Consider the following 72,089-nt stretch of genomic DNA (forward strand, 5'->3'; position numbering starts at 1 on the left):
CACATAAATTTTTCAAAAAAAACTTCTGAAGGAAACAGAAAGAAGGGAAAAATTATTTTGAGAACTGTAAACCATTAAGCAGGTGATGCTAAGGAAGATAAGTGAAGGTGGGAAGGTTAGAAACACCCGTTTTCTGAACATCTATTGCATGTCATGGGATTCACATAAAGTTAAAGTATACCCAGGGTTCTTCCCATCCACAGGATCTTTGAAAAAGTAGTTGATTTCATAACCTGAGAGGAGAGAAACTCAGAAACTTGAAAAGACTTACCGAAGATTCCACAGTTAACCAATGACAGAGACAGGACTTGATTTCTGGGTTACTTGGTCTGATCTTCCTGAAACCCCATGACACTTGCCACTGGGGGATGCCCAGCCCTGCTTGATCACCTCTCCTGACTGGGAGCCTGGTTCCTCCAGCACCAGGTAGCTCCAATTAAGACAGGTGATATCCCTGGGACTGGTCCCAGTCAATCCTAAGTCTGTCCCAAGAACAATAAATAAGACAAAACCTAGCTATTTTTACCTGGAAATTTTCTTAAAATATATAGATAGCTCGCCTACTCCCTGAACATCATCTTGCCTGAGTTAAACCCAAAAATCACCATGCATGGTCAACCCATGGGGAGCTTTGGATGTTATCTCCTACCAGCTGTACCTTATAGGGGAGAAAACAAGCTCAGAGAACATGAGTATGTTTCTCATGGTAACTTCATCAGGGAACAAAATAGAATTGCAACACACATCATTCTTTGAACGCCATATAGTGTTTTACACCAGGATTATGAGATTCCTCAGCACTATGATAACTTCATTCTGACCTTAAAAAAAAGCATAAAAGAATAAGTGGATATGTTTATATTTGTTTTTGTTTTTGTTTTTCATTATATTGACGGAGATGAGAAAAGTGAATTATAGGGACTGGGGGTGGAGCTCCGTGGCAGAGCATGGGCTCAGTGGTCAGAATAAAAAAAAAAGTAAATTATAAGTAAAGTTGGACCAGAAGGGTATAAGAAAGACAGTTGCCCAATTGAGAAATGCCTTCATATAAAATAGCTGCTTAGATTGTTTCTGATGCTTAAAATAAAAATCAGTGGTGTGCATCTCTGTAAATCCAGGTGAGAAATTCACCCAGTTTCCCAGGAATAGTCAATAAAATCCTATTTCCTTATATTTATCAAACAGTGAGAATATATGTTTGGTAATTGGATGAAATTCTCTTTCTTCTCTCTGTCATTTTAAAATCAATACATCTTTAAAATATATCTCCATGATAATCTCCTCCAATAAAAAGTGTCAGAAGAGGCAGTTTCATGGACTATAACTTTATAGACAATGAGGTTAATCAAGGTGGCTGTGTTTTCAAAAGCAGTGATGAGTTCTCCAGCCTCCAAGGTCGAAAGACAAAAACCAACTATAAAATTTTGGGTTTTATATGGCATCATAAAGACCAATGCCAGTTACAATTTCTAACCTTTCCTCCTTTGATTCCCAGGCCCAACACCATCTGAAATTAAGAACTAGCCTTCTGTGAGTGCATTAATGAAGTTGTAACTCCTGTGAAGTCTTTGGTCTGGAACGATTTTCATGGGTTCTAGATGAAACCATCCACAGCTACATGAGCTCAAAGTTTGACTTCCAAAGGCCCAGGGCACCTAGGGTCTGACACACACTTACTTTTTGAATATTTTAAAGACAAAAGGAATAGACACTTCAAAAATAACAGATTCTTCTTTGCATGAAAATATGTTTCCATCTTAATGATGTAAAAGAATAGCTTGTTATCACAGTGCATCTGAAGAAAAAAACAAATTACACATGCAAATGTTTTTTGGGCTAATTAATTCAATTCTGAAGATAAAATTGGGACAGTGCATAATTGCAAGCAGATTACTAATAAGATCTGGAATCCAGCAATTTTTAACTAAGGTACCAGAACATGTTTTCCAGGAGACGAAACTTCCTGCAGACCCTTCTGTTGGAGCCTGATTCATTCCAGGTTTGCAAAGAGCCTTAATTTACTGATTAGTTATTTGTCCCATCCTGCAATATAAAACCCTGAGGGTCAAAATTAGACTAAATAGGTGGAAACGCTAGTTACCTTGTACAAATTACAATTCTACCCAGGAGAATAAAATTCATCTATAATGGTGACATAAAGATGACATTGTAAAACCTATGTCAGTTACACAATTAAACCGATCTTTGAATCTGAAGGCCCAGATTCATTTTAAATTAGTGGAAAGAACATGGGTCTGGAGCTACGCAGGCCTGGATTTGAATAATCAATCTGCCAACCATTTGCTGTATGAGAGAGGAAAACACACTTAAAATCCCCAACACACTCTCAATTTTTTTCATCAGTAAAGTAGGGTTAAAAAATATCCACCCTCAGAGTTTTGCTGTTGCATTTATCAGAACCAGAATGCAAAATGTGTTTGTGTTAGACAGTGGGTGGGGGAAGAGCTTTACAACCCCAGTTGCCTTTTAGGTATCTTTTTGTTCTGTCATTGAGACCAAGGTCTCTTGGAAAAAAATCACCAAAGTCTTAAGAAGGTCTTTGGACTTGCGCAGGATATGGATTAAGGAGGCCATTAAGCCTGCCTCATCCAGAATTCATGAATCTAGAAAGACTCCAGGTTACACAGTAGAGAAAATATCTCAATGCTTAGTGTCAATAGATGCTCAAGAAACTTATTTTGTTCCCTTCTAGAGCCATAGTTCCTGGGTTATGTCTACCAGTTTCTGAGACGTACCCAAGAAATTCCTGCTCTCAGGAGCACTGAATCCCTTTAGCCCAGCAGCAAAGAGAAACAAGTTTTTACTCTGCCCCAGACGGAGAGCTTCGGACAAGAGCCAGCCCAGAATGAAGACAGGAGTGTCCGAAAGGAATGTAAAGTATAAACACACCTTGTCCCTTGGCCAGGAAAGACATTGCTAGTCTATCACAAAACTGCCTGAGACTCTCCCACTCCACATGGATAAAAGATGTGAAGTTGGGGAGAAGCACAAATTGCCTACTATTCATGTGAAAGAAAGGCTTTCTGGAATCTTGGCCCAATATCAGCCACTAAATGGCCCTTTGAGGGAGAAGAGGAAAATATTGAGGGTCCCTGAGCTGAGAGGAACCTCCCAATTTATATCAGATAGACTTGTCCAGACCATATAAATCAGGGTTTTAGGCTGGAATTGAGGAAGGTAAGGAACACCTGAGCTGAGGTCCCAGAGGAGAGCTGAATGCAAAGCCACGGTCCATTAGAAACAAGTAATGGGTCAGGTCTTATTGAACAACTGATCCTGGACAGAGCCAGAGCAGGGCTCTGAGCCCTGAAATGGTCTGACCAAGAAGGGACACCAGACCAGGCCAGAACTTTGGAATTTCCAGCACTCTCCATGTCTTGAAGGAATTGCGCCAGAAAGGGAACTCAGAGTGGGAGATTCAAAGGGTAGGTTTGAGCCTAGAAAACTAAAGCAAGATCAAGGTTTGGCCAGTCGTGTGTGGGAGCTCAGCCCAGGTGGGAGGATCTCTAGGACTCATGGAACGACTGTCATCCCAAAGTAGCTTCCATCTCCAAGGAAAGCCTTAGGCCCTACACCAATATCCAGGGAAATTTCAAGGGCAGGAAAAAGTCTTAACTTCCTGAACAACACAGTATAAACCGCTTTGATCTTCCTGTTGGAGTGAATGAACCTCAAGTCCCTCCAAGCTCTGCAGGGTGAATCCCAGGTGATGCCTCTTACTCTCTCTAAAATATGCACCATCTCCCCCCCTTCAAGGCTTCTGACATCTTCCTAGTGACTACTGACTTCTCTGAGCATCAGGCTTCTTATTCCATGAAATGGGGAGAATAATGTTGAGATGGTGGCTGAGAGGCTTAAGAGAGAATTTCAGTAGGAGTTGGGGAAGCTGTCTTAGAGGCTCTGATGAAGAGCAGCAATTCTGGAGTTAAATGTCTTACCATTATTATTTGTGTTTGATGTCCCCTGAGATTCAACTGTGAAATAGTTTTATTTAGGAAACGAAGCCACCCATGGATGATCCGAATCCCCTTGTGATTAACGTTACCCCTCCACCATTTGCTGGTGCAGTACAGCTCACGCAGTGCTATTAAGTATCAGTGGCTCCTTGTCAAACTCCGGGTGAGATTCCCATGACCTCAGCAGTGCTGGAAAGCCCAGGTGCATGTGGAAATTGCTCAGGGTTCACAGGTAACTATTGTGTATCCTTAGAAGGTATGATTACTGGGGAATAACTTTGAGGAAAATATTTGATTGCCCATTCCTTCTATTCTCCACTTTCCGAGAAAGATGGACCTTTATGGTAATGGCAATATGGCTAGCAATTATTGAGTGTTTTCTGTATGCCAGGTATGATTAAGTGTATTATGTGGATTGTCGTCCTATAACAATCCTATGAGATGAATACTATTGTTTATCTTTTTATTAACAATAGGGCAACTGAGAGACAGAGGGTAAAGTAAATGCCCATGGCCAACCAGTCATAAGGAGGTATTTGAGCTCAGGTTGGTGGCTGCAGAACCCAAGCTGTAAGCTTCTGTCTGTAGCACAACCTGAGTTAGCTCGTGAGTGATCTTGACAGAGATCTTGAATCAGCAGAGAAGGGCGGATTGCTGATAGATATTGGCAATGTTCTCCCAGATGTAGGGATGTAGACAGCTGAATTCCAGGAGCATCATGAATTAATAGAGATCAATACATGTGAGTCAGAATGGTTATCTTCTCTATGTGATTCTAGCCCCCAAAAGGAAGTTGTGGTGGGGGGGGGAAGCAGAAGACATGAATGAACATTGATTGTCTTAAGTTCCCCTGTGGCTATAATCAGAGCTTGGATTGCCCAACCCCATGTCTCTCCCCATCTCATCTAATTTTTTTTTTTAATTTCCAAATCCAAAAGACCCACCCAGGCAGAATAGGGGTGGAGGGGAGGAAGAAAATAACGTCATCCTTGTTTTTTAATTCCTTTTTTTCATCTTTTTATCACAAGTTCCTTGGTAATTTTCCGATTTCAAAGGAAATATTTGGAAGGATATCTGAGGACTAATGCGTTCATGTTTTACACCAAATGCTTTCAACATGAGAATCCGCCCAGTCGTATCTAATAAAAATATCCTTCCTGAGCTGGTACCAGGAGGTTTCATTAAAATAGCAGTCGATAAGCAGAGCTGATTTGGCACCAAGGAAAAAAATCACAGGCATATCAGGCCTTTGGAATTTGAGAGCGTAACTAACTCAAGGCCTTTTTTAGTTGTTTAAGGACCATATTCTGAGCATTGCTTCATCAGATGCTTCAGAATGTACCAGAAGGGAGAAGGAATATCTTTTCTTACCATCTTAGGTTCATAGCTGAGGCTTCCGGAACAAAGGACAGATTAATAAGAGAAAAACATAGACATTTATTTAATATAAGTGCTCTGTGATGCAAGAGCCTTAGAAATGAACACTCACAAAGGGGTGGGGCGGGGGGAACCTGTATATTTTTATGCCAAATTTGACAAGGAATTGGAGGGTTGTAGGGAAACATGATAGGATAGAGAGACTGTGACTGGGAGGGGAGTTTGCAAGTTCCATGTATTCAGATGCTTCTCTGTGTCCCTGAGTCTCCAGGGATCGGTTTGAACCCTTCATGCCTCAGGTATGGGAAGGACACCTTTCCAATATGGGTTTTATGAGCTGTTTCTGGGGGAAGAGGCAGGGGAAGGAAAGAGTGAACTTCTGCTCCTGCTGTTTTCTCAAATGCCAAGTTTCCATAGTTCGGGGTAAACTGCCCTGAACCCCATCAAACTATACCAAACTGTATGGAGCTGTCAACTCGAGAGACATTTTGGAGATGCATCTATTCTCTCTCCACCATACTGGAGCAGAGAAACCCCAAATGGACCATTGCTGACATCCTAGGACCAAGGACCTTCTCTCTATCCATGAATTAAAGCCTCTGTGACCTTTCCAAAGAATTTCTCTGTTTTTCTGAACCCAAATGCCCAATGAACAAAAAGTCAGAATGAAGACCTAATAAGTAATTTCTAATATCACCATAGCTAGGTGATATGCAGGAGATGGGAACACCAAATTGAAAAGGGGTCTTGCCTACAAGAGCTTGCCATCCAACAAGGAAATTAATACACACACACACACACACACAGGGTATAAGACTGGAAGACATCATTGACCCGGAGAATTGAAAGGAGAAAGGAATTGTTCCCAGATGGGAAGAACATGAAATGCTTCCTGGGGAAGTGGCATCTGAACCAGGCTTTGACTTGGAGAAGATCTGGGCACCAAGGATGGGAGAGGGCATGCTTGGAGGGGTACTGAGCAGAAGAGGAGGAAAGGCCAGCACTGCATGCAGCCAAGCAGGGAGCAAGGGGTTTCTAGAAATGCCAGCTGCTGGAGTCAAAGGTGGAGGGGTGACAAAATGGTCAAACGTGAGACTGGCTTCCGCTTTCTGGTTGTGACTTTGATTCATTAGCTCAATGCATAGGTTGACATTCTTCCCAGCCCTGTCACTTCCTAGCTCCAACTCCATCATCTTGATAGGGCACAAACCTTGGGGTCCTGTAACTGAAACCCTGAAAATCTCTTTCAATGTTCACAGCTTTCTCATGTTTTGTCACTCTGAATTCTGATGTCTTTTCACATTATGCCTCCAAGCCTGACCCCACCCCTTTCTCCTTTCTCTGAGTTTCTAGACCCTGCTTTGGAATACCAGCTCTTCTGTGAGGAAGGCAGCCTCTACCTGTCACAGGCCACTTTTGAGCTCCAGGCCCCCTCCTCTGCTGTCCCACCACACTCTGCCCAGCCAGGCTTTGTCACGCTGTGCTCAGTGTAACTATATATGTAGCAGCAGCAATGGGAAGGACCGTGTCCTGAGCACTCAGAATGGGCTGGGTTCCCCCACATAACCCCATCACTTTCTCAGACAGACTGGAATTATTAGGGACAGGAACCTTGTCGTATGGTGCAGAGGATGGGCCCTGGAGCCAAGCTGCAGGGTTTGCATGCTGGCTCTGCTACTTATTTAGCTGTGTGACTTGGATAATGTACCAGCCCTTCTGTGCCTTTTCATTTGAAATGTGGGGATAACAAACAACCATGCCTTTATGAGTTTTATTAATTTTTTTAAAAATTGCCACAAATTTCATGAGGAAACAGACCCCAGAAGTTGTACTGGAAGTTCCATGCATTGATACGCATCGCATTTAGTAGGTGCTCTGTAAAAGAATGTTTATTTTATTATATTTGTTTTTAAACTCTGAGTTTTCTATGTCTTGCAGCTATGTTGAACATGTAAGCAAATTTCCCAAGGTCCCTTTTAGTTTCTAGTCTCCACTGCCATTCTGTGGCCTCAGAGTCCATTGGGAGCGCAGAATGCCCTGCGTTATCCTGACACATCAGGGTGGCCTCCAGCCTGCGTGGGCCACGAGGTCCACAGATGCTTCGGTTATGCCTGGGATTCAGAGCTTTGAAAACACCATCCTTCAAAACATTATCCTTTTCCTTTTGTTTCCACTACATGAATTTGGTCTTAAGAAAATAAAAAAAAAGGAAGAAAGAAAAGTAACGGATCTGTTTTGTGCCAGAGCTGTCTGGTCCCTCCAAACACTTAATCCAGCAGCTCTCATTGTCGGGATCAAAGAGCCTTCCCCACGCTCCAGCTTTGTTCCACTTGGAGCAAAGGAACCGGCTGTAAGGAGCCCTCCTCCAGGCTTCCTGCCCCTCCCTTTCCCCTGAACTTGGAGAGAACAAAGAGATTTACAAGGCAAGGATCCCAGCTACAAGGTGCTAATGATCGGAATCACATGCATCCGAGGTCTGGACAAGTTCCCTGAGTCGGAAGGCTTCAGGGAGGGGGAGGCCTGCTGGGGAAGAGAAAGGCAGACAGGAGCCATGAGCCAGGAATCCCAAACTACCAGGAGACAGGGACCGAACCTGGAACTGGGAGCAGTTGGGATTCATCTCCTGGATGCAGAGCGCTCCCGGGCAGCAGTGCGCTTCATCCCAGGAAGGACGCCCTCCCTCCGCCATGGCTCACTGGGTTCTCAGCCCTCCCAAAGCTGGGGAGGTTCCACCCAGCTCTGCATCTCTTTTTGTTGAGCCTCAGCTTGTGCTGAGAAAGACAAGGAGGTATGCTGAGAATGGCAGAGCACAAACTCTAAAAGGAAACCTGTTTAGCGTGAATCAGAATCGCCTCAAGGGCTTGTTAAAATATAGATTGCTGAGCCCCAGGCTCTGAGTGTCTGATTCAGTAGGTCTAGGTAGAGCTGGAGGATTTGCATTTCTAACAAGTTCCCAGATGCTGCTGGATCAGGGACCATCCTTTGAGAACCTCCATTCTGTACAATTAAGTCTCCAGATTGATACACCATCAACCATGCACAGCCTATTAAGGTCTCTAATCTCAGCTCCTGGTTGCTTCTCCCCAGGGATCTAGAGACCCTATAGGCAAAGAGCAAAGTGAGTAGTCCTTACCCCAGTGAGGCCTCAGTTCTCCCATGCATCATAGCAGGGTTGGGTCAAAATAGAAAAGAGAATCCTGCTCTGAAACTCAGGAATGCACCATATAGTACTGTGAAAAGCAGAGAAGTCTGCATTGTGGGGGAGCAGTGAGGGAGGAGGCAGCCAACACAAACTATGCTCATCTGCAACCCACTTACTGGTTGGAGTGACCCCAGACAAGTACCTTAAACGCATTTAGCCTCTGCCTCTTCCCTTCAAGAACAAGAAGCAAGCCAGGCACAGTGACACATGACTGTAATCCCAGCAACTCGGGAGGCTGAGGCAGAGGATTGTAAGTTCAAAGCCAGCCTCAGAAATTTAGCAAGGCCCTAAGCAACTTAGCAAGACTCTGTCTCAAATTTTTAAAAAATTTGGGGATGTGGCTCAGTGGTTAAGCCTTTGGTACAAAAATAAAGTAAAATAAGGAGCAAAACAGTCTCCATCCCACTCATGGGTTGTGAGAAAGATGCAATCGTGTAACCTGTATATAACCTCGTATTGGCCTCTGTGACCAGCGTTAATTTAAGAGGTCCAGCTAATCTAACCAGCCCCTCACCTATACTCTTAGCCTTCCGGAGGCTTCAGATTTTGCCAGCAACCAGTGGCAGCAGATGTGATGGGTTCAACTTCAGTGAGTAAAATAAATGCCTTCTCATTCACAGCTAATAGATCCTCTCTGAGCAAACCTATGGCTGCCCAGGGCTCACCTGCGCACCCTGTTACGTGCCCGCACTCCAGGCAGCAGGAACATGCGCCTTCCTGTTTAACTTGGCATTGCCCAAATATCTACCGTTCACATTGACGTTCTAGCCTGCAGTGCTAAGGAAGCAACTGTTTCCTTGGACCCTTGCTAGGGGAAGTATCCATATCTCTGCAGATAAGAAGTGAGGCTGATGCAATTTCTCAGGGATTTTTTAAATGACCAACTTTGGAAAGGAGATGTCAGATCAAGTTGGCACAACATACAGATCCCCAAACCTTTTCTATTTGAAAGAGAAACTATAAGAGTATGTACAACATTGACAGTGATTGCACCTGAACTGACTCCTTCCAGGGCTCTACTCAAGGAGGTGTTGAAAAGGAGGAACAGCAGCTGAGTCTTGTGGCAGATACTTTTGGTCCATGAGATAATCATCTAAGGTTCTCTGTCAATACCCACTGTATGGTCTCAAAATAACTAAATCAGTGACCAGATCCCTCCAATGCCACATCACTGAAGAATCTGTAAGGGGCAAGATGGCTCCCACAGGGAGCTAACTGGGCTCACAATCATCCTGAGGAAGAAACCAAGGCACACTGTGGTCCCTGGAAGCTCAGAGAGGGAAACAGAGGCTGCTGTGTCAAGATTGAGATCATGGAGGTCAATAGAAGCCCTATACCCTATAAATAAAATCAGTACCAAAAAAATAAATAAATAAAAGAAGTGCAAAAAGTGGTGCAACATGCACAGAGGAGTTAATGCTCTCAAATCACCTTTTATTTTATCAGTAAAATAACCGATACTTCCAACAACACATGTGATCAAGTCAAGGGGTCGACAGCAAGCCTAGGTAGCTCTTCCCTTGGAGAATCCACCCTAGTCCTGTTTTGGGTGCTTGAATTATAGATTTGGGACAATGCGGTATTGTCAGCACTTGAAAGGGAAAGCCATCATCTCTGGACCAGACTCCTACTTTTCAGACTTAAAGAACTGATGGAGAATTAAAGCAAAAATCTGTTCATTTCCCTCCAAAACACTGTTGTCATATAAACCAGTGCTTGCCTCTGCATGACCCTCTGTTCTGTCCCTGACCAATATATGCTAGGTAATAGTCTCCCGGGAAACCTCACACCTGAGCAGGGGCCAAGCTGAGCATCTACATAAAGGTCAGCCCTGAGGTCCAAGTGTGTGCTGGAGCTGCTTGGCTGGTGTGGTAGGCTGGACACTGGCCTCCAAAGGTATCTAGGTTCTTATCTCAAGAACCTATATATGTCACAATAAATGGCAAAGGAGATTTTTCAGGTGTGATTAAATCAAGGCTTTCTAGAAGGGGAAATCGTTTTGGATTACCAAGTTGTGCCCTTAAAGTTGTGTGTTTACGGGAGGAAGGCAGAGATTTGAGGGCAGAGACTGAAGCAGCAATATGACAACCTCAGTGAGCTGCTCCACTGCTGGGTGAGAAGATAGTGGAGGGGCCAGGAGCCTCAGAAGGCGAAGTGCATCTCTAGAAGCTAGAAAAAGAGGAACAGATTTTCCTCTGTAGCCTCCAGGGGGAGTGCAGACCTGGACCAAGCTCAGCCCAGTGAAACTGATGTTGGACTTGTGATGAACTAGAAAAGAAGAAAGGTGTTAAGTCACCAAATTTGGAGACATTTGTTACAGCAGCCACTGGAAACCAACACAACTGGGCACCATCAAACCTTGTCCTTTCCCTTGACCATAAGCATTCCTCCCATATCCTGCTGTTAACCTTTTCTTTCCCAATGAGGCACCTATACCTCACTGGCCTTCCATACCCACTGATCCTGCCCACAGGTGATAACCCCCAGGTCACTTCAATGCAGAGTGAGAACATGTAGAAGTGTATTCTGCTGCCTGGAAGGATCCAAAGCACAGTAGATATGTACTCTATAGTCTTGACCATGACATTGAATCATTCAGAGCACAGGTCAAAAGATCTTAATGAGTTAGTTTTACTTTATTTTCGTATTTTTAAATGAAGGATTTTTGTGTCTTCTAAATAAATATGACCATTAGTTTGCAGGATCTGGTTGAGAATCAAATGGAATGAACCATATCAATAGCTAGCAACCTCTATGGAGTCAAGACTTCTATGTATCATAGACTCTGTGTCACACAAAAGGGTTTCTAAGAGAGAGCACAAAATAGCCCTATGCCACGACCTGCTCTTGTTATGTTTTCTATACAGATGAGAAAACTGAGTTCTAGAAAGGTTTGGGAACATGTGCAAGATCATACAGATGATCAGCTGATCAGGATGACACTAGAACCTAAATAGTCCCATTTCAGATTCTATCCACTTTAACCCCTGAAGCCACCTTATTGTGCATGCAGAATGAGCATGGGGGTCACCATAGGTGCCCTGGTTCTAGGGATAGTGCAGACTGTTGACTATGCCTGCTATGCCTTCAGCTGGTACGGTCATCTTCCAGGCTTCAGCTGCTGAGAGCCATGTCCTCCTAATTCAGTGGACACTAACGGGGTCCACAGCTTGATGCTGATGGTAATTGCCACCAATTCTGTTTCTTCCATAGTGAGATCACCAACAAGCCACAGGCTGCCAGGTGATTACAAGGACATGTTCAGTCCACTTCCAAAGCTTGTGATTTGCCAGAGGCACAGTTCAAATGAAACCCCCAGGCCCAGTTTAAACCTGAGCCTTGTCACCGGATCTGACATTTTCCAGTGACATGTGAGGGAGCAGCTTAAACGCCTCTGGTCTCTTGCAGAGGAAAGCTCAGAACGTGGCTCCCAGGGTCTCACTCTTAGCTTTCTTCATTCATCCACTTCAACACAATGAAGCACCTAATACTATCTATGTGCTGAACCCCTGGGCTGGAAGAGTGAAGAAAATGCCTTCTCATACCTCAGGGTACAGCACAAATGAGATGTACAGCATGGGACATTCCAAACAAGGCCATCTGGTGCTGGGGTTCAGAGAGGAAATAGCTGGTTTTGCCTGGAGGAATTGAGCAAGAATTCAGAAACACATTGATCTTTAGCGGAATCACTAAGACCTGCCAAACAGATAAGGAAAAGAGTCCTATCGAGTAGATTCAGCAGTTTATATACACAAAGATTTGAAAGTATCCATGAGAAAATATGTCGGCATGGCTACAACTCTGGGTCCATAGAACACAGGATGAATGGAAGGTTGGGTTTATACCCTGAAGGCAAGAGATGGAGCCTGAGATTATACACCAGGCTACTACAGGGAAATCAGAAATGGACTAAGCCCCCACCCTCTCTTCCCCCACCTCAAACTCTTGAACCTGAACTCTAAAGCATGTCACCACGAAGCTCCCATGTTAATGAGCGCAGTCAAGGCATCTCATTCATATGCAAACACTCTGACACAGACGCTATATGAAATGAATTCAGATGCAATATGCCAGCATCCTTAAAAAAAATCCTTCCAGAGAGTTATGATGTTGCTACATAAGTTAATGAGAGGAATGGAAGGAGCAAACGCTGCTCTCAAAACCTGTCAACAGTATAACTATTTAGATGGGTATTAAAGCCAGACACTGTCATATAATTTGAGGGTATGGTTGAAGACATATTAAGAATATTTTGTTTCTGACAATTGAATCATAATTTTAATAGACATCTCCAAAAAGAGAAGCGGTGGTAGCAGCCATGTAACGTTTATTTAGGAGCTGGTGAAGATCTTTGATTCAAAGTGCTGGCTGAAGTGACAGTACCTGGCTCTTAGAATGTCAGAGCTGCCAAAGGGTTGGAATTTTATTATAACACTAAGTGCCCAAGAAATATCAGCTCCATAGCCAATGCTATGTGAAGAGGTTTATGCTAATTCTTCATTTAATCTTCACAGCAGTTTTATAAGGTAGCCACTTATATATTAACCTCATTTTGTGAATGAGTAAACTGAGGCACAGGAAGAGCCAGTAACCTGCCCAAGGTCACATAGCTGCTGAGTCGGGAAATGAAGAGCCCGAGTTTACATTCTGCCTTCCTTTCCCCTATACTTTCCTTTTCCCCTATACTCTGCATGGACAATGAATTCTATGGCTACTCTTTAAGAAGAAAGCGTCTAGTGATGGGGCAGTGACCTGGCCAAGCCTCTTACAGTAATTTTGGAATCAAAATATTTTCCCTTAACTCCTAGTGAAAATGAGATTTTCATCAAATCTTGCAAAGAGGTAGTGTGGGTTTTTGTGAAAGAGGTAAAAAATCTTTCTAGAGAAGCGGAAAGCGGGAATAGAATCTTGATTTTGGCATTTATGAGATCTGTTGCCTCCAGCAAATGTCTAAACTTTCTCTGGCACAGTTTGATCATGTGTCTGATAGGGAGACTCCTTACCTACCTTACAAAGTTGTCACCGGGAAAACATGAAGGCCTAAATTAAAATTCATGCAAAAGAGTCTGGCTTCCTCTGTAATTGCCCTCAAGTTCCAATCAATGGTCCACCCAGAGGTTCCTAGGGAGGTGAGCCCTCAGGACAAAAGCTCCATCAACCAACTCAGAAAGTTGAAACTACAGATTGTCAAAAAATAAAAAATATCCACACGCCCATCCAGACAACTGAGCCTGTATGTTGTGATTTCTTGATGTGATGGAATAATATACAGGAAGGAGAAGAAACACTCTAACACGTGACAACATCCATGGTTCCCACAAATGTAGTCCAAGTTGAAAGAAGCCAGTACATGAAGAAAGAAGAGTACATGTTGCATGATTCCCTGTATATCATGTCCCAAAGCAGACAAAAGTAGCTCAGAGAAGGTGGTAACAGGAAGAGAGCACTGAGACACTGGCAATGATCCCATTGTCATTCTGGATGCTAATGATAGAATTTGTCCATTTGACAAAAATAAGAGGAGCTATTCGGTGACCACATATGGACTTTTTTATATCCTAATAAAAAATTTTGAGGACTCTAAGTGTATAAAAGTCATCTCAAAACAAACAAATGAACAAACAAATTCTTTGATCCCACTAAGTCAAACAGGGGGCAAAGCATGTCATCCCACCCAGGAAGATGGGACCTGGCCAGTCCAACTTGCCAAGAGAGACAAAACACTTGTCCATGCGCTTCCGGAGAGAGGGTTTTGGTGATAGACATGAGGAAAGATGCAGACCTGGGTGGTGGGAGGTGGAAATATAGGTGAGAGCCCTGGGTGGAGGAAGGAGGAAAGAGACACAGTGGAGACCGGGGCCTGCACCTCAATAGCATTCATTCCTGGAGACTGTCCTTGCCTGACCTTCCACAGGGTGCTCATCATGGCCAGCACAGTCTAGGCATCCTTGTACTTCATCCTCGCAGCCACTTTCAGAGATAGGTTTTACAAGTCCTTCCGAGGCGTTGAACACCTCGGTTACTTGTCTAAATATAGGCACTAAGGAGCGAATCTGGAATCTTCATCAGTCTTCTCAATTGCAGGGATTATCCTTCGGCCAAGGCTCTGTTCCTACTCTCCATGGGAAGATCATTTTTATCTACTTCCTAATCCTGGGCGAGAGTTGGTCAATGATGATGGCGTGTGGGTGAAATGGAACCAGGAGATGTGAAGATGGCAGTGTCATCCGGATACCCTCTGGCTGCAGTGTTCTTAAGGCCTGCCCTTGGAAGGTGCTCCTTCAGTGAATTCCTGAATGAAGAATGGATCGGCGCTTGGCCATGGTGGTAGAGTAGTCGCCTTGCATTTCATCCACACGATAAAGTGGAAAGCGATTTTTTAATCCCCATAACACAGCTGAAAAAGTGAGGACTGGAGAGGTTGAAATGACAGGCTGAAGGATGCCCAGAGGAAGTGGCAGCCCCGGAACCAGCCAGGCCTATTAATACAGGTTGGGGAAACTTCTGCCAGGATGTCAACACCCAAGGCCGCTGCTTAGACAGTGAATCCTCAAAACCATGTTCAAGAGAAGCCTCTCTTTACTTAATAAAGCCCAATGATCCTTTAAAAATAGTGCTGCTATTTATTGTATTTCTGGAGCGCAGAGCAGCTGAGCAGAATATTTTAATGCCGTTTTCTGAGAAAGATGCAGGCTTAAACCAGCGTTGCAATTGGCAAACCCCAAGAACAGATTTGCCTATGATATTTGGACAAATTCTCCTTTATGCTTTCTTCTTTGAGATTTCTTAAAGGTATTTTCTTCCTTTCTGAGATCAAGGACAGGGCAATGTGGGCTCCACTTCTGACTTCTGGGTCAGCATATCATGGCAAAAAGGATTTGCCGATTGCCCAATTCGGTACCAATCTTAATCATCTTCAGCCATTCAATCAATTAAGCCCAATATGAAAGGGGGTGGGACATTGCTGCTTCCTGTCCATCCTCCTCTATGTTCCAACACAGTGCTACACCTCCAACACTTCCTCAGGTGCCATGGGAAAGAAGAAAAGAATATGGTCCCTTCTTATACCTTGCTCTTCTGGAAGACATTCTATCTCAGACCACAAGAAAACAAACATAAGCCAATGACGACCTCCATAGGACCCCGTGGAGGCCACCTGAAACCACTCCTTCCTTTCACATGACCCTCTCCAAGTGTGCACCAATGCACATCAGTCCCCAGAAATTCACAAGCCAGGAATTTGAAGGCAATAGAGAGAACAACTTTATTCTGTACTTTTTTCCATTCTCGTTACATTGCTGATTAATTTGTCCCATTTTTGTTCTCTTTTTATGAAAAAAAAATTGCTGTGACTGACTTTTAATTTGCAGCACTAGGCATGCCTCCTGGCTCTAACAATGCTCAAGATGGTCTCCATTGCCAAAGGCGACTGTCTTATGTTGATGGTGTTATCTCACCTGTCCCGGAGGCTTTCTCCCCTCTCTGGGACCCTCTGTTTTCCCAAAGCTCCTGACAACTTCTGCATTAGCCTCCATGTTCAAACACGAGAGCTGAGCTAGGAGAAAACACCAGCCTCACCAGTCTCCAAAGAACCCAACCCCTGCTTTCCTCCCAGGGAGCAGAAACTGCATGGCTCAGGGCTCCCCTTTGTTAATTAGGATCAAATCTCAGTCTCCCTTAACCCAAAGAAAAGAAAATGCAGCCAGTCATGCTAGGAAGCTGTAAAAGAACTCCCTCTAATCCTCCTGAAGCACTCAAGAAAAGGTTTCCAGCCAAGCCAGGGTCATTGAATGTATTCTACTTTGGAAAAGATATTAAAACAATTAAGTTCATTAAAAAAAGAAAGAAGAGAGACCTCATCTACAGCTATGACCTCTGCCCAGCAGCTGTGTTCAAACAAGTACCTATTCTCAGGATTTGAACTGTGTTGGAAATTTCCATCCAACTATGTAGAAAGGAAAGGCACCTGCACCAGGGTGCGGGTCTTTCTGCATAGCAAATCAGCAGAAGTCAAAAGCCAGTGGCACTTGAGACTCTGTGCTAAAGAGGGACCAGAAAGAGATAAGGCAGTCTCTGCTCTCAACTACCTTATAGTCTGGACAGAGAGATGGCAGAGAGAAAAGCTACCTGATGGAGACACCATGAACACAGCAAGGGTATCCTAGAGAGAGAACTTCTGCTCTGAACCTCAAATGAAAAGTTGAATTTGCAAAAGCACAGGAGAAGACAGGGAGACAATATTTAAAACCAATGCAGGTGACTGACATTATGCACATTTGGCCCAGCGAGAGGACGGGCAAAATAGATTGAGTCCTTAAGAGATTAGGCACAAACCAATGAGCTGTGAGGTTATTCTCCACTTCAGTGTAAGTGTATTTTCACTTGAAAGACCATGAACAAGATCACCTCTTCGAGTGGTCTCTTGTGTACACATATCCCCAGAGCTCAGAATTCTTCAAGTTTCTATTATGTTTCTTCTTTAGATTTCTCTCTAAATTACCTCAAGAATGTTTCAGTTGGGAATGGAATCCACCAACAGAACAGTTTGAGTCATAATCATGATTGGGGGACACGATACCCTTTATGGGTGAAAGGCAAGGATACAGAAACACCCTCCAATGCTCAGTCAGGGTTGTCCTGAGTCAATGGACCATATTCTTGCTTTTGTTCTTTCCCTTCATGGCACCTGAGGAAGTGTTGGGGGTGTAGCACTGTGTCAGAACATAGAGGAGGATGGACAGGAGGCAGTGACACCCCATCTCCCCTTCATGTTGGGCTTAATTGATTGAGTGGCTGAAGATTATTAAGATTGGTACCGAATTGGGCAATCGGCAAATCCTTTGGGCAATCGGCTGCACCCAGTGTCATAGTGATAATAATAAAACAGTAATAGTAAGGTCACATAACTAATCCAGTGTATGACTGAGAGCTAAACATGGGTGTATCTTAGTCAGAAACCTCTTTGTTTTTCACACTATGGTGACAGTCCATGTAGATAGATGCTCTTGGAATGTAGGACTCCCTATCACCAACTGGAGGTTACCTCAACCATACTCAACTTATTTCATCTTCTTCCTGTAACTTTCAACATGAAAGTTAACCCTTTTATGTCTTTTCCCAACAATTCCAAAACTCAGAGCTATGGTGACTATATATTCCAAAGAATGAGTTGTGGTTTGCTGTCATGACCCCGCAAAGAATTGACTCACCTCTTACAATTTGGATGCCGACATCAACTACAGAAAATGTTTAAAGTATGATATCTCTACATTAACCACGATTCGTCTCATACCTTGAGATGAGTTTTGACTTGAGCTTTGACAAACTTGCCAAAGGGAAGAGGAAGAAGGAGGGGAAAGTCCTAATGCGCTGGACTATGCGTCGATGTGGTGAGCTGACGACCCTGGAAGAATGTCAAGGAGTAGCAAATATTAGCATGCAGATTATATTGTCCTACATGACCCACTAGGATTGGATTCAGATCCTGGCTATATGGTTTGATTTAGCAGAAGAAAAATTTGTTAGATTTAAGCAGTTCCTTGGGGCCCTGACCAAGCAAGTTGGAATTGTGGGCAAAGATCTTAATTCAACTATTTAGCATATACTTATTGTGCATCCACTAAGAACCAGGATGCCAGGATTTGTCCACAAGGGGTTGACACAGAGCACTAGACAATCATCCCTGCATTCTGAGCACGAATCCAGGTATGAAGCTGAATCTAAAGCTCAGGCCCTTTTGGATAGGGGTAAGGGAGGGCTGATATTGAGGATGTCGAGTGAGGAGAATAAGAATCACTCTTCAGCCACCTGGCCAGAATGAGCCTAATGCTCATGGCTGAAGCATGCAGGTGGGAGGAGGGAGACCTACTATCCAGGTGCTTCAGGCACATTGGCCTTTTTATTTGTCCAGGAAAATCCTAGATGAACCAGTCATTGCAGATGAGAGACACCATCTTTTGCAGCTGGCAGAGGTGATGTAGATGGTAGTGGAGTGCCCCAGCCCAGCCTGAGGTTTTGGTCCACTTCAGCTCCGATCTCCCTGTTCATTCTCAGGTCACTGTGGGCCTCTTCTTGGGCTCTGTTCCTGCCCTTTAGGTCTTGAGGCTTCACCATGAGCTGCAAACTCATTCTGTCCTCTGAGTCTTATTTGGCCACAGCAACTGATCTATTAGCATCACCCCCCGCTACTGACCTCAAGATAATTGTCATTCATTGAGTTTCTACTATGTGCTGGGTGGGAGATTTCCACAGCTTGTCTAATTGAGTCTCCCTCTCTGCTCCGTGAGATGAAAATTCTCCCCATGGTAGAAAATCTAAATTGAGAGTGGGAAATTGAGTGCCTGTATGACCTTTCTAGAACTACATGCAACTTGGATAACTGCTGTTAACACCAGACTTTGAGCCCTGTAGTACCTGCCCAACTGGATCATCCTTCGACTCCAACAATTAAAGAAAAAAGAAAGATTTTTCACAGGAACACCTACATTTGTACACTTTTATGATAACATGATAACTAGAATTGCCCTTGGAAGCCAAACTAGGCAAAGCTACCATATGGTGAAATATTCTCATCTATACTGGCAATATTCACTTGTTTACAACTTTACTATTATATATATATATATATATATATATATATATATATATCAGAGAGAGAGAGAGAGAGAGAGAGAGAGACATTTATAATCCCTAACAGAAGATTTGTAGAATTGCAGCACTTTCCCAACATCCCACATCCTTAGGAAGAACATGGAGAATTCCTATCATTGACTTCCCTCTGGGTCAAGAATTAAAGGTGATATGGGGCAGCCAGTGTCTGGGATTTCCTTCTTGAGCAGGCCCTGTAACACATCCATCATTCTTACCTGTAATTTTCCTTTAAAGAAAGGTAGGATGAATTAGGATGAGTGTCAGAAACTCCTCGCCCTTTTGGTCAGTCTTCCCAAACCATGCACAGGACAGGAAACAGAGGCAGAGCAAAGTTTCTTAGCAAAGATCATAAAGCTGAGAAGGAAAGAAGTTGCAATTTCCACCCAGGTCTCTGATCCAAACAGAAAGCTCTCTCTTCTCTCAACCTATTTGCCCTTGCTCATGAATGAGGGAGAATAGAGGACAAGTGAATCACTGGTATCTCCCCAAAGCCCAAGTTGCAATTCCACCACCACCCTCCCTCCTAAAGGCTGCCATGATCCCCTTTCATAGCACATGGGGCAAAATGTGTCTTTTGGAAATATTTGAAGGTAACTCTGGTAAGACTCCTCACATTTGTTCTTGGAAACCTGTGCACAAGACAACATAGCCTCCCAGGAGGACGGATTCCTGACTGGTATCCACATTCAACATCTCAGAGATCCATGAACCCCCTGAGAAATAGCAAGTGTTCTGCATGACCACCTGCATTATTCTAGAGCAAGTCCATAATTTTCACTGGATTCTACAACTAGTTACTGACTGAAGCTTAGAAACTACTCCATTGGGGGGAAAAATGTGTTTCTTCCAAAGCAAGAACGTTAATTCCATCACTTCCAGCTTCAACAGGCCCTGGTCACAGGTGATTTTAAGCCATTATTCAGCCCACTCACAACCTGCATTTAAGGGAAAGATATTTCCCCAACTTAATGTAATATGCTATTGGCAAATAGATCACTCTCAGAGTCATCGAACCCGCCAACTTTTACAATCACCAAGGTAAAAATGCTTGTCAGATTTTGTCTTTTCATTCTCTCAATTGCCTTTAATAGATTTCTGTCCAGGATCAAAAGGTTGGCTGAATACTGGCTGTGCATAAAGTTTTGTGGGTTAATTAAGATGATCATTAGCTGCTCAATCTCATGCTTAGCTTCATGATTTGTAGATACAGAGTCTGCTTCTATCAGACACAGTTGCCCCATTGGGACCAGCATGTGCAAGTAGAATGTTCACACAGACACAAGACCCGCCTAGGAAACCAGTTGGTTTCTGAACAGCAGTCATCCATCCTGATAGGGGGAATGCTTTGCTCTTGGTTTGGCTCCTTCCATCATTGTGGTAGGATTTTTATTGGAATATTTGTGAGCAATCGTATCACTGTCTGAATGCTTACTCACGGTCTCTGCTGGTATGTTTCTGTCTTTTTCTCCGGTGGTTGCAGTCACACATACACTATATCTCTTTTCATCTTTACAGTGTACAGTATTGTTCTCGTGATCCAGCATCTGTTGAGCACCTACAGCGTCCCAGACTGCTGGATACTGAAGAATAAAAGTGAGCTGGGACATATTATCTGGGTCCTCATGGAGCTCCTCACAGCCCAATGGAAAAGACACGTGGATCAGCAAGAGCTGGATGGAGGTATGTTGCCCGGATGAGACAACATTGCCTCTCCAAGGTTCAGACAAATGAGATGGGTGAATGGGAAATTATGGAGAAGAGAATGGTACCGGGAGGCGGGAGCAGGGAGGGTCTTGTGACTACTTGAACATTCTACATGCACACGCTGGTCTCAAAGGAGCAAATGTGTTTGGCAGAAGCAAACTCTCTATTTACAAATCATGACTCGCAGGCCACAAGGCTCGCAGGACTCTCACTGAGCACCAGCCTCTGCATTCACCTTCTCCGCTTCACGGTGGCTGCAGCAGTGGATTGTCTGCGGAACCTGCAGACATCGCCATTCCTCTTTCAGACATGGGAACAGCCTCAGTGAGGTGAGTTGGTTGTTCCCAAAATGAAGTTGCTGTTACAGGCAGAATGTTTATGTCCCCCCCAACATTTAGGGGTCGAAGCCCCGATGCCCAGCTTGATGTCATTTGGAAGTGGGGCTCTGAGGAGGTAGTTATGTTAAGGTAAGGTCATGAGGGTGACATTCTCTGGATGGGATTAGAACCCTCATGACACGAGAAAGACACTGAGAACATGGGCCTGCACTGAGGAAAGGCCCTGGGAGCACAAGGGCAGTGGGCGGGAGCCAAATCCACCAGTGCCACCTTGATGGATGTTCAAGCCTTTGGAACTGTGAGAAGCGAGGGTACTTGGTGTAGCAGCCCATGTTGACGGAGACAGCTGCTATCTTAGGAAGCCCTCAGAACTGTGCCTGAAATCCCAAAGGACAGAGAAGTTGATGAACTGTGATGCCTGGAACTGAGTTAGTTGGAGGTGTCCAAGGCAGGAGGGTGGAGGAAGAGGAAGAGGAGAAGGATACTCTCCCTGTGTTTTCTTACCAAGAGATTAAGAATTTTGCCCAAGGTTGCACAACCATTTATTGGCAGCCTGTAAGATGATCCCTGTCCTTTGATGATTTTATGGGTTTAACTCTTTGCTGGCCAAATCAAAATGCCACCCCTTTTGCTTATTGAGATTCCCAAAATAGCACTGTTAGTTTGGTTTATTTTCTTTATGAAAGGCATTGTTAGATGCAAGCACATTGCCTGACAAATAACAATATTTCTCAAGTGCCTTTCGTGTGTCAGATGCTATACTGGGCACTTCACACACAATATGTCTAATTATGGCAATAACCCAGCCAAATACCTGTCACTGCTCTCATTTTACAATCAGACTGAATAGTTCAGGGAGGACTCCAAACCTGAAAATCCACATGGTGTGAAAGTCAGGATTGAAAATCTTGAAGGGAAAGATCCTGGGGACAAGAATTTGTTTCTCTCCAATGGAAAAAAAAAAAAAAACATGTTGAAAGAGCTTCAGTAGTGAATCTAAGATGCAATATTTAAAAAAAATAGAACAGAGAAATCAGAATAAGTACCTGGATGTTTTTGAGACTCTATATTCAGTTATTTTCAGTAAACTGTATAGAAGTGACATACGAATCATGGCAAAAACTCATGTAAAGTGGATTTTAAAATGCCCGAAGATCTTCAGGGACCACAAGCTCAACGGAAGCCAAAAGCATGTTAAAATGGCCAACACGAAATTAGGCTGCACAGTGGAATTAGAATGGCATTGAGAAAAGTTATTTCCTTTGGGAATTTTGCTTAACTCATTTGTTAAATTAGTAGAGTAGATCAGTACTCAGATGCTCATGAGCTGGGGAGCCGCCTCATTAGGTAGTTCCAATTCTTCCCCCCTACAAAGTGGAAGTAATGATAGACACATGCTGTCTGAATGTAAAGATTGCATAAGGTCAAAGAGTGCACAGCCCAGTCTTGGTCAATGAAATTGACTCTTGAAACCAAGATGCTGTGGAAAAGCTACCCATCACTACACTTTCAGCAAATGCAGGCCTGAGATCTTCATAGAGACCCGTTTAGATAATGACACATTGTAGACATACCAGTGACCTGATCCTCTGCAGAAACCCAGAAACTGTGTGCTGACACCATCTTTGGAATGAACAAAGCCAATGCTTCAAGAATGTTAATAAGGTGGTCTTTGGGGAGACGCGCAGGTTATAACCATGATCCATAAACAACATGGACCTAATATAATCAATATGGGAAATTTTGCAATTATCTGAAGAAGTTTTTTATATCCTGAGCAAAGCCATCACTGAGAGGAAAAGAATATCTTTGAACATTCACTGGGTGGGTTTGGGCTCAGGTCTGTGTTACTCCCCAGAGCTTAGAAGATCTTCTCCTCCAACACCCACAGACAACTTGGCTTATTGTGGTTTCTCAAGTTCAGATGTTATGACCATTCTAATCTTAGTCTCTGCCAAAAGGAATTTTCTAAAAAAGTCTTATTGTGGTATTCAGTGAACATTGTTAACCCATGTTCCTGCAGGGCACAGCAAGAAACCAGCCCTCCCCTCAAGGGGGTTATCATCTGAATGTGGAGCTGGACACTCCATGTCTGAGACAGCATAGATCAAGGCCTTAGGAAGTCTGGGGTTGGTTCTTGAGTCTAGGGAGTGATCCTAGATAGAGGTGAAAGAGCCATCTCTTGTTGATTTATTGAATTTTCAACAAAACAAGTGAATTTGTTTTATAAAACCTGAGGTGAACAACAACCGAGAATGATGTGATATGAGCTTAACACTGTACGATATTTTATACACTTGGTGAATTTGTTGCAACTATCCTGGAATTTCCCTCTGAGGGTTTCTCCTTTAAACAATTGGGGTAGGAGTAGGAAAGATTGGGAGAAGGGGAGGAAATCCATAAGGAAACTGTCTTAGTCCATTTTCTGTTGTTATAATGAAATATCACAGATGGGGTCATTTATAGAAAATGAAAATTCCTTTGTCTCAGTTTTGGAGGCTAGGAGGCCCAAGGTCAAAGGGGAGCAGAGACTGAGGTGGCCAAAGATGGCACCAGGGCAATACCCAGTGAGGAGGCACACTCAAGAGATAAACTGACTTTTGTAGGAGGCCCATTTTGAAGACAACCCTTTAACTCCACTAATCTATCAATACATGGATGGATTAATCCAGTTTGTTTTTTGATTTGGGGGTTTTTGTTGTTGTTGTTGTTATTGTTGATGTTTGGTACCAGGAATTGAATTCAGGGACACTCGGCCACTGAGCAGCATCCCCAGCCCTATTATTTTATTTAGAAAAAGGGTCTCACTTAGTTGGTTGGCACCTCAATTTTGCTGAGGCTGGCTTGGAATTCACAATCCTTCTGCCTCAGCCTCCTGAGCCCCTGGTATTCCAAGAATGCACCAACAGGCCCAGCAATTAATCCAGATTAATCCAGTTTTGAGGGAAGATACTCATGACCTCATTGCTTCTTAAAGTTCCCCCATTCCCACCCCTGAATACCTCCTAATGAGGGTGCGTTTCAGCATGAATTGTGGTGAGAACATTCAACCCATAGCAGAAGCCTCTGTGGGAGAACAACCCCCTCTTCTGCAAAAGCCTTTACTACAGAGTACCTGGGAGAGTAGAATTTCTTCAAGTAAAGACTATTCAACTTTTCTGACTTTGGTTACTGCAGCATTTCCTGAGATTTTCACCTCTGGTCAGCCTCCATTGCACACCTTTGACATCACTCTTGTTTTTATTTGATTTGCTTTGTAGTACTGGGGATTGAACATGGGGTCTTATACATGTGTGGCAAATGCTCTAACACTGGGCTGCCTCCACCCCTTGTGTTTGATTTTGTGGTGGTTGTCATTTGGGTCATAACACTACTTGACATCTCAAGGATCTCCAGGTAGGGAAACTGCATGAGACCAGGGCCAAGACCCTGCACACATATATTCATGTATTCACTGGGGGAAGATGGCGGGGAGGGTAGCTGTAAACAGCTGTTATCTTTATGCAATGCATTTCCATTTTACTCTCATCTTTATACTTCTCTGAATTTCTAAAGCTTCTAAATTGAATATTTTACTTTCATAATTCAGGGGAAATTATTTCTTGGTCTGAAACCAAATAAAGAACTATTTGTGGTACTCAGGGACACTTTTTTACTTACTGCTGTGCCAGTTATAAAAATTTAAATTGTTTACTTTTACAAATATTGGGGAGAATTTTTTTTAATAGTTGAAAGATGTTAATATATGAAAATAGAGGATCTGTAGATAATTTTTTTTTGGTCCTATACTAACAGTTCTCCAAATATGACTCTTGGACAAATAGCATCACCTTGGAACTTGGAAATATCTGCCCTTTGCACACACATGTGCACATGTGTGTATGCACACACATGCACACTTATGCCCACTCTTCTACGGAATCAGAGACCCCAAGGCTGCAGAGTTTCAACCAAAGCAAACAGTAGTCTAAGAAACGCTTGCTCTAGGCTTAGAAAGTCATGGGCAAGGCTGTCCCTGTTCAAGGTGACTTGGTGACCTTGATTTCCCCTTTCTATCTGCCTCCCACCGTTGACTTGTTCTCCAGGTCAGTGGAGGAAAGGGAAGCAGCCTCCCCCCCTGAGTAAATTCTTCCAGGTGTCTGAAGGGAGTAACAAGTTTCCTCATCTTAATCAGACTTCAGCTGTTGCTGTTTTCATTAGTCAAACTGTACTAATCAGCAGGCGGGTCCTACAGCTGGAGCGTATCAGTCATTCAAGCAGGAATGAGGAATCTCCCCATTTTCCCTAACTGGAGCCCATGTCTCCCCCCATCAGGGAGCCCAGCCCTGCAGGTGTGTTGTTCAGCAAGCAGTGGCTCCTCCATCCCTGCCATCACCATGCCCTCTGCCCAGTACCTGTGCTCAGCCACAGCAGGCAGATGTTTCAGCTGGTACACCCCTCCTGAACCCAGGGAGAATTCAAGTTCCAAAGAAGAGAAGAACAGGGCATACCCAACGCTGGAATTCATTCAAATGCTTTTTGCAGTGCATTTCAATGTGAGCTGAATATTTTTATGAAATAAATACATGTAGAAAGGAATCAATCACCACCTTGTTATTGCAACAGATATAATGTACATGAGTAGATATCTGTCACATATCAGTCACCATTTAAAATAAGGCTACCATCAAGGACAGATTGCAAATTACACGAAACGGCCCTGAATGATACTCTTTTCCAGGGCTGTTTGGAGAATCCCAGTCTGCCCTTTACTCAAATCATTGCAATCAGTAACCATTTTGCCTCTGGTCTTTTCCGTCACTGCCAATCTATGATTGAGACAGTGGGAGGGACTGGGAAAAGATGACCTCGGCTTCCAACAGTCCCCGACCTGCTGCTCACTCACAATGTGACCTTGAACATGTTCCTTAAAAGATCTGGCCTCAGTCTCCCCATCCTGGAAACTCAGGGGTTAGTTAATAACTCCACAAGTCCTCCCAACTGACAATCTAGCACTTGACAGGCACATCCAATGTGTCGGCCTCAGGCTAACAAAAAATGTCTCCTAGGAGCCCTCTGAGACAGGACAACGTGTCGGCCCACACCTCCTTCGTCATTTCAACCCCCATCCCAAGGCTCAATCCAGTTTGAGGTTCTTGGGAGCCAGATGTCCTCACTCATTTGCCTAAGCGCACAAGCAGAAAGCCAGTCTTGGCAGATTCATGTGGCATTCCAGTGACATTTGGCTTTGGCTCTGACTGCAGCAGGAATTGTCCCAGACCCTCTGAAGGTCTGTCTTGAATGCTATGGAATTAGAGATATAGAATACCAAATGCTGAAACACCATGTCTCCATGTTGGAAATGTTGACAACTCTTCTGCCATTTATGGACCTGAGTAGAGCCAGTCCCCACTCGGGCAGCAGGAGTCAGTCTTAAATTACCTAAAGAGCCTGAGTGCTGGGCCTGGGCTCCATTTGTTTACAAAATAGGCACTTTCAAAGGCCCTTTACTAGGGACTGGCAATTCCCAGGTCCCCTGCTATAGGCTGATGCATAATGCATAAGGTGCTGGGAAATGTGTATTCATGACGGCGGCTTGGCTTTTGTCAAAAAGAACTGTGAAATATTATGATGGAACAATTTTCATTTCTGCCACATTGTTTTTATAGTGCATTCATGACTGGGGATTGAGGGCTTTTTTGAGTTTCGTCTGGTGCAGATGTTGCGGTGCTGAGAGCCGCTTCAGACGTCCATATTTTCCAACTTTGTTGCTGACAATTACATGAAGCAGGGGAAAGAGAATGGCTTTCTCCGGGAGACAAAGGATGTATGTCCTCAAATGATCTTGCCCCCATTTATTCAGGAGGGTAGTATGAGAGTGAAAAGGAGGAAAATGGGCGGGCAGAGGGAGAGAAGGAGAGAGGAAGGAAGGAAGGAAGGAAGGAAGGAAGGAAGGAAGGAAGGAAGGAAGAAAGGAGATGCTAATGCGGTTGATACCTCTGAGAGCCAAGCCTGGGCTGGGGTTTCCAGGCATGATTCTCACACGTTCCTAAGGAAGCTGTTATTTCCATCTTACCATGTGAAGAAAAAGAGGCCCTATACAGTTAAGCCATTTATCCAAAGTTACACAGCCAAGGAGTTGTGGAAACTGGATTTGAATCCACATCTATATGACCAACTCGATATTTTTCCACAGCACCAGGCTTCCACGAGAGCTGGAGCCAAAGAGGGTCACTGTATTTACAGTCCATCTGAGAAATGGTCATAAGACACAGGGCTGAGAGAAACCCAGAGCTGCTTCGGTTTCAGAAGGGACAAGAAAAGCTAAGGGGCCACATCCTAAAAAGGACTGGGCATGAGTGTCCTTGAGCAGTTGCCCTGTGTAGGCCCTGCTCCTCATCCTCTCCGGCTCTGGCTGCCAGGCCCCTTGGCTGCCACACACAGATAAGAACATCTCAGGTGACTTGCCTGAGGTTCCACAGTTCCTAGGTTTCTCCACCAGCTTCCAGCTCAGGTTTCCGGACCCCAAATTGCAGCCTTCTCTCACTGTGCCACTTTCAGCTCCTGAGTCAGGAGGCTGTGAGTTCCTGTGGGCAAGGAATCGTGGCGTAGTGTTCCATGGATCCCCAGGGCTTCCATAGCTCCAGGCAAGCTCAGGGCACTTACTGGGCACTTGCACATCAGAGGGATCCCTTGTGACAGAGAGGGCCAGCCTCCATGCAAACTCTAAGGCAAAGGGTCAGAAGAGAAATGCCTTCTGGACAGCTGTGAAAGCCAAGCAAAGAAAGGGAGATGGTGCCATGGCCTGCCTGGCCCCTGGGGAGAATGTAGGTGGACACACGACAGGGGTCTCCTTGGGCTAATGCAAATTTGGAGTATTGAGTGGGTGGAACCTAGAGGCAGGCTGATGCAGAGCACAGAATGGGGGATGGGTGTGTCCCTTTCACAGGCAAGGACAGAGGCAAAGCCCCCGAGAGCTCAGCAGCAGGGAGAAAAGGTGAGGCTCTAACTCGAGGGAGCCCGGGAAATAAAGCCCCAGAGATAATTGCTGAGGACCCTTGCTCTGCTTCAGTCAGGTTCAGCCCAAGTGGGTTCAGAAGTCTGAAAAAGAAGGAGACACCCACGGATGTAATGGTTTTGTCTTCAGAGTTTATCAGGCTGGGAGCTCATGACTTTCCAGATGCATTCAGGTCCTTGGGCTTTCTTTTCCATACTAGAAGCTTCATTGTTCTGAAAATTCCTACAGAGAACAAACAATGAGCTGAAACTTTTGATGATCAGCCGCAAGTGTGACAGGTGGCAGAACTCGCTGCAAACCCAGCCCGTACAGCTCTCTGTCACTTTCTAAAACAAAGCAAGCTCTTTCTTGCCTGAGAGCCTCGGCATGAACTGACCCTGGGCCTGGAACCCTTCAACTCCCTTCTAAGTCAGACAGCTGGTATAGACTCACCTTCAGGCCCCAGGGAGCCAGTTGGTTCGCCCACCACCCCAGCACTCCCAACTGTGTGCATCATTTGGATTTGCTGCTACTGTTCTGGTTGTTGTCATATTACTGTTGTGCTGGTGTGTCTGGTTCTGGCCATGACATGAACCCAGAACAACAAGAATTAGGGTGTCTTCTGTTTACTCTTTCATCCCAGCACCTAGTGTCACACCTAAGATATAGTCAGGGCCCAGGACATGTTAGAGCATGAATGAATCAGCTCAAGTGTGATATGCAAGCGCATTAATAAGCCGTGCCAAAAGGGATTAAAATCCAACCATTCGCTCTCGTGCTGCACAGGGCACTTCTGCCTATTTGGATAAGCTAACCAGGCCTGGGGCAAGCAATGGAGCATGAGAAAACAGATCAAAGCTCCCTGCAACTGAGTCCAAGAGGTTGCCCTGGCCCATCTATCCCTGGGCAGTAAAGCAGACTCTTGTATAGGATTAGAACAAATGTGGCTTCAAAATTCCACGCTCCCAGCCACCGAGGTTGTAACCATTAGCCTCAGTTTCTATATCAGCATAAAAGAGAGCTGAGCTGCCTGCTGACAACATTGCCATGAATATTGAGTTAGAGCAGTACTTTCACGGGGGTGATTTTGCTCCCCAGGGACATCTGGTGATGTCTGAAGATGTTTTCGATTGTCACAATTGGAGAGGAGGCTAGGGATGCTGCTAAACTTGCTGCAGAGCACAAGGTAGCCCCACAACAAAGAATGGCACAGCCCAACAGTGTTGAGGTCCTGAAACACTGGGCTAGAGAACTGGAATTGCACAGGCTACCTCTAGACCCCTCCCTTCTGCATGAACAGCTCACCTGCAAGCAACTGTAAGGGTCCCCTCAGCCTTCTAGGAAGGCTTTCTGAGTTCTCTTCTCCAGGGGCTTTTCCCACACATGTGCTGTTATAGCAAGATTGCAATAAATCACTGAGTCCATCTTAAAGCAGGAGACGGAATCTTTATTCACCAGCCAGCCATCCAATCCCCCAGCTGACGGGTCAAAGAGCAGGCTGCCAGTCCACACCCTTCAACCTCCTCCCGGAGGTTTGAGTATACCTTTTGTAGTCCCAAACCATATTAATCATAAATAGCTATTGCTGTGATTCAAAACCATTAAACAAACGTCATGAAATCTAAAATCATAAGCAGAAGGGGGAGTAGGTCAAAACTACCCTAGTTGAGTACAAGTTAAAATATGGGTTACTAATGTCTAGACAATCAATCTCTGACAGGGTACATTGTCCAAGAAAAATGGGAACCAAAAGGAAAACAATTTTACATTGTATAAGAATTGCCATTTTGTGTTGCCAAACATGCTATGCTAAGCAACAGTTGATGGGGGCAGAGGCGGCATTTCCCATGGGAGAGGCATTTCTTATGTGATAGGACGTCTCAGAGTTAAATGGACTCTGTTTGGTCATTGCCCACATAGCCTGGCCCATAAGAGTGCCACGCTAGGAATACCTGTCTTCTAATTGTTAAGTTCCTTCTTTCACATCTGCTCGATTCTCTGCACCAAGAAGCCTCCCATCAGTCATCTTCTTCTTCAAGTCTGCCACAGGCCGGCCAGTGGCACTTTCAGCCCTACCCCCTTCATCCTCCAATCCTGACACCTTAGCACAAAGCACTGTGTCCTGAGGAGGCAATTTGACTTATGAAAAAGCAAAGAGCTTTACTGGCACAGGTATCCAGAGTCCTAATGGGGCAGCTACTTCCTGACTGCCTGGCTTTTCATATCTGCAAAATGGGCACAATTGAATCCATACGTCAAGATTTCCCTGAGCATTTGAGACGCAGTATGTGACATGACACATACATGACACATACATAGTAGGCAATCAAATGTCATTTTTTTTCCCTACACATAGAGCTTCGTAAAGTCCTGATGAGTTGAATGCAAAATCAGACTCTCTTGAGAAGAGTGGGGTTTTGTTTTTTAGTTCCTTGAGAACCAAGCACACTGCCAGGTGGTATAAGAAGACATCTGATTTCAAGGTATATATTTGGAAGAGAATGTGATTTTCCTGAGGTAGCTTTGTGATTCATCCTTCTCCCTATGCAAAACCAAATGGGTTCTCCCTATAGTAGCAGAGGTTTTGCAGCATGAATTTGAAACTCTCCCCCATCTGATCGCATCTTCAGAGTGCAGATTTGCCATCTGTGGACTACCTGGGGACCATCTTTGCCTGGTTTGCACTCTCTCTATGGCTGTCTGAAGCAGTATGTGTGTGGATGCAGGGAGTGTCATCTGTAAGGTTTCAACATATGAATGGTGCTTGCAGGTTCCCACTGGGTCTAGATTTAGTCTTGATGGATAGAGAGTGGGGAAAGGCTAGGGACTGAATGGTTGTGTCTTCCCAAATTCATATGCTAAAACCCTAACCCTCAAGAATAGCCATGGGAGGTGGGGCCTTTGAGAGAAGATTAAGTCATGAGAGTAGAGGCTTTTTGATGGCATTTGTGTCCTTATGAGAATAGACTTGCTTTCTCCCTCTGCTCTCTCTGCTCTCTCAGTCACCAGGGGAACCAGGAAGAAGGCATCTCCCTGTAAGCCGAGAAGCAGGTCTTCATCAGGAACCGAACCAGCTGGTACCTGGATCTTGGGCTTTCAGTCTTCAGAACTGTGAGAAATAAATGTGTGAGGTTTAAGTTACCCAGTCCTTGGGATAGTTGTTGTAGCAAACTAAGGCAGGGACTATGAGATTTCATCACAAACAATCAGGTGTCAACAGGTCCTCAAGCTGATTTCATGTGCCCTGTTCCACGTCACTGAGTTTCACAATGTCCCAAATTCTCCTCCTCCCCCCAGGAATTTGGCAAAGGAGCCCCTCAGAAATGGCATGACCTTCTAAACTGGCATGCCCTGGCCCTTCATGTGCACAAAGTCTTGCTCTGACAGAGACAGAGAGGTGACCAGGCAAAACACACTGCAAGAAGGTTATCAGTCTAATCTAAACATGATCTCAGTAAAATGTGGAGCTGCCCAAAGGCAGAGGACCGGCCCGGGAGTCCCCAGGCACCACCTGCGGAAGCTTTCCAGCAGATGTGCAGAAGCAGGGCAGGAGGGACAACAGAGCTGGGGCAGGATTCACTCACAGACCCAAGAGTGGAGATTTGAGGGGGCCAGCTGACAGGAGCAGCTGAAAATAGTCTATTTTGGTGACTCAGAGTTTCGGAGAAGCCGGTGGCAGCTAACTCTGATCAGACTTAATATGTAAAACATACAGCAGAAACAAGTAAACAAAAACAGACATCATCTTCGCAAGGCTGGTGGGATACACCAGGGAAGACCAGAAACTGGGCTCCATCTGGCTGTCTTCTCTCATCCTTCCTGTGCTTGATTGTCCCCATCGGTGACATGGGGATAGTCATCTCTTCCCTACTTACCTGGTGTGAGAATCAGAGGACAGATTCAAAAGAAGGTGAGATAAGCCCTGAAACATTGGTAGGACTAATGGATAATCCTTGGCTGAGGAAAGTTTCATTGTCACTTCTTCCAGAAGCTTCCCTAGTCCTTCCTAGACTGGTCAACTCCCACAGTTACCCACTCTCAGAGCATCAAGTGACCATCCTTCAAAGTACTTACCACAGTTGTCATCTTATACATACTTATGTGGTCCTTTAGCTTTTGTCACACATTAGACCATAAACACTGCATAGACAGGTGCTGGGTCCCCTTTGTTATTGCTATTGTTATCATTTGTTCTTACTATGGCCTCCCAGAACATGTCAGCATATATATCAAGTGTCTGGACAAATGAATAAACTCCAGCTCCATGAGGCTTGGAATGAACAGCAGCAAAACCTCCCCCCCCCACGCCCCGCCAATCACTCCCAATATGTCATTATGAATGTGTCCCTAGGCTTGATAACCAACCGTATGCCTCTTTTAGAGACCATTATCTCTTCCTGAAATTTAGCAGGTTAATGAAGGTTTCCAGTATTTATTCCGTTTCTTGGGGCTACAGAATCTCTCCTTATCTGCAAATGACTAAAAAAAATACAGCTTAGACATCCTGAGACATTTTAACAGTTTTATTAGGTTACTCTTCAAGACAGAAAAAAAAAAAAAGCTGAATTGGCTATACAGTTTCCAGCAACCTCTTTTATATAAGCAGAATCTGAAACGGAAATTGTTGGGTATATTTGGGAAAAAAAAAATGCAAGTGTGGGAAGTTACAGGCCACATTGTGCTGGTGGCAGAATGCATGACAATTATTAAACCTTCATTATGTGGGAATCTAAAGATCTACGGCCCTTTAATTAAGAGTCCAGTGGTTTCCAGAAAGTATGTGCACTGTAGTTATTATCTTCATTGGAAAAAATCGGTAAAAGGTGATTTTGGTTTGCTACTGTTTCTAGTATGGCAATCTCCATTTTCTCCAGTCTTTTTTTTTGAGAGTAAAAAAATTTCACAGAACAGTATTTTTTAAAATTTTGGGATTTTATCTATCTATCTATCATCTATTTATTTATTTTAGTTTTCGCTTTATGCCCCAGGTTAAGGGTCCCCTCTTTTCCAGTGAGTAGCATTAACAGCATCATCAACTTGGTTACACACCCATTTAGTAGCGGAACAGGTGGGCCACTCAGAGGTAATGATGCTGGAATGAAAAGAGCAGCACAGTATGAATTGCTTAAAGGTCCCGGATGATTAAACAATTGTTCTCTTTGTAGTTCACATTTTAGAGTAAATAGCATTTACCCTAGCCTGCATCTTTCACCTCGGAAACTCGTCTACCTCAGCAAGAGGCAGGTGGGTCCCCCTTCTCCATGGTGAAACTTCATCCCTCCTGAAACTCTTTTGTGTCCAGAAGCTGCTGCTGTCTGGCCAGATAGAAAGGCTTGAAATTTCTGTTCCTGGTCATGCATCCGAGCCCTAATTGCCAAACACAAAGTTCTTTTTTTCTGAGAGCATGCTGTGCCCCGCCGCTTCTCTCCCAACACCAATTTGGAGGCTAGAGTGCCCGTGCTTGGTAATGTTTGTGAGACAGGCTCCCACCCTACAGGGGTTTCCAACTGTCACAGGCCCTTATTCGGTTGCACATGCGGACATCCCCCTAACTTTTCCATCTTGGTTATAGTGAAGTATATACTTCACTTGGTATAGTGAAGCAGCATGTGTTGATACCATGAGGCTAGGAACCTCAGCCTCCCCCTGCAGGAAGTTTGAGAATTAAATTCCATATCTAACTGGGGGTTGGGGGGTTCAGAGACCAAACATGCCCCATAATACTGAGATGCTCCAGAAAATATTATAGATACATATTTTTACATGCGCATAACAATAAACACTTGTAGTCTTATAAAAAGGTGCTTCTACTGAGACCAAAGGAATAAAGCATGAATTGGAGGTGCTTCTAAAAATATAAGGTAATAAGGGCTGGGGTTGTAGCTCAGTGGTAGAGCACTTGCCTAGCATGTGTGAGGCACTGGGTTTTATTCTCAGTACCACATTTAAATAAATAAATTATATAATGGTCTACTAATAACTAAAATATTATATATATATATATATATAAATATTATATATATATATTATATATATATATATTATATATATATATATATATAAATATTATATATATATATATAATATTATATATTATATATATATATATATATATATATATAGAGAGAGAGAGAGAGAGAGAGAGAGAGAGAGAGGAAGTGTCATGAATTTGGGCCAAGTTCAAGGTTTCATACAACTAGGGGCAGTCCCCCAAATTCAGCCAGAGCAGAATGTCAAACCGTGAGAAGGTCTTTTCCTGTAATCTCTGTAGGAAGAACCCTTGACTTTCAGATAAAGAAGACTGTGCCTCATTGCTTTTTTTTCCTTCTGTTGTGACTCAAAGACCTGACAAGAATAATTTATAGAAGGAAAAGTTTATTTTGGGGCTCCAGGCTTCCGAGGTCTCAGTCCATAGATAAGAGCTCTATTGAAACTGAACATCATGGCAGAAAGGATGTGGTGGAGGGAAGCAGCTCACATGATGATCAGAAAACAGAGAGACTCCACTTGCCAAATACAAAATGTATACCCCAAAGGCATGACATACCTCCTCCAGCCACACCCTACCTTCCTTCAGTTACCAGTTAATCCCTTCAGGGGATTAATTCACTGATGGTTTAAGAAATTTATAACCCAATCAATTCACCTCTGAATGTTCTTGCATTATCTTACCTCTGTGCTTTTGGGGGACACCTAATATCTAAACCATAACCCTCATCAAGGTCTCTGTCCATGCTCAACAGAGGTCTTCATCTCTAGCCTCTTCCTCTGAAGATGTATGGACTTATTTAGTACAGCAAAGTTCATGCTCTGGAAAGAGAACTTGATATCTGTTATTGCACACACTGAAATGAACCAAATAGAAAGGACAGTGACCTCTGGGCCTAAGTCTTATTGAAAACTGAGGACAGGGTACCAGCAGCGTCAGCATCATCTGGGACTTACAAGTAGAATCTTGGCCAGCTCTTGACTTACTGAATCAGAATATGCATTTTAACAGGACCCTATCTGGAAAGTGCTGCTTCAAAGAGTGTCCAATAATCTGTAGCCCATGTAGGGAGGCTACAGCTCATTTCCAACCTACAATTCCATCCCTAGAATATGTGCTCTACGAGGCAATGCCTTCATCGTTGACCCTACTCTAGAAGGCTCTCAATAAATATGTTTGAATGAATGAGTGCTCCTGAGACTCTTGTTCCCCATGGTCCGTATGCACTGGAGTGTCCACTTCAGGCTTCAGGTTCACATTCCACTAGTTGGCAGCTTTTTCTAAGCCCTATCTGTGAGGTCCTTTTGCTTTTAGACGAATCCCAAGATGAGCAGCAATTTGTAACCCTGTTCATGAGCTCTGGGAAAAACCTATGCTTTGCCTCTGCCTTATGCACTTTTAAGCCCCTTTTTATTACCAGGAATCACTTCCTGTTTGCTCTGAGAAGCCCACAATGCAGAACCAGTATACATCCTGTTTAACACTGTTGAACCTCCCCTTAAAAGAGCAATGACCCAGCCGGTGTAACACTATTGCACTTCCCCCAACAGAGCCATAAACCAGCCTGTGTAACACTATTAAATGTCCCCTTGCCAGCATTAACTAGGATCTTAATTGTAATCACTTTGTCAGTGATAACATAAAATTAACTCTGGCTTTCTCAGTCACACTTTTCAAAGGACATTGGATATATCTTTTCCTTGGCAGACGTGGTTTTATTGCAGGCCATCATCAAACAAAACAAAACAAAAACAAACAAAACCTCACTAATCCCGAGATTCTGGATGGTAGTCTGGGAATGTGAAGAGGGGGCAATACTCAGGACAATGTTAATAGTTGTTTCACTCTTTCCTTTTTACGTACAGCGTGCATGAGAGTCTCTGTGTGTCTACCTCCCCACCTAGGGTGAGAAGGCTTCTTTGCCCTCCTTTCCAAATCAGGAGATGGACATTCCCTGGACATTGGCTAGAGCTGCCCTCCCTGAAGGGCTACTTCCTGTGTTCCTGATACCCCTCACTCTGGATGGCCACTTACATAGGCAATCCCCTCCCAAGTATAGATGCTTAGTACCATCCCCCTCACTTAGACACAAACCATTAAAATGTTATTTTATTTTCCCATTTCTCTCCAACTAGGAGTCATAGTAACCTGGTAGGAAAAGCGTGGATTTGGGAGTGAGAGGCCAATGAATGGAAATCCCACCTTGTCTCCCAGTTGTGTAATGACTGGAAGTGGCTCACTTCACTTACCAACTTTATATCTTCATGTCACTCTCTGTACATCTACCACATTGAGGTGTTCTTCAAGTTAAAAATGTTATCTCAAGAGAGGCACATAGGCCATGGCTAGTGCATGATAACTGTTCCTGCTTTACCCTCCGGCTCTCCTACTTGGATTCCTGGCATATCTGTCGAAATCAGGCTTCCTAGAAGGGAGAGAGGAGGATTATGGGTGCCAAGCTCACCCCGTGTGTATGATTAGACCCAACTCTTTCAGTCTTTTATCTCTATTTCAGAAAATGCACAAAAAAACAAGCCAAGTTAGAAAATCAGCCAGCAGAATTCTTAAAGCCTAGGAGGGAAGATGTAGTATAGAAAGAAAAGGCACTAATTTCCAAGTCACCCACCAAATCAAAACACACCTCTCTGTGACCTCAAGCCGCTCTCTTCAGCCTCCTGGGCTTTTGTTTCCTCATCTGTAAAATGGGGATAATCATGGCTTCACACAGATTAAATAAATATGTTAAAGCATCGAAAACAGCAGGCCCATAAGTGGGGATGAATAAGTGAGAGCCTGCTTTCTCTCCTGTCTTGCCAGAAAAGGGTCAGAGAACATGGGAAGACTGACATCTCAACCTGCTCCTGGAGCGGTGACAGCCACTCCTGAGCCATCAACACAGGAGTGATCACTTGAGCTGCTCATTAGCATAAATATTCCACAACAATGTCATTTTAATGCTCCCAAAAGAGCACCTGTTATCTATCCCACAAATTGGACCCTCCAGTGGCATGAATCATCAAGAAGCACTTCCCGTGTGTCTTAAATGAAGGAGTGCCATTCCAACCAACGAGGCAAATATTAAACAAAACGGAAAACAGACAAAGCGCAGAAACACCCCACGCTGTGACTTTAATAGTTGATCAATTGCGGATCAAGAGCTTTAATTCTCCCCAGCTTTGGGTTGACAGCGGGAGCTGAGTTTCCACTCTTTGAGAGATGATTATTTTGGTAGAAAAAAAAACAAAGGTTCCATTCAGTAAGACCTTGGCCAATAAATACCCTCAAGCCTGGGATTCTCTCCTGGAGAAAAATCCAGTTAACAAACAAGACCACCACACTGATAAATTACCTCCAAGCAACAGGACTAGAGGGTGCCCATCATTTTATCACCTTGTTGTGCAACGAGACTGATTCTGTTTCCCTGGGTAGATAATGGGTTATTTGAGGGAACAGGCTTCATTGGTTTTAGAATTCAGCCCCAATCTTGCTACTTAATGAATTTCCTTGGACAAATGAGTGTGGTCAAGCCAAAGTCTGCCTTTCCTGCAGTCCTAGTGTCTGCCATTAACACTCCTTTGCTGACCTTCTTGTGACAACTTTTGTGTGTAAGTTACAAAACTCTAATTCTGCCAGGCCACACTGATTACCACCTTCTCAGAGTCATCAGTGCTCTGAGATAGTTCAGCTGATATTTTTCTGAAAAGCATGAAAAGAATAATAATGGTAATAATAACCATCCACATTTCCTCCAGTACCAACTAGAACATTTCTGGGTCACACGTGTCCCATTTCACTTAGCGAGCATCGGTGTCCTTGACTGAAGAAACTGGAAACACTGTCATGTCTCAAGGCTGGGAGGGACTGGAAGGACATAGAAATACCATGTCAAAAAAAAAAAAAAAAAAACAGATAGGGATGGTGGCTCTACTAGATAATTGTCTTTGGCCAGTGATTTAACTTCGTCATAAAATGGCATAGAACTGACCCTCCATAGGCTTGGGTTCCCCATCCCTGGGCTCAAATAACCACAGGTCAAAAATGTTTTTAAAATGTGTCTATATTCAAAATGTGCAGGCATTTTTTCTTGTCATTATTTCCTAAATAATACATCAACTATTCCCATTGCATTTACATTATATTAGATATTGTTTAAGTCAGCTTTTTAGGCACTGTGACAAAAAGACTTGGCAAGAACAATTTTTTGAAAGATTTTTAGTTGTAAATGGACACAATACCTTCATTTTATTTATTTATTTTTAGGTGGTGCTGAGGATTGAACCCAGTGCCTCACATATGCCAGGCAAGCACTCTACCCTGAGCTACAGCCCCAGCCCAACAAGAACAATTTGGGGGGAGGAAAAGTATATTGGGCACTCATGGTTTAGAGGTCTCAGTCCATAGATGGCTGACTCCACTGTTCTGTGCCCAAGGTGATACAGAACACTGCGGATAAAGCATGTGGAGGAGGAAAACAGCTCAGGACATGGTCACCTGAAAGCAGAGAGAGCTCCACTCATGAGGGACAAAATATGAACCCCAAAGGCACACCCCCATTGACCCACCTCCTCCAGTTACACCCTACCCACCTACCATTATTGCTCAGTTAATCCCTATCAGTGGATTAATGTACTGATTATGTTAAGGCTCTTATAACACAATCATTTAACCTCTGAACCTTCTTATACTGTCTCACACATGAGTTTTGGAACACCTCATATCTAACCATAACAGGTAGCATAAAGAATTTAGAGATTATTTAAGTATATGGGAGGAGATACATAGGTTATATGCATGTACTATACCATTTTATACAAAGAATTTGAACATCTGCAGATTGGGGTATCTCCAGGGTCCTGGAACCACCCCCGCCAATATTTAGGGACAACTATAAATGTTAAAAACTTGAAACGTGCCCATAACCAACCATTGTACAAGGCTATAAATTCTGAATTCTGAAGTTAGAGGCTTCACTGAAATGGTCACACCTGATTAGGTCAAGGTTAAGGGCAGAGGAGTTTGTTACTAGACATTCATTTTCACCCTACTCAGTTATTTTTTTAAAAAAATATTTTTTATTTGTTGTTGTTGGACACAATACCTCTATTTCATTTATTTATTTTTATGTGGTGCTGAGGATCGAACCTAGGGCCCCACACGTGTGAGGGAGCGCTCTACCTCTGAGCCACAACCCCAGCCCCAGTTGTTGCATTCTTATTGAGTAACAGTGTGTGCCCACCCCCAGGCTGAGTCCTGAAGGTCAGGTTCAAAGCCACAGGCTCTGCCCCAAAGAGTACCTGCACAGGGAAGCGATTCTTTCCCAGAGGAGCTCTGTGGCTGAGACTGAGGTGCTCTGGAGTGGTCAAAGAGGGCCTTTTGGAAGACAGGCTTGCAGAACTTAAAGGAAGAGCAATGTTGAATTTAAGTGGAAGGAGAGATGCACTCACAGAAGCTTGTATTTCCTGCCTCTCCTCAGGTGGAGACTCCCTCTTAGCTATGACTCCACCACACATGAACTACCTCTCTGTATGGGAGAAGATAGCCCAAGAGGGAAATCACTACTGAGAATAGTAATTTTAGGCCTCAGAAGATAAGGAAAGACTTGTTACGTGACCTTCAGAAGCAGAGCGTTTCTATGTACTAGGCAGAACCCAGTTGCCAACAGACTGGTCTGAGCTTAGCGGGAGATGGGTTTTAGGGGTGGGTGGTGGGTCCCAAACCTTCCTTAGAAGACAGCAGCAATGAAAATCCCTGGTGTGGCCCCAGAACTAGTGGGGGACACAGGTGGTGGCTCCTGGCTCTTCCTCCTTGAGTGGAGATCATGAATTACAGTCGGTCTGACAACTTCCACGGCCGGGGCTGAGCCAAGCAAAGCCAGCGATCTGGGCCTGGGCTCAAGTTCAGCTGCCTGCCTGCCTTTCTCTGCTTATCAGAGGTCTCTCAACTCACAGAAGCGGGACCTTTGTTATGGTCTGGATGTATTTTAATTGTGTTCCCAACAGATAAAATCTTGTATCCCAGGCTGGCTCTATTGGAAGGTGATGGGGACTTCAATAGGTGTGGCCTCATAGGAGGTCCTCAGGTCCTTTGGAACATGCTCTCAGAAGAAATTCTCATTCCATCCCTTAAGCTCTCACAAGAGGGTTGTTATGAAAGGAGCAAGCATGGATCACCCAGCTCCCTGGGCTCCCAGTTTGAGACGTAATCACTTGCTTGCCCCTAAATGTGTGTTCCTTCCATTGCTATTCATAACATGAGGTGATGTCACCAAGGGGCAGTCCTCACTATAGAGCCTGTGAAGGCTGCTTAGACTTTGAGCCTCCTATCTCATTTCTTCATGAGTACCCTGTTCAGATATTTCATTACAGTAATAAAAAGCTAACTGATACAATCTTTAAGAAACATACAAAAGGAGAGGTGGATCAAGGGCCAAAATTACAAACCAAAACATTCAATAGGCTTAACCTCCTCCAGAGTCTTTATTTTATTTTATTTCTTACTAGCCCCATTTTCATAATTCTTGTCCCCAGTCCTAAGGTATTATAAAAAAAAAACTTGATAATAACACTGTCAACAATGAAGTGAAATTCAGAGAAGGTCTGTGAACATCTGTACTGGCAAGAGGAACACAGAGAGCCAGGTGTGTGGAGGCTGTGTCCTCTAGTGCCTGGCCTTTGGAGATGGCACTTCCAGAAGGTGGGGATGAAGTGGATTGAAAGCAAAGAGGGAAAAAACAGAACTTCATCCCCCTCTTCACCCCTCTCCTTCTAGTATAAAAGCAATAATGGCAAAAATGACCATTCCCTCCAGGCAGTCCTTAAGGTAGTATGCCCTGCACTAATACAGGTCCTTACTCCATAATGACAAGAGTATAGCTTCTCCTAATTTAGCCCACACTCTATTCCATGGCTACTTGTCCCTATATTCCATGTCTACTTGTCCCATGATGTCTTGCATCACCCTATGCTAGTTTAGCTCTACCTCATCTCCCAAGTATTGACTTGCCAGTGACGTAGAGATGAACTTGGCATCTTTTTTTCAGTCTCTTCAAAGGTCTTCACCTAATCTCCAATGTTGAACGACTCACACTGGGAAATGTGAAAGGAAATGACTTGATCATTGTTTCAGGCTAAATTTTTCCTCCACCAAATTCATACATTGAATCCCTTCATCCCTGATACCTCAGAAATGTCTCTTAGGAGACAGAAACTTCCAAAAGGTAATCAGGTCAAAATAAGATTGTTGGGTGAGGCCTTTATCCATCCTTACTGGTATGCTTCTAAAAAGAGACTAGGACACAGCCATGTATAGATCGAGGGGAAAACCTCTAAGGACACAGAAGGTACCATATGCAAACCATGGAAAGACAGGCCTCAGGAGAACCCACCCAACTGACGCCTGGCTCTCTGATTTGCCGCCTCCAGGACTGTGAGAAAATAAAGTTCTGTTGTTCAAGCCACCCCGTCTGTGGCATTTTGTGCTGGCACCCCAAACAGACTCAGACAATGATAGCTCCCCACTAGCCTCTGAGATAGATACATAGGAAACATAATACTCTCAGACTGCCAGGGAGTGTGCCATGCTGGGAAAGACCATGCCCCACAAGCTCATGCGCACACACACACAAACACACACACACACACAATGTATTCCTATGTCTTGCCCACACTTACAATTGACATGATGGAGTACTCAGACCTTCCAAATGTCCAGTCCTCCTTTTTAAAAAAAGCAAACCATTTTTCAATAGCTTTAGGGTGGTAGGCGTGGGAAGCCTTCCTTTATAAAATATTATGATCTGCCGCTTTGATGGTTTAGTTAACGTAAATAACTCATACAAAATACTTGCTCGATTTGACCTGTGTAGTCAAATCATTGCCCCTTGGGGGCAATGGCTATTATAGCTCTAACTCAGAAAGTTTGCCCTTCAGGGCATGGGGGAGCCCATAAAGATGGCCCAGACACATAGCCATGTTTGTTATCATTGAACTCAGCTGTCTCTGAGAGCTTGGGACATGTGTGACATCTGTGGTACTGCTAGGACAATTCCCCACATCCCTTTGTAAGCTGATGCCTTTGTCATGCTGAAGAGCTCCAGCCAGGAGGAAAACTACTAATTGAAGGCACGTGGTGGCCAGTCCTTCAGGGAAGAACCTCATTGGATGGCTCCCCACGTCTCTGTCAGTCAATCAACATGCAAGTTTTGGCAACCAGCTGAGTGTTGGGCACCAGGGTGGTTCGAGAAAAACAAAGAAATGTGAAGAAATAAACACCCCACTGGTAACATCATTATAAATCAACCAAAGGAAACAAGATCCTAGGCAAAAATGACCTGTCCCTCCAGGCAGTCCTGGGTAGTATGCCCTGCACTAATACAGGTCCTTACCCCATAATGACAAGTGTATAGCTTCTCCTAATTTAGCCCACGCTGCTGTCTGTAAACCATGTCTACTTGTCCCTAGAGTTAATTCTGATGGACAAGGGTAGACATTAAACACACACGTGTGCCCCCACACATACACAGGTTCAAGTACCTCCCTAAGCTAATGTCCCCACCGTGGCTATACTCTTGTTATTTTCTCTAACCTTCCTTCCAATCTTCTCTTCAATTGCCACAGAGCATATAGTTGTGTACTTGACATTTCCTTTGAATTAAGGCTGCAAGTTAAGTGGACATTTTCCCTTAGATGGATGGCTATTCTGGGCCTCCCCACAGCTAATCATGCCATAGCATGTGATTTCACCTGTTCCTTTCATACGCACACACTCTGCTTGAAATCTGCCAGTGGGTCCTCAATAAAGAAATAGCCCTGATTGCTCATTAAAACCAAGAGAGAAAGCAATTAAGATACAAACGGCAGAGCAAAGCTTAACACTCAGAAGCAGAAAGTTGAGCAAGCACTGTGGAAGGGGGGAAAGCCATTCAGAGTGTGGGAAGAGGACAGGGAATTGAGCGCCCTCGTCAGCAGAATCACAAGAGCCAACAGGCTCGGCCCTCCTCACTTTCGAGGGCAGGAAGAGCACAGCGAAGCCTCAGCCAGTCAAGTGCTGAGCATTTTGTTTTCTCATTTAATTTCCCTTAAATCCAACTATATTCATCGAACTCATTGAAATGACAGGAAATATTATTTCCTTTTTAAATATTGTTTCCCCTTTCTCTTTGCCTACAAAGCTCACATTTCTACTAGCTTCACGAGCATGAAAGACTTATAGGCAAACAGCTTACAAATGTGATTTGATTTGTCCTACTATTGCTGTCTTAAAATTAACTTTTCAACAAGGAACCCTGCCTTTTTCATCTTGTACTGGTCTTGACAAAGTTTATTACCAATAAAGATTCTTGGCTTGGCCAAACTTTGGTCTGGCTCCTACACCTTATCCTAGGCCTACCTGTGCATGTCTTTAGGAAATCTAGTTTTAGCCAAGAATTCTGCTGAGTCAGGCTAGCCAAAACCCCTCTGTTGGTCAGCTTTTTGTGGCTGTGACCAAAATATCTATCAAGGACAACTTAAAGAAAAAAAGATTTCTGTTGACTCGTGGTTTCTCAGAAGTTCAGTCCATGGTTAGCCAACTCCAGGGAAGAACCATCATGGCGGGAGGGCTCAGCTTGTGGCAGCTGAAAAGCAGACAGAGAGAAAAAATGGAAAGGGCAGGGAATGTCCCAGTGACATACCTCCTCCAGTCATGCCCTACCTGCCTAATATTTTCACCACCTCCCAGTAAATCTATTCAAAATATCAATCCATCAAATGAATTAATGCCTTTGAGGTGGAGTCCTCAAGATCCAATCTTTTCACCTCTGAGCATTGCCACATGGCCTAACCCATGAGCTTCTGGGGGGACATTTCAGATCCAAATTGTAACAACCTCCCAACCCTTAGTTCCTAATCACCCTTGATACCTAATGAATTTCCTCATCCTCTATCATCACATATCCCCATGGATATCTGATCATCCTAATCTTTCTTTGGCAAAAATCCTGTTTAGTTGATCCAGAATTCCTCTTACCTCTGATGTTTCCACTTAGTAATTTTGCATCCCCTGACCACTCTGTATCTTAGCGATTAGTCCCTGTTGTATTTGGAGTTAAATATGAACTATTTCCTCCATGCAAATACCCCTGTTCCTGTCATGAAGGTCCTGAATAAAGTCCACCTTGCCCAGATTTAGCAAGTATATACTACAGAACTGTAGCATCACATAGCCAGGCTGTTACTAGAATAAATAGCCGTTCCAACACAGGTTATCCTTTCTAAACTCTGCTCTAGAACCCACATTCTGCTCTGCTCTTCCATTCATTTCTCTGTTAGTGTCCCTTGCCACAAGGCTGAGGCTCAGGGTTGACTTGAAAGAAGATTCTTGATAGTTTATAAATTAAAATAAGAATCCTGGGTAGTATTTCCTGAGAGGATTTTTGTTGGACCTGAAGTATTTGAGGGGAAGTGAGTCTCCCTTCAAATCCTTCTGTTCCTGGGTAAGTAGCAAAGAACTACTCTCACCATAGAACAATTGCACCAAGCAATGAAAATTCATCCTAGGTGTTAATTAGCTCAATATTTATCTCATCTAATATGCAAATTAAGACGCTGCAGTCTCATTAGAGTCATCTGTGTTTCCTTTAAGCAAAACTAAATCTCCTGCCAATGTAAGAAAAAGAAAAAAGGGGGGAAAAAACCCCAAACATCAGTATTTCTCTTTGAAGCTAATGAGGGTTTGATTTGGTTCTTCCTTTGTTATGAGATAGCAAGTTAGGAAAAACACATTTTTAAATATGTAAGGTGCAGCCTGACCTCATATATCAGAAGAAAATCCACAGCCTTGGTGATATGCAGTTTTTATGCTTTCTGCATTGCATTTGTCCAAAGAACTGGTTGGTCCGAAGAACCATAACCACAGAGCATGTGGATGCATTTTCAATGAGCTGTCAATGGGGAGATGAATGGAAGAAGAAGATGCAGCCCCCAAAGCCTACTCAGCAAACAGATGTGGTGCTACCTCCATGATAGGGGTCAGAAATGAATTTCTTTAATGCCATGAATCTTAAAAATGAGAAAATGTGTCTCAAGATGAAAAAGAGCAAAGAGATTTCATCTGCAGATTTCTTCTCCTTCCAGTTTCCCAGTTTAAGATGTTAGAACTTACACAACAATCATCAGTTATCAGATACCTATAATATACCCTAAAAGGCAGGCTACATGTGCTGGGTATACAACAGTGCAACAAAGCAATGACTGCATGGGTCACTCACACATTTTGGGTCTTCAGCAGGGTATTAGGAATTCCACACTGATGGGGCTCAGGACACTGCCCCAAGATATTACTATAGGAAATCAAATGTGCCACCCCAAAATGTGCTTTTTTGGCACATGAGTTATTTTGAGTTATTAATTTGAGAAACTGCAGGCACATGAGAAACCCTGAGAAATTGCTGTTCTGTAAGATCAAAGGAAATCTTTTGTAAGGGTGTCACCCTCTCCACCAAAAAGAGAAGGATTATTAATATATGGAGAAGGCACCAACTTAAACCCGCAGAACACACCTCATTTTTGTTCCATGGTGCTTTTCCTGGCCATTAATCAAACCTGCCCCATACCCTTGTTTCTTAGCTTCAGAGGAAGATGGTATTTAAACCTAAACTCTCAGACAATTCCCTGAGAATCACTCTACAGATTGATTTATTTCCTTTACCTCTCATGTGCACAGACTGTGTGCATATTTTGAAACATCTGTTTGTTTTTCTCTTATTAACCTGTCTTTTGTTCTGGAGGGTCCCAGCTAGGAACTCACGGAGAGAGGAGGAGAAATTGGTTTTTCCTCCCCTACAATTAACTGCAATAGCTCTCACCTTCGCAGATAACTCAGCAGGGGAGTATTTTCTCCTTTCTTACAGCTGCTGGCATTGTAGTTCAGGGTGGGTAGGTCACTTGTCCAAGGTCAGGCAGCTAAAACTTGGCCCAGGTGGAACAAATAGATCAAAAGATTATGACAGGCCACAAGGAAAGCAACCTAATTAGCAAGGCATCCTGCAGGCAGTCAAAGGGTGGTAACAGGAGACTTGAAAGGGTGGCTGACTCTCTCTCACCCTGCAGGCACCTCGTGGATCTTCTGCTTCCTAAGGCCTTGAGCCCCAGGTGGCTCCTTGCTGCCCTCTCTTTCCCAGTTTTGACAAGTTATTTGAGACCTGTGTTGTGAACACAGTCTGCTCTCTGGGGCAGGAGGGAGACCTGTCTGCTTTCCGATACCTTTTTGGGGCCTGAAAACTGAAAACCACTCCACAAGGCAGACAGAAGCTGATTTCCATATGTTGCAAGTCCTGCCAAGTGTCACAGCCGCGATGCAGGAAGCATTCTCTGGCTGTGGCTACAGTGGCCAGGGACAGGAGCTGTCTTCAGTGCTGAGAGGAAGCAAAATAAGAAGGTTGTGACCTCCTTATAACCCTTGGCCCATGAATGACAGATTCCCCAGGGCACTTTTTTCTGCCAGGTTCCACATCTATGCACTCTGGCTTCACCTACAAGCCAAGCAGCCGAAGCCACAGAGCAGAGGGGTCTGCAAATGAATGTGGCCAAGACATGGTGGGGACTGGTGAACTTGTTGCCCTCATGAGCAATGACTCTGAAACCAACGAGGGATACAGGGCCATCAGAAAGCAAAGCAAACAGATGCTCCAAGACTGTAAGAGCATTTAAACCTACCCTGGGCTGGGATTAGTGGTACATGCCTGTAATCCCAGCAACTTGGGAGGATGAGGCAGGAGGATCACAAGTTTTAGGCCAGCCTCAACAACTTCACAAAACCTTGTTTATACTGGTTCCCATGCTGAAGGTGACCTGGGATTTGTCCCAATACCCTCATAAGGTAGTTATCATGGTCCCCATTTTAGGGTCAGAGAAACTAAGGGAAATGTGTTAAGAAAAGGAAAGTATGGTGGAACATTTGTTGACAGCCTCATGTGGGGTTAAACTGGTAATAAGACCATATAAAATAGAAACAAATAATAGAGAGAGGGATGATTTGGGAGTTTCAGGTGCAGAAAGATGCTTAAAGAAGAGGATATGTTGCTGCTACTTCTTAGATGGAAAAGCTAAGAGGGGAAAAAAAATCAATGGACCTTTTGTGAAAATAATACCCCTACCCCTGGACCCAGGGTCAGAGTCACAGGAGCAAAGGTGGGAGAGGGGGACCTAGAAGTCGATCCTGCCACCTGCCACGCCTGGCTGTGAATGCAGTCAGTCCTAAAGCTGAATGTTGCATGGAATTTCTGTGTCTTTGCTGCTTCTACATCTGCTGATTGAGAATGTGTTTCTTTTCTTCTTTTTCCCCATTCAATAAACTTCTTAACATAAACTTGCTTTCAGAGTGGTTGCTTTGGGTTCCTTTAAAATATGTAATACTTTATACATAATGAAATATACATGAAGTATAGGCAAGATATAAAGCAAAATCATAAAACTCATACCCGTGTACAGAGCACTTGGCCTGACAAGCAGAACATCATTAAAGCACGGGGCTTTCTGAATACTCCTGTCTCTGAATTTGACCCCTAGCAAAACAGTCTGTGCAACTTACTTTAATGAAAGTTCGTTAAAAAGTTATGTTGCATTGGATGCTATAGATCTTAATGATTTGTTGAATCCTACCCCCATTTCACAGGCAAAGATGTCAAGCCTGGAGGTATTAAATAATTCAGTGTGTGTGCCCCATAGAGCCAGGTTGTGACCCTGGGGATGCCTAAGCGCCCTCTGGAGGCGGCACTTTGCACAACTCAGGGAAATGCTTTGGGTTGGCAGTATGTGGGGATGGTACCTCCCCCTGGGCTGTGTGATCCAGGGCCCTGCCAAAGCTCCTGCTTTTACCTCTTTGCTTTGCACACAGACTGGCACTGATCTTCAAACCTCTGCCAGGACTGAGTGCCTGCTTTTTAAGAAATTTGACACTGCTGGTCTACTGCCTGAGTTGTATTTGTTTTATTTCCTGTTATCCTATTTGTGACAGTGAGCCTACTAAAAATTCCTTTCAACTCAGATGTCCTCCTCATGCAATAGCATCCTAGAAAAAATCACATTTCACATTACTGTGAAAGCATCTTGCCTGCTTTATTGTCCTCAGCATCCGAAAAGAAACGTAAGCCCTGAGTGATATGACAGTATGGAAGATGACAGCAAGGACTGAATGAGATTCTGGCTGTTAACCAGGGTTACTAAGCAGCCATATTCATTTGAATGAGAGTTAAAAATGTGCAAGGATGGGGAGAAAGATGTATTCGTTGAGCGCTGACAACGTGCCAGGTTCGGCAAGGAAGGTTTTCCATACACATTTCCACATTCGGTTGTCACAGTAGCCCTGACAGCCACAAATTTCCAATCCCCATTTTACAGATGAGCAAATCGAGACTTCAGGAATTTAAGTGCCAAACGACAACAACTAGACAGTTTGTTGACCTGCAGTTCTGTTTTCTTCTGAGCCAAGCTCCGTGCTCCTGCAGCATTACAACTTGATGGCTTACGCCTGCTTGAAGGCAGAACTCATTAAGCATTTATTGAGTGTGAAATTTGCAGATGCATGGAGAATTCTGAGTCTGGGGATTTCCTAATAGAGCAAATAATCCTACCTCCAAGGGGTGGAAAGAGTTTCATCTTGCAACTCCTTCTTCCATTTGAAGGAACACGAACCAAACCAGCGATGATACTTGCTGAAGCCACACACTCCACATGCTCCCGCTTTCTTAGACGTCGGCACAGTGCCTGAAGGAGCTCACAATTGCATATCCATTGTCTCATTAACTCTGCATGCTAATTTTAACATGATTAAATCAAATTTTCATCTTTGAATAATTTTAGATTTACCAAAAATTTGCAAAGGGAGTACATGGAGTTCCTGTAGACCCTTCATCCAGCTTCCCCCAAAGTTCTTATCTCCCATAATCTGGAGGATCTATTAAAATGAAGACATTAACATTGGTGCAATACTATTAACTAAACTACTGGCCATATTTGGATATCACCAGTTTTTCTACCCATGCCGTTCTCTTTTTCCGGATGCAATCCAGGATTTAGATGCTAATTAGATGTCTCTCAATTTTTAAAGCATCCTGTCTGCCTACTCACTAGGCAATGAGAATTCCCAAAGAAAAGGACTTTGGATGAAATCCAGAAGATATGCATCTGCTGAATATGCACTAGGCAATATAGACTTAGCAAAAGTTTGTTATACTACTATTTATTAGTGTAAAGACCTCAAAAATGACATTAAATCCATGATCTCTCCTTTACCCTCCCACCATACATGTTGCTAATAAAATTATGTGGAGATAATCCCAGCAGCTTGAAAGGCTGAGGCAAGAGGATCTCAAGTTTGAAAGCTAGCCTCGGCAACTTAGCAAGATCTGAAGCAACTTAGTAAGACCCTTTCTCAAAATAAGAAAATTTTAAAAAGTTTAGGAATGTAGCTCAATAGTTAAGCACCCCGGGTTCAATCCCTTGAACAAAAGAATAATAATAATAATAATAATTATAATTATAATAGTTATTATTATATTAGTATTATTATTTATACTGACAAAATCCAAATGTAGAAATACATAGTTGTGTGTTATGCATGCTTACATTTACATATATAAAAACACAAGCAGAAATATGCTCTGTGACTAAGCATGCATTTCATATCAATTGAGAAATGTTAGACAATTCAATAGTGGTTTGAGAACAACTGGTTATTCATTTGACATAGCCAAATAGACTTCTGCCTACCCCCTACCTGACATCATTCATAAAAATAAGTTCCAGAATTATTAAAGTCTCAGATACCGAACAAGTAAACATATTGAATGATTGGAAAAAGAGAAATCCATTCATAATGTTGAGTCAAACCAGGCCTTTTTAAACATACATACTGTGAAAGGAAAGAACAAAGCATTGGATTACAAAGTTAAGTGGAAAATATTTTAAAAATATATTGCAGACCAAAGATTAATGATGGGAATATATGAAATGTCTATCGATCAATAGGTAAAAGACTCGACACACCACCAGAATAATGACCTAAAGCTCCATATTGGCAATTCACAGAAATGAAAGAATGAACAGCCGATCCATGTCAGGGACAATCTGCCCTCACTGGTCATCAGGGCTCAAAAATTGAAGGAACCACAAGACACCGCTTTTACCTTAAGTGTTGCCTGGGTTAAACCAATGTGTGTAAATATGGAGTTAGGGGGATAGGGTCCTCTAGCCTTGACTGGCTTGAAAGAGTTGAGTCATTGGAAAAAATATCACCAGAAGCCAGCTAACCCCGGGTGACGGGTCTTTAGCTAATGGGGGCAAATCCCATCTCTGCAGACTGCTATAGCTTGGATCTGAAATGTCCCCTAGAGGCCCATGTGTTAAAGTCTTGGTCTCAGCTTGGACCTGTTAAGAGATGGCTGTACCTTTAGGAGGTGGGGCCTAGTGGGAGAGCTTCCAGTCACTGAGGGTGTTCCCTTGAAGTGGATAGTGGGACCGCAGTCCCTGCCTCCTTCTTTTTTCATGTCCCAGCATTGAGGCGAATGGTCTGCTCTGCTGCACACTCCTGCCATGATGTGTTGCTTCCCCCACACATACACCTTCAGAGCCCTGAATGCAATAGGCCTGTCTGATCATGAACTGGGATTCCCAAAGCTATGAGCCAAAATAAATCTTTTATCTTTATAAGTTGATTATCTCAGGTAGTTGTTATAGTATCAGAAAGCTGACTCACACTCAGCTGTTCCATTTCCAGCCTCTCACTTAGCACTTGAGAATTGGAGGGCCTAGAGTAGAAGTAGGAACTTGACCTTTCTCTGGGGCAGCCACGATAATTCAAGAGGAGTATTCAAAATGTTCTTCCTGGTGGATGCTGTGTCACTGTGTGAAGGTGTTGTGTCCAGGTGTGTATGGCCCATCCTCATGCCACCATCATCCCCTCCCCATCCCCTCCCCAAATGCACATCCCAAAATCTGTTTATGAGAGTTGAGGCAGAAAGGCATGAGGCCATCCGCCACTAACCCTGCCATTGCTGAGGATGCCACTGGCAGCTTCCTTTGGTGATATAGAGCCAGCCCTGAGAGCCCTGTCTGAGAAGAGCCCTGGTCTCTGCTGTCTTTGGGGCCAGCTGCCAGGTTCTGCCTTTGACTTGGAAGAAGCACCTCCATAGCTGCTTTCTGGAAGGATGGCCCTCACTTGCTCCCCAACCCCACCACCATCCACCAGGAAGCTTTATTTAGAGTCTTAATGCCCAGAGGCCTTGACACAGTACTCACAGGAGTTATGCTTTGTATGTTCCCTAGGAATAAGTGTGGCTGCCCCCGAGAAAGGCCAAAGGTCATAGGCTCCTTCAGGGAGCATTTGCATGACTTATGAGGTTTATTTAGGGCCTAGAAAGTGCTTTCCCTGTGTGGAGACAGACTGAACCTTTTCCTGGCCAGAGGCCCAGTCAGTAAGACACTGGGAAGATTTGCTGGCAAGAAAATGCAAAGCTCTCCCCATTCTGCAAGGCGATTTGTTCTGGAGTCTGAATATCCAGGCCAGGTGTGGGGTGCTCTCAATTCTAGACCCAGCGGCCTGCTCAAGGTAGTCACTTTTAAGGCGTCCCCTAGTAAAGTACAAGGGCCCTAAATAGTAATGGCCTAAATTAGCCAAAGGCTTGGTGGCTGAGCATTCAAATCCCAAAACAGAAGATGTTTTGGTGGTGAGATTATTCTGTCCTGCTATTGGTGTTAAATTCTGTATACACACCTCACTCCCTTATCCAGACCCAGTGCAGACTCTTCCCACCTTCCTGCCTTGGCACACTGCCTTTGGGATATGGTCTAAAAAAGACTGTTCATTGAATACATGGGGGAAAGACTTCAAAGTTTAACTATCTATTCACATTTTGATCTGCATTTAACGACTCACTCTTAGTGGAAAGAATAATGTCACCTGGAGTTGAGTCTAGCCTGTATTCTGCCGTTGAGCAGGTCAGAGATGTGAATGTCTACCCGACCTTCCTTCCCTGTGCCCAACATCTGGACTGACCCTCCTGCCCTCCCTCCCTTCAGGTGTGACACCCTGGGTAATCTTAGTGCTATCCTGCTGTCTCAGGCATCACCTGGACTAGAGTATCTGTCTCCTGTTGGGTCCTCACTGTTCTGTTCCCTGGGGGTCCCCAATCCATCCTCCCATATTGCAGAGGGAGGGACTTTTGTACAAGAGCATTGATTCATGCCATCCCTCTGGATTTGATTCCCGCCTGTCACTCAATTGGCATCTGCTACCTCTGCCTCAAATTCAGACCACACCTCCAGATATGAGCTCCTATAACACCCATAGGTGCTGTTTTCTCCTTCCCTTTGGCTAAGCTATTTCCAGTAGTGAAACCTAAGTAGCTTACTTCCATCATATTAACCCTTCATCGACCTTCAAAATCCATCTCCATTGTCTCTACCCTGGAGGGTTCTTTACACTGTGGGTACCTCTACCTCATTGAACTGTTCATACACTATCCCCAACTAGATATCTACTACCTTGGGATCCCTACATCTAGATGCTTCCTAGCCACAAGTTTATGCTTAGTGAAAGACAGGGAAAAAAATACATGAATGTATGAGATTTCTAATCCTGCAGGCAGCCAAAAGTATTGGGAATTTGAAGACTTTGGTCAGTGATGGTTTGCAAACAAAGTTTCATGGAAAATGGGGTGTGGGTTCTGGGTCCTAGATTCATTTATTTGGGAGGGGAGTGGGTACCTGGGATTGAACTCAGGCACGCGACCTCTGAGCCACATCCCCAGCCCTATTTTATATTTTGTTTAGATACAGGGTCTCACTGAGTTGCTTAGCGCCTCGCTGTTACTGAGGTTGGCTTTGACTTGCAATCCTCCCATCTCATCCTCCCTAGCCACTGGGATTACAGGTGTGTGCCACCACACCCAGCTCCTGGATTCTCACCTATAAAAATGCAGCTTGGGTTTTCTCTGGAGTGTGAAAGAGTAGAAATCCCATACCCTTTGAGATCAGATCAAAGGGCGGACTGAGAGAGGGAACCCTATGCACAGAGACCACCCATAATATTCCAGTCAGTCCTCCAGGGCCCACCTTGATATGCCTTGTAAAAAGTGAGGGCTACTAGGACACTGGGCAGAAGCCACCCCAGCAGTCCCAGCCATCCTTCAAGTCCAGAAACGACTTCTACTCTGTGTCAAAAAGAAAAACAAGTCAGCTTGGTGCACTTCTGGGGCCGAATATTGGTGTTTATGATTGCACTCAGTGGGAGACCCTCTCATATCAGAGCCAGAGGGATCCCATCCAGGCATCAGACCTTGGCGGGTGGCAGAAACTCAGCCCTAGCAAGACCTCCACAGGTAGCCACATCTGGTAGGAGCCCCCAGTTCTACTCTTGAGGTTTGAATTCAAATCCTGATCTTATCACTTGCTTCCTCTGTTACACAGGTGAGGTGCTCTCACTTCTCTTCTACCTTACCCATTAAAAAGTAACTAAAAGGGAGGATGTCAGCCAGCGAGGTTCCCACCATCTCCCTCCATCAGTAACTTCTCCCTTGCCTCCACCATGGGATTCTACCCGTACCAGCTCCAGAGACTCAAGTCGAAGGAAGTGACTGAATAGACAAGGAGCAGTATTTTGTATTTTCCAGAATGAGTTCGGTGGGTACAGGTTCCATGGGAGGTTTGAAGGAAGCAGAGATCTCGAGGGTTCTTTGTTCATGTAAGATTCTAGGATTTCTCAGGCTTTTCATAATCAAATAAGAACTGTAAGCAAATGGATTGTGAATTGTCAATTATATAAGACTTGGAGCCCAGCGTATCTTGGCCTCATCTGAGCAGGAACTCTTTCATTCCTCCTAAGAGAAATCCTCTTAGGACCAAGGGCTATGTAGAACACACCTTCAGAAACCCTGGTAGGCCAAAAAACACTACTAAATCTCAGCCTAAATCTCAGCTCACCATTTCTCTAGATTCACACGGATACTTGGCTAAAAATAGAAATGTTAATCGTGTCTAATTGGTGGTACTTTTTTTCTTTCTTACCTTTATTTTCCAAAATTTCTCTAATAAGCATTTTAATAACCAACCTTTAAATTTGTGAGTGACATATTTACAATCTGAAGTAAAAATGTAAACCTCCTCTCAACCCCTAAGCCCTACATCTTAAAAAAAAAAATCTTGTAATACTTACTTTTTGTGTAACCTTTTAAAACTTCCATGTAAACATTTCTAATTTTTTATTTTTTTAATAATAATAAAGTTTTTGTTTTAAAAATCATGGTATCAATGACCTCTGGCTCTGGTGGTTGATGTAGAAAGGCTAAGAGTGGTTCTGCACATTACAGCCCAACACAGAGCTTGGCCCGTGATAGGCACCCCATAAATATTAGTTAAAATTAGACTCTTGCTTTTGGACAAGAGCGCTTGCTCGGGGGCCCTGTGTCAGTTGCTTCTAGAGTTGATGACTTCCAGAAGTTGCTGCCCTATGCAGATTCAGAAAGAAATTTACACCTTCCTGGCTCCAGCCCTTGGAGCCTTTGAAAGAAAACAACTGGGGAGGAGACATGTGTCCCTCCCCTCTGAAGGGCCACAGGACTTCTGGCACCCTTTGCCTGCCAGGAACTGAAGCACATTTTGACGGCTGTTCCGAGAGAAGTCACTCTGCCAAGGAGAGTGCATTAGCCCAGGGAGGAGAAAGAGGGTCTCCACACCACTAGAGGCAAAGAACTTGCTCTTCTCCCAACAAGTTTCTCTCCAAGCCCTTCACTAGCCAAGCTCAGAAAGCTCCTCATGGATTTTTATCATGGTCAAATTACTCATTTACAAAAAAAAAAAAAAAAAATGCTGCTTCAGATGGGCAAGTCCCCATAAAACCGTGCCAGGGACTCTTTAGGGCAGATCCTGCTACTTGGCATAATGAAGCCCTGATTACTGCAGCACCGAGGGGTGTCAGCCTTGCCAGAGGCCTGCTTTTAATGAACTTTACCGTCCAAAGTTGGCCCAGAGAAGGCGAGTTGGATTTTGCCAATCAATTGGAATTGATTACTTCTCAAAAGCTGGGCCTCAGCTTGCAGGAAACACAAACACACCCAACATTGGAGGGTTAGTTTGATTTCTCGGAGGAAAAAAAAAAGGAGTTCTTTGCAGCCAGAGATGAGGATGGATCAGCCTTCTGGAGATTTCCAGAACACTGGATAGCAGTGCTGTTTGTGGAAGTGACGGCGCAGATGAGGCACACTCAGGAAGTCTCAGGACTCAGATCATGCCTAGAGCACTTTTCTTTCATTTACTTATTCTTATCCCTCCTCCCATCCATCCATCCACTGAGCAGAACTCAACAGCACCTACTCTGGACTGGAGGGGTAGCTCAGTAGTAGAGCGCTTGCCTGGCAGGCATGAGGCCCATAAAAACTAGGAGAAAACACACACACACACACACACACACACCACCTGCGGAGAATTGATTATCATCCAGGCTTGGTGCCAGGTTCTGGGATGTCGAGGATGAGATGGCCCCTGTCCATCAAAGGGACTAAGCCCACTGCAGAGAGTAGTAAAGGCTCTTCCTGGAGGGACAGGGGTGGGGCTACGGATATGTATGGATATGAGAAGAAGTCAGATTCCAGGATGGGCTGAATCTTGAAAGATAAAGGTATATTCCCTCTGGGAACAAAATGAGGGGAAAAATGTTCACCTTGACCTCCAAGCCTTCCCAGGGTCTGTTCTTCATGCCTGGACAATTTCCAACTCTCCTCCCTCCTTCTCACTCCCACCCTTGAACACCCACTCCTTTACCAGAGAAATCTGATGCCTTCTTCAGTATTGCAGCCTAAGAACATTTGCTCATTGGGTTTCAGCTCGGTTCCTCCCCTGTGTCCTGAATGCCCCCTCTCAACTCAAACTCCTTGGCATCATATGTTCTCATTTTCCTGTTTTGTTTTGTCCATAGAACATGAGCACTGTGTTGAGGGAGGCCATGCCTAGCTTGTTCTCCACTGTTGAGGTGCTTGGAAAGCAGCATGACATTGTTAGGTACACAGTAGGTGCTCAAGGAATGCTCCCTGAATGTTGATTGAATGTTGAGCGTGTGAACAGATGAGAATGTAAAGAGCTATCCCCAGGAAATAATAGGAAGAATGGTATCCATTAAGGACCCATAATGGCAGGCTGTCCAGGGTTGTCATGTTCACTGTGGGAGGTGGGAGATGAAGTCAGGGGGAGCCCTCTGAGACGGGTGATTGCAGACAGAGGAGCTGCCCTGGCCCTCAGAGCAGAGCGGGGATCCAGCCCACACATCCTGACTTCCAGCCCCCAGCTCCCTCCATTCTCTAGAGTGGGGGAGGGAGATATCATAAACACTTCCAGGCTGCGAGGACCTCACACAGTGGTGCTGAGGGCAGGGCAAGTGGCCAGGCCCAGATAGGGAAGCTTTCCTCGGGGGCCAGGCAGCAGCCACTGCAGGAGTTAGAGATCAGAGGTAGGCAGGCCCCAGCCAGGGAGGGAAGTGGGCCTGACTGAGAGGAGCCAGCTGAATCTCACAAAGGAAGGAACGAATTGGACAGAGCGAGGGCAACAGAGAGAGGAAGAGGAGGGAGATCCAGAATGAAAAAGAAAGACTGAACTGGAGAGAAGAGCAGGGGAGGGAGACAGACGGTAAAGGAAATGAACAGAGAGGTAGGAGGAAGCAAATGGAATCATCAGAGACAAATGAATCTAGGAAACATGTCCCAAAGGAAAGACTAGGAGAGAACAGAGACAGAGGCAGGGGAAAGTGCCCAGCAGTCATGGAGGCTGGTGGAGAAAATCAGAGAGGGCATCTAGCCTTCCAGGGGGACTTTGACCCTCAGCCTCCCTGCCTGTCAGATTCTGCTCTGTTGAAAGCCTTAGCCCTGGGACTCTCCTGGGGCACTGAAGGCCCTTTGGGGTAGCTGGGAGATAGGAAGGTGGAAGGATGGTGGGAAGCAGGAGGGAGAGAGAGGAGCAGGCCTCTCTACTTTGGACTGTAACCCCTTCTTATGCAACCTACGCAGGGCCACCTGGCCCTCTGGGCTCTCCTGCCTGGCCACAGAAGTCTCTTAAGATTGCCCCCACCCCTGACCCCAGGCGAGCACACAGTGGCACATACCACCCAGACCTCTCTAAGGGCAATTGAGATCCTATGTGAGGTGACAACGTGTGCCTTCTCTGCCTATCCTCGTCCCCAGTAGCCCCAGCTCATCTTTTCTGCCACACAAGCTGACCCTCCCACTGTCAGTTTGAGGAATGTTCCTTCCCATCTCTGGATCCCCTGAAGAGAGCACAGCGCTGCCCAAGTAGGACAGCTAGTCTTATTTATTTTTCATATTCAGAATTACTCTTCCCCTAAGCAGTGGAAAGCCTGTCATTACCCTCCCTTCTATTTAACCTATAGATATCTATACAGTTTCCTCCAGAGCCCGCTGAAGGAGCCCTGTTTCAATTAACTTACGATTCTTTCTTAATGAGTAGCAGCGTGAGATAATAGACATGTAAAATCGGAAGGAGCCTGGGAGATCTTCTAATTCAACCGGAAAGTTCTATAGCGAGGGAGGGACACCAGGCCTAGAGAGGCCAAGTTCACCCACATTAATAGCGACATTAGGTCATGAACTTAATTCCCCCTATGGCCAAGCCAGGACTGTTGGCACCAAACCTCCAACAGTCGTTCATTTACTGGAAAATTCATATATTAAGCAGAGTTTGGCTTTGTGAGGTGTGTCTGTTGGTTTTGATCTCTCAAGGATCCTCCATTTTCCCTGATGCTAGCAACTCAACCTGTTTCTTTTGGACGCCTGCTCCTGCCAATCTGATGTAATCCTGGGGCTACCAAGCACCCAGTGCCCAACCTCACTCCAGAACACTGGGATGGAAGACAGTGGGAGTTGACACTCATGCAGGTGCTTGCTTACCTGATACATGTACTCCATGGCAGAAGTATCACCCAAGCCTGTCACTCAATTTCCTTAAGACTAACACAGTCGTCCTTCTATATGCCTAGGTACTATGTTCCAAGATCTCCAATGGAAGCCTGAGACGATGTGTAATATCAAACCCTAGGCATATGTTTTTCCTGTACATACATACTTATGATGACATTTAATTCACAATTTAAACATACTAAGATAGTGACAACAATAAGACAATTATAATGACATGTTGTTATAAGTTATGTGAATATGATCTCTCTCTCAAAATATTCTATTGTACAGAACTCATTCTTGTGGTGATGTGAGATGATACAATGGTTTTACTTTTCTGTAATATGGGGGAGCAGTGAAAGTCCAAATGAGACAACCTTCACCAGCCTGGGGCTAGAGGGAAGCAGGAAAGGGTGCCCCCATTGGGAATACGGACAGTGAGCTCTTGAACAGTATCTTACATGGTGAGTCAAGATCAATAGGGCCAAAGGACGGCAGGAGAAGGCTTTCAAGAGAGAGGCCTGGAGTTGGAGACGCAGCCCAGTGGTAGAGTACTTGCCTTGCACGCACAGGCCCTAGGTTACATCCCCAGCATTTGGGGAGTCAGAGAGGCCTGAAGGTTCTATCTGACCCACATCCCATTTTATCATTTCCATTACAGAGAGGCTTCTCCATGTTCAGATAGTGGCAAACATCAAAACTGCAGAAGTTTCTTTTCAAAGAGACCCCTCTCTCCCCGCTCTCTCTTGCTTTCTCTCTCTTTTTCTTTTGTCTTTTTCTCTCTCTCTGCTCAAGTCCTGCCAAAGGCACTGGAAGTTTGGAGTTGTGAGCTCCCGGGTGATGTGAGGTGACAGGGAGACTCGGGCAGGCACCCCATCTGTATTCCAGAGCACCTCTCGGCAGCATTACCGAGCAGGCGTTCCACAACCTTTTGCCTCTGCTTTCTTTAAAGGCTTCAGCAATTTCGATATTTTGGTTCAGTGTCACTATAGAAAAGCTTTACAATTCCAGCTCGGGAATTAGAAGATATATTTGTAATAAGAATTGCTAACCACTGTCAGCTGGCAGGCCCGTGTCCATGCATGAAAATGATGCCATTAGCTTTCAGGACTGTGGGCAAAATGTAAAGATCATGGATCATATAAGAGACTGCAAAGAGAAAGTGAGAGGGAGAAATAAAACCCAAACTCACTCCCAGGGGATTTCTGGCAGTCAGGGTGATACAGCTAACATGTGTGCATTTAGCCTCTTGATGAGGTAGAAAGCTCAATATTACTTGTCTTCACAAATACTAATTTTTCCTCTTTATTGTATCTAACTGCTTTCTCCAATAATGTTGATGAATCATGCAATTGCATTTTAATGAGCTAATTGTAAATTCTGAGGGAGAGTGAGGAGGGAAGGAGGAAAGAAGAGCAAAGAAAGACAGGCACTGCCGGTCAGCATCCAGGTCCCTGCAGGTCAGTGAGCCCAGCCTGCCCCCAACTCAAGAACCATGCCACCTGTGCACAGGAGTTTGTGTGATCAGGGTTCCAGAATCAGCGGGATGGAGGTCTGGCTCCTGCTCTGCCATTTCCAGGCTATACTGGCTTTAGAAGATTGCTAATATTCTCAGGGTCCTCCTTTCCAGTAGAATCCATTCCTGTCCAATTCAAGAAGACATAGCTGTGTATCCACCATGTTGGAGGTGTTGGAAGTGCTCTAGGGAATGAAGGGGACACACATTCCTGAGTTCAGGGTCCTTAGACTTTAAGGGGATGTTGACAGTAATAACCACAACTGCATGAACTTGAATGAGAATCCTATGAGATAACATAGGTAAGGAACACAGTAGGTGTTTAATAAATGCCTGTTTCTGCCACTCCTCACTCTCATTTTTTAAATCATGTGAACTAAGAGAGAAAATTCTTTTGATTACCTTTGCCAGTTGAGAAAGAGTAAGGGTCAGAGGCTGTTGGGATAGGAACCTTGTGAGACAGTTTGAGCTTTACTCTCTAATTCAAACACCGTGGCTTCTCCCCATTGTCAGCTCTTTTCAAATCACTGACAGGTCCCAGGGTATGAGCTCTGGAAATGTGGATTTTTCTCATCACAATGGGAAATGGGGAGGTGGCAATAGGGAAAGTTGTGAAATGTTCCCCAACTCCACACTAGAGAGTAGAGGAAAGAGAAGAGACATGGGGAGTCAGTGATGTGGACCAAAGGGAGCATTTGGGGCACTGGGCAGAGACAGGGGAACAGAACTCAAATAGCCCATACAGTTCCAAGGAACCAGGCAAGTCACATTGCCTGTTCTCCAGCCCCACACCTGTCACCTAAGGGGTCATGGTGGTTGCTAGTACCCACTCTCCTTTTCAGCACTGGCTTTGTGAATTATAGTGACTTCCTTGGGCTGACTTAACTCCACTACTCTTTATAAATGATACTTTGGGAAAAATGATTTCTTGTTAAGGATTAACAGGATTAATGTAAAAATGGATAAACACATAAATTTCTAAGTGTAGCATTTAAAAGACATTATATGGCTTATAGGTATATTTCTCATATAATATCTGATACTCTTGAAAAGTTGCTTTCAAACTTGAACATACATGTAAGAAGAAAGGGACACTCAGAAAAGTTAAGTCATGTGTTTAATCTCTCACCACTGGCTTTTGACAAGTCTGAAGTTCAAGCACAACTGAGGTAAAATCCAGGAGGTATCCCACCACAAAGAACATCCCAGTGGATGAAGGGACAGAAGTTCAAATTGAATGGTCTCCAGCCAGGGGTATTGCATATGTAGCCACATTAAGGCTTCACAATGACAGCACAGTACAACGTTTTCCAAAATGTGCTCCCCAGGACACCTACATGACCAGTCCTCCAGTCCTTCACTTCCCTAGGAGCTGGGATATAATAATCAGAGTCCATTCCAGACCTACTGCCTGCGAGTCTCTGAGGTCAGGTCTGGGGAAAGGTATCTTACCAAGCTTCCCAGAGATTCTTGTTGACATCCCACTCCATTCATTGTCCCTGTTTACAGATGAGGAGTGTGAGGGCCGATGGAGATTCAGTATCTTATGCAGTTTATATAGCACTGGATCACAGATTCAGTCTCCATTCTTTATGATCCCCAAACCTGCGAGCCAAGCAATAGATTCATCCCTTCGATGAACATTTATGAAACACCTACTAAGGTGTGGTTCAGGATCATACTGACATACAAAGGTGAAACCTGTTTACTTCATTTTCCTAAACACCTGCTCTAAGAGATGTCAGCAGAAAAAGTTGGAGATGGGACAGAAAGAAGCCAACCAGGACTGAACATTTGTAGCATCTGGAACTGTTCATGAAAGCAAACCTAGAGAGTGGGTGCACCAAGATAATGTGCTAAGCTCTGTTATCTTATTTAATCCACCAACAAGCTATGAGGAGGTGTTTTTAATATCCCTAGTTCAGAACTGGGAATTCCAAGCACAGGAAAGTTAAGTGAATGGTCCAGTTTCCCACCGTAAGTACAAGGTGAGCCATGCTCTCTGATTTTTCACTCTTGAGCCCTATACTAGGAAAATTCTTCATCTCCATCTGAGATCACAAAACAAGCAGGCCCCAAACACCAAACTCCTGGGCTTAGTAGCCTCTGCAAGTGTGTGTAGCTGATTAACAGAGTCCCATAAAAGAGACAATGTTAATATCTATAACCTAATACAACAATGTAATAATCATTATAACAGCAATCAACATCACCAGAACACTTTAATGAATTCCTGATGACTTTCCATCACCTTAAAGAAAAACACATTTGAGCAGATAATCCCATGAGGAAACAGAAGAGATGTGTCATGATTAATAAGCTAATCTATGGTAAGTGGGTTATTGTGCTTGGGGGGAAACATCACATGCTGAGTGTTCAATTTCTACTGGAAGGCCTAGTGCAGGTCAACCAAGCCCTGGACAGGCTGGCAGCTGAGCATGTCAGAGATGAACATAAGACAGATTTAGAAGACTGACAACCTTCATGCTTCCTTTAAATTCATCCTTCATCCCTCATTTCTTCATCCTTCATATGTCCCTTTATCAGTGGGAGTCCAGTCAGAAATCAGCCCAATTCTGTTAGTCAGCTTTCCATCACTATGACAAAATACCTGAGATAATCTACTTAAAAGGAAGGAAGGTTTATGTTGGCTCACTCTATTGGAGGTTTCAGTCCATGGAGAGCTGGCTTCATTGCTTTGCAGTCTGTGGTGAGATACTATATCATGATGGAGCATGTGGCAGAAGAAGCTGCTCACATGATGGAGGCCAGAAAATGAAGAGAGAGATAGAAGAGGTCACAGTACTAACATCTCCATTAAGGGCACATTCCAAATAACCTAACTTGCTCCCATTAGGCTCCACCCCTTAAAGGTTCCACCACCTCCCAATAACACCATAGTTTGGGGACCAAGCCTTCAACACATGGATCTCTGGGAGACATTCAAGATCCATATTCTAGTACCAGCTATTTGAACAGAGAAAATGGGAAAATTCAGTATAAAAATGGTTTTCTGAGAATAAAACTGGTAACTCCATAGGTGAATAGGTAAAAAGAGAACTCTTAAAATATCACAGTTCAAACAACTACAGGAAGCTACTATGCAATGGGCTAGGAGAATGCAGAGGAAAAGCTGTGATCCTAAAGCTTTGGGGAGAGGCTCCATCATCTCGGAGGAGGCTGTGTTCGGGCACCTCGAAGAGGTGCAATGAGACTGTCTCTGTAAATGGTGAAAAACTGGAAAAACTGCAAGGTGTAATCAGCTGTGCAGGAAGGAACTGCTCCTGCTGGGCTAGGGCACTGCCCACGGCATCAGGAACTGACAAGAAGCCCAGAGGAAGCAGCCACAAGGGAGGAAGGAGCCTCTGTGTCCCCTCCTCCTAACATATTTCCATATTAAGTGCTGTCTGTCTCTCTGAAAAATGAATGGCTTCGGGCATCAGAGAACACTTGAGGTTATGGTTTTCTCAGACACTTCACAATGTGCCAAGTCTCAAACCACAAACAAATATTATTGTTTTAACACATGGAGGACCTGCTGTATGCTAATGCATCTGTTATCTCTTTCAGTTCTCTTCAAAGTTCCTGAACATCAGGTTTCAGCATCTCTGCTATAGTAGGGACAATCAATCCCCTGGGGTTAGGGTTGACAGCTGCCCAGGGTCACACAACTCCTCAAACCCAGGGCTGAAAATTTGCAAGCAGCATTCTCCTGGGAGGCCCCACCCCGATGCACACATATATCCTGATAGCATTCTGCATCCCTCTCCCATCAGGTACCATCCACTGCATGCAGTGTCCTAATGCTATGTGTGTGCATAGGGATATAAGGCACACGATGACCCCCAAGAATTCCTTATTCCAGGGAGAACACGAGATGCTGTCAAACTGTATCCTTGAGGCACAAACAAAATGCCCTAAAGCATCTTCCATGGTGAGGGGGTCTTGCGGGAAGCTCTAGGGTAAAAGTCCTATCTTGTGGATTGCATTTGGGAAGTGAACTAACTCAATCCCCTCTTGGAGTTTCTCCTGGCAGATTGGCATAGCAAAGTCTCTGAGAAAAGTAAAATAAAATTAAAAAAAGACCCACAGTGAGCAAAGGTATTCAATTGGATTCCACCATGTGTCTGGCACAGTATGTCTCCAGTCTTGTTTGTCTACAACATTTATTAATCTTCCACAGGCACAGGGTTCCATATTGCATCCTTGGGAAGGGCACTTGGAGAAGGGAAGTCTTGAATGGGACAGAGAGGGAGAAGGCCACTGTTGTACCTCTCCTGGGCAGGCACAAGCCATTGTCTCTGACCCCAGAGATGGGAAGTGGGGGACTTCCTGAGATGTGAGAGATGGAGAAGTTCAATGATGATCACCATCAGCTGAAGAGGGACAATGTCAAACTATAATTGGGAATGGATGCCCAGATCCCTAATGGGGAGCAGAGAAAGGAGACAGGAAGACAGTACAGCTAGGAAGAGCTCACTAATTATCTCAGACAGCAGCTTTTTAACCTAACACCCTTTGAAATGCTTACTGTGCAGCATCTTCTAGTCTATTCTTATGCAACATGTATAACTAATGAAAAATTAATATGCAGAACATATTAAAAAGTCATACAAATCAATAAGGAAAAAACAAATAATTCAATATGGAAGCAGCCACAAGAAAGAAGCAGAAAAATCTCAAAAGACAGAAAAAAAGTCAACAAATATAACAGTAATCAATGGAATGTAAACTAAAACAAGATACATGGATTTTTTTTCATTAAATTGGCTTTAAATTTTAAAATCTGATACTTACTACTTAATACTGGTTGTAATGTATAATGGTCTGGCTACTATGCAGAGTTAATAGGATATTTTACATTAAATTTTAAAATATGCATACCACCTCAGTTCTGACAATTTCCCTTCTTAGGCTATATTGTAGATGAATGTATGCTGAGACATAAGGCTGTTGTGTTAGTTAGCTTTGTGTTACTGTAACAAAATACCTCAGATAAATCAACTTTTAAGAAGGAAGTGCTTATTTTGGCTTATAATTTCTGAGGTTTCAGTCTGTTGTCACCTGATCCCATTGCCTTTGGACATGTAGCAAAGCAGAGCATCGTGGTAGGGAGCAGATGGTGGAGAGAGACGCTTTTTTCATATTGGCCAGGAAGCAAAGAGAGAGATGAGAAAAGAGCCAAAGCCTCAAACCGGAGCACACTCCCAATGACCTAACTTCCTTCCCTTAGGCTCCACCTCCTCAGGGTTCCAGCACCTCCCAACAGCACCACAGCCTGGGGGCCAGCTTCAACTCATGGGTCTTTGAAGGACATTCAAGATCAAACTATCATGACTGTTAAGAGCAGTGTTTGTGATCACCCAAAATTGAAACAACCAAAGCACCCGTACTATGAAATGCCAAATAACGATTTAGAAGAATGTGCAGAGTCCATATGTGTAAACAGTGCCTGTGGTAGAAAGGTAGCACACCACTGAGTACAAGGTGAAAGCACATAGCTTCTATACAGGAAGTGATAACTACATGAAGGCAGGAGAAAAAGCCTGAAAGGAAACGCCCCAAACTGACGTCAGTGTTGCCTCTGGGTCTGGAGTGGTCTAGGGGTAAAACATCAAGAAGAAGGAAAATGTGCACCTACTATGCACTGGGATCAGCAGAGGGCAGTTAGCAAACATTCACACATATGTTCTTCACCAGGGCCTGGTGGGTCATCATTGCTACACTCTGAAGATGAGGAAATATCCCCGAGCCCGTTTTCAAAAACAAAACCAAACCAAGCCTTGTCTGAAATCCATCAGGATGGATGAAGATATATCACAATGTATTTTCAATTACCACAAACCCCAGATGATGATGAAGATGATGATGATGATGATGATGATGATGATGATGATGGTGATGATATATGCATGCCCGGTATCTTCTTATGCAATGTGTATAACTGAAAAAACATTAATATGTGCAATATAGAAAGTCATATAAATTAATAAAAATTATACAAATTAATAAGGACAACCCAACATGGAATCAGGCACAAGCAAGGAAGAAGCAAATCTCAAAGAAAAAAAAAAAGAGCTTTAACAAATATAAGAAAATAGACCACCTTGACAATAATCAGTGGAATGTAAATTAAAACAAGACACCAACTTTTTTTTCTTTTAATTAAATTAGCCAAAAATGAATTAAATGGACTGATATTGAATACTGGTAGTAATGCAAAATGATCTGACCACTTTGGAGAGAAATCTAGTATTTTATCTTACAATTCAAAATGTGTGCATCCTCTGTCCTGAAAACTTCACATCTTAGGATCAACTGTAGATAAACACATAGTGAAATATAAGGCTACTTGCTTACCTGTCTGCCTATCTACCTGGTTATCTAACACCTACCTATCCAATATCTATTATCATAAAGAGTTGTGTGAAGACAAGTGGCTCTTCATTGGCAGGGGGGACATCCAGCCATGTCTAGACATGTGTTTAGTCATCATAACAGAGGGGCAAGGGATACTACTGGCCTCCAGTGGGTAAAGGCCAGGGATGTTGTCCTACATTCTGCAATGCACAGGACAGCCCTTCTTGATAAAGAGTTATCCAGTCCAGATTGGCAAAAGGGCTCAGATGGAGAGGACCTCGTCTATACCTGCAACAACTGCATGAACTATACATCCTCGGGATGGTTATGTCAAGGTCAGCATAAAATGCCCAACTTAAGTCCTGTTCCTGAACCCAGATTTTGCCAGATCCCACTGCCAGATGACATACACCTGGGAAAATTATTGTTCATCACCCTCTGGACCAAAGTCAATCAAGGTCTCTTTGTAGCTTTTTGGTAAACCCAACAGGAAGGTAACAGAGTCTAATCCAGTCAAAGAATGCCATCGAAACTAAGGTAAAGGTTAAAGAACTGGTAAAAACATTCTCTTTGATTTTTTTTTTTCACCAGGAAAAAGGCGTATGGACATCCTAACCACTAGACAAGGAAAGTGTAAAGAATATTAACAAGTAAACAGAAATAGCCCTTATTGTGTTTAGATTCTGTCCTTTTTTTCTGATCCGATAACATTTGGAGTTGAAAATGTGTTGGTATAAATAGTGGGGTTTTTTTGAGTATTTATCAGTTCTCTTTTCAGTATGAATTCTTCTCATTTTCTGCTTTTTTTAAGTCTATTTCCAATAGTGAAAAGGTGCCAGCGATAATTAAGACCTAATTCTATCCCTGCATTCATTAAAAAACCCAGAATATGATCTCCTGCAAAGCTCTCAGAAATAATAAAGTCTCCATATCTGCCCAGAATAACAGTGATTTCAAACAGATAAGGTATACTGAAAAAATATCCAGAAATACAGTGAAATTAATTGCTGTTTTTTTAAGAGGCTGCTTTAAAATGCAGTAATTAATTGACCTACTGTGAGAGCCAGTTCCCCATGGTTAATAGCCACTTTTCCCAGGCACAAGAAAGACAGTTTAGGGGAGACAGAAAACAGTCTCCCCCTAAAACCAAATGATGGAGGAGACCACAGCATTTGCTGGTGTGTGTGCCATAACCAGATCGTGTTTCATGGGTTCACAAGAGCCCAACGGGGGAACATGCTAACATGTTCTGGAAAACTTGCATCTGTGTTCTCTTAGTCTGAGACTTCTCTTACTCAATGTGTTGCTTCTATCTGGAAAGAACGTTCCCTTGGGATTGAGGTGCTTTCCCATGGAAGGTGACAGTATTGAGGTTAACCCTTCTTTTCCCTCATTTGTCTAATGGGCGATGTAGGAAAGAGAATCCTCCGTGCCCTCCTCTTTCCTCTCATGCTGACCACCCCTGTGACTGACAGGTGAAATGATGCTGGAGGGTAGGGTTGGATCAAAGTCTCAGATTTCCACCCACCTTCATCTTTGAATTGTGCAACACTACCTTACTCCAAGTCCATTCTACACTCCTCTCTCTCTTGTCCTTGTCCTGGAAGTTTGTCCTGTTGGGACTATATCCACAGACTCCCTTACCTTGTGGCATCTCTAGTTGTGGTAAATGGGGCACTCCAATCAGAGACTAGAGAAAAAGGAAATCAAGGTACTTTTTCCTCAGAGTCCCTTCCTGCAGGCCTCCCTCAGGCTGACCATAATGTCCCTCTCCTTGTTACCCTCTCCTCCCAGGTGCTGGTACCTTCTTCTCTACCCTTATTGGCCTGGGGACAGTAAAGCCTCAGCACTCTGTTACTAGCCCCCAGGTACTTCTGTCTCCCTAATGGTTCCTCTGTACTTTATTTTAAAAGGCCTCCATTAACCCTCCTCCAAGGATGCAATGTAAATATGCCACCCATCTCCAGCTGGACCACACTGGTTTCCCCACAACTCTCTAAACCTGAGTTTACCAAAGGGAATCTCTTTGCCTGAGCCTTCTAGACTTGGAGTCTTACTGTGCCCAATTGCACTCAGAACCCAAGCACTACCATAAGTCATTATCCCACTCCCCAGAAAGAGGAAGAGAACCAGGAACTAGGAACCAGAGAAGCTAGAATACAATCCCTATGTTCATTTGGAGAGTAGGCAACTAGAGCCTTTGACTCTCTGCTCTGGGTCTCATAGATCCAAACTTGCACGAAGAATGAGAGCTGTCCATCAAAGGGTTTGGAAGATCTTTCTGGAAGAGTTGTGAGTTGAGCTCAGTTTTCCAAAATCCCTCCTAATTTAAAAATCTTAAAATCTGTGTCATGTTCTTCTAGCCAGGATTCATGGCTCAGAAGTTAAGTTGGCTCTCCATCCTCATAATCCCAAGAGAAAAGAATTAACTTGTTTTGAGTATGTGTCTGTTTTGTTTTATTCTTCAGTCTTTCCTGAGGCGTGAGAACAAAAACCCCTGCTCTTTCACTCACAGTGGTGCTGAATCATGGTGGATCCTTCTTCCAAATTTCTCCCTGGAGAAAAGGAATGCATGAATGTATACTCCTTCTTCTCTCCCTTTTCCTCCCCAACCTCCTCTTTCTTTTCTTCCGCTTCTTCTTCCTCCCCATCCTTCTTCTCTTATTTTAGCTCTTTGCAAAGAAAGCCAATGACGCCACCCCAAGATGCCACCTAATAAGACACTGAAATAAAAGAGCTAAAATGTATGCTGCCCAGAGCGATTTCAGCCCCCACTGCTATCCAACAGATCAGGTTATTTATTTAAAATTTACAAATCTCACTCATCTCAAAGAGAACTCAAAGAAAAAAAATGCCCGTAAAGGAATCTTCCAGTCCTTGGGGTGTCAGAAAGTGAGTGATTATCCGCCCCACCCCCCGAGATCTCCAGTCTAGACTGTGCCATTTTATAGAGAAATTCAACTGAAACATAAGGTTGGCAAGTCCCCATGCCGAGTCCGGCAGCCTGGCTTCAGGAGAAGCTGCCCTGCATAACTGGCATCTCCTAGGCCTCCTCCTGCTATGACTATTCTACACCAACTAACTTTCCAGGCATGGAAAGAACTGAAGAGTGATGTCATGCCACCAGCGCCCTTGAGACTGCTTTTGGCTCTAGGAAAGGAAGCTTGGAAGAGGGTACAGGCCAGGCCTTCCCTGACTTGGAGACTAATTAGATCATAAAATGGAAGAGTCATCCTAGCTTCCAGGAATCTTTTTCTTTTTCCTCTGTTTTCTAACCCTGGGGATTGAATCCAGGGTTTCACACGTGTGAGGCAAGTGGTCTACCACTGAGCTATTTCCCCAGCCAGCCCAACATTAGTTTTTGATTTTTATTTTGAGATGGGATCTTGCTAAGTTGCCCAGGCTGGCCTTGAACTTGCAATCTTCCTGCTTCAGCATTTTAAAAACCTGAGTGAACCCATCAAATGGGCAGCCATCAGATGGAGCTCCATCTGCCTATTATGTGGGTATTCCCTTTCTAGTTTGACACCTTCTTCACAATGATTGACATGTTGTTAATATGGATTAACAGGATGTCCTGAAGATGGTGTTTTATCTCTGTGACTGTCTTCCCCCAAACCATAATTTCATTTTAATCATCTTTGCTGGGATTATATCATACCACTTGATTCCAGGAATCTTAAAGAAATGTTCTACTTTCTCGTTTCTAGCCTATCCAACTGTTTCTATAGATTAAGACATTATCTATTAGGTTTGGTAAAACAATATTCGCCCCACCCTTGTGAACCATTCCAAAAGAAACCCAATGCCTTACCATATTGATATTCTACAGAAGGCCTCCAAGGCTATCATGCAAATGTGTGCATCAGTCAATACTCATTAAGGTGATTTTACATACAGGAACACTTCAACAACTAAATCAATCTACCATGTAGAATGAGAGTGAATAATGAGAGAGGAACCAAGAAAAATACCCTTGAGATGTTAGGATAGGATCATGATGTCTCTTAATTGATTCTCAAAAAAAGAATTCTTTATGGCCTCTTGCACTGCTATTTTTAAAACTTAAGGTCGGTCGGCAGTTATCTTTCACCTGCTTCTAATGAAATTTGTTGATTGCTTTTTTAGCAGATTAGAATGTGTGCGTTTAAAGGGAAAGTTTGGAAGGGAGGAAGAGAGGTGGATGTAGCTCAGAAAGAGATGAGGAGCTTGGGGAGTGGGTAGGGGATGATGAAATAGAGATGTTGCAAGATGGACTTGAGAGGCCTACAGCAGCCTGGGACCCTTGGGTACAGAAGACAGAAGGATCCCTGTGCTCAGTGACTCCGGAAGGAATCACCATATTAGAGAAGCACAAAAACTGGGAAATTAAAGGGGAATCCCATAATCATCAAAATAAACAGACAAATAAGTCTTAAATATCCTAGTTAGATAGTGGAAGATTCCAACTGGGTATTTCCCCCTGCACATCACTGATTCCAGACACTTCTGTCCTTCATTACCTCCAATACAAATCTGAAACTCTACCATGAATTTTTCACATTTTTTATCTTTTGCTTTTTGAGGTTTTTTGTTTTGTTTTGTTTTGTTTGGGTACCTCTGTATTATTCTTAATCTCTTGCGTCTTATTGACCATCCTGATTCCTTTTTCAAATGGCAATTCTCAGGATGTGTCTCAGATATCTTACATTTTTTAATCTATCTTGGAAAATATAATTTTCAGAATTTAACTTTTTTAAAAAAAAAGTTTATTTTTTAGTTGTAGTTGGACACGATACCTTTATTTTATTTATTTTTATGTGGAGCTGAGGACCAAACCCAGAGCCTCACATGGGCTAGGCAAGCACTCTGCCTCTGAGCCACAACTCCAGCCCCTAACTTTTTCTTTGAATCTTCAGTTCCATACTCTTTTACGTCTTGGAAAAAGAATAAATAAATATTTACTTATTTACTTATTTATTTAACTCAGGCCAAGTTAGAAGGAATGAGACTAAGGCCTGTCACCCCCCAGTTTCTTTGGAATATTGGTTGCAGTCTTTCATCCAATGGGGTTAGGTTTAATTTTCTTTTGCTTCAATGGCCAGTTCCCAACCACTATTAATTCCACTTTCTCTCAGACAACAAAATAGTCCAAACTGAAACACCTCTTGCTGCCATTTTTAATTTCTGCGTCTCTTTGGGTTATTATTTACATGTCTTCAAAAGTAAGTAGAAGGTAAAAATCAATGGAAGACCAAGCAATGGGTCAGGATCTGGAACTATTGGGTTTATAATGAATTTCTCAGTGTCTGTGGGTAGTCAATGAAATTGCCTGCCATGAGGGACTGTATGCTTTCATTTCCTTCTGTGGTTACTGGTTTATTCAATTAACTAGTTGTGAGATTTTTTTCCAACCAGTTTTAGTTATTTCTATTTTCCTCCTAAATATTTGTTTTATCAATAATTTTGTATTAACCTATAGTTGTGGGTTGTAATATATCTCTTTCTTTTTCTTTTTGTTTTGGTACTGGGGATCGAACCTGGGGGCTCTTTCCAACTGAATTATGACCCCAGTCCCCTTTAATTTTTTTTTTAATGAAACAGGGCCTTGGTTTATTGCTAAGGCTGGCCTCGAACTTGTGATCTTCCTTACTCAGCCTCCCAAATTCCTGATTCACCAGGATTGCAGGCTTGTACCACCATGCCCAGATCTATTCTCTTATTTTTAAATTTTGCCTTATCTGGAATTTACTTACAGTTATGAACTTACTTTGGAGTACAGTTTTGTCAGTATAACATACATTTATGACAAAATAGTCTTACCTCTATTTTATTTCTAAATAATTTAGAGCTTATTATTCTTTAATTCAAAAGTATTTTTAGAGAATCGTTTTAACTTTTATTGTTGTTTGCTTTTACTTTTGTTTCTATTTATCTGACAATCAATTTAAAGAGTTGATCTTATAGATATCTGTGTTGAGGAATTTATTATGGTTATGGTGACTTAGAACACGGTAAAATTTTGTAAATCTTCCATGAAAGTATGAAGAATATGTTTTTATTTTACTATATGTATATCCTTATTAATT

This window comes from Marmota monax, unplaced genomic scaffold (assembly GCF_021218885.2).
Source record: "Marmota monax isolate L192 unplaced genomic scaffold, Marmota_monax_Labrador192_F-V1.1 WCK01_AAM20220418_F8-fsc00024, whole genome shotgun sequence".
In the NCBI taxonomy this organism is placed as follows: Eukaryota; Metazoa; Chordata; class Mammalia; order Rodentia; family Sciuridae; genus Marmota; species Marmota monax.